The sequence below is a fragment of the Carcharhinus amblyrhynchos genome, chromosome 1 (genome assembly GCF_965287045.1).
Source record: "Carcharhinus amblyrhynchos chromosome 1, sCarAmb.v2.hapA, whole genome shotgun sequence".
NCBI lineage: Eukaryota > Metazoa > Chordata > Chondrichthyes > Carcharhiniformes > Carcharhinidae > Carcharhinus > Carcharhinus amblyrhynchos.
This window is the reverse complement of record NC_137324.1, coordinates 29,065,197-29,117,738: the sequence shown is the minus strand read 5'-3', so window position 1 is coordinate 29,117,738 and position 52,542 is coordinate 29,065,197. Positions and strand designations below refer to the sequence as shown.

Here is a 52,542-nt window from a genome sequence, read left to right as displayed (position 1 = left end):
GTGAACCGCGACTTGGGGCTGGTTCCCCTCCCCCTTAAGGATCTCAAATACATGATCGAAGACATCACGGACCCTGGTACCTGAGAGGCAACATACCAACCGCGAGTCTCGCTCATTCCCACAGAATCTCCTATCTGTCCCCTTAACTGTGGAGTCCCCAGTGACTAATCCTATACTCTTCTTCCCCCTTCCCATCTGAGCATCAAGGACAGACTCTGTGCCAGAGACCTGTACCCCATGGCTTACCCCCATTGAGTTGTCCTCCCCAGCAGCATCCAAAACAGAGTCCTTGTTTTGCAAAGGAACAGCCACGGGGGATCGCTGCTCTGACTGCTTCTTACCCCTTCTAGAAGTAACTATCTCTCTGTAACTTTTATCAGTAGCTGCCTCTGCTTCCCGAATGATCCTGAGTTCCTCCAGTTGCAGCTCCAGGTCCCTAGCGCAGTCCTCAAGGAGCTGGAATTGGGTGCACTTCCTGCAGGTGTACTCAGCCAGTGTCCCTCACCTCAAAGATCCCACAGAAGGAACATTGCACTGCCTGTTATGTCCCTTACCAAGAAACAGAAAGAGAGAAAAAAGAAAAAAAACTTACCTGCTCTCACTCTTTCTTTTAGGTTAGAGGAGGGGGGAGGGTGGGATACGCTACACGTGTAGAGTATCGGGATTCCAGCCCATTCCAATTTACTGGGGGGGCGGGGAGGGGGAAAAACACCTTCCCAGGCCTCCCCGTGACCTCCTTCCTGTTTTAACTTCAAAAAAAACTCCACTAAAAAAGTTAAAAAATCAATCTAGCTTACCCTCAGCACTCCTCTCACAAATCGCTCCCTCTCTGCTGTGTTCTGATGGAACAATCATCTCCGGTATCAACCTGGTGAACCTTCTCTGTACTCCCTCCAAGGCCAATATATTCTTTCGCAAATAAGGGGACCAAAATTGTACACAGGACTCCAGTTGCGGCCTCACCAGTGCCTTGTACAGTTGCAGTAAGACCTCCCTGCTTTTATATTCTATCCCCCTCACGATAAAGGCCAACATTCCAATCGCCTTCTTGATCACCTGCTGCATCTGCAGACCGAGTTTTTGCAATTCGTGCACAAGGACCCCCAGGTCCCTCTGCATAGTAGCATGCTGTAACTTTTCACCATTTAAATAATATTCCATTCTACTATTATTTCTTTCAAACATTTCCAAGTAACAAAGGAAGAACTTTCAGGTTTCATGGAGTTCTTAATTCTGCTGACAGGTAGACCATTATTAGCGAAGGTAATAATGTGTAATATTGTAATTGGACCTTCCTGTTTGTGGGACAGGCTGGGCAGGGAATTGAAGTGTTCAGAGGAGAATATCAGTGTCACACTTGTATTGTTACATCAGAAAGGTACTTGCTAACTATCTTCTTTCCTGATGCATGCATTAGCAATATTTCTTTTTACTCTTTAAATACATGCTGTCTTTTATGGTCTCTGTATTGGTTGACTTCAACTGAATATAAGATCCCCCCCAAAGCCCCCTCCCTGTCCAGAGAGACACCCTGGAAAATTCCTCTTATAACCTCTCTGTCTCTGGAGTTTATATTCAAACTTTCTAATTTCTTTTACTTTTTCCAAGTTCAAGTTTTTGTTTTCCTCTATCTCTTTCTAGCTCAAACTATTTCATAACAACAACCTACCATGCGGTACCTTGTCAAAGGCCTTGCTAAAGTCCACGTAGACAACATCAACTGCACAGCCCTCATCCACCTTCTTGGTAGATGAGGGCATTGCATAACCTGTCTGTTTTTCATCTCCATCCCATTAGCAATGAAGGGCAAAATTCCATTTGCCTTCTTAATTACCTGCTGCACCTACAAACCAATGTTTTGTAGTTCATGCACAAGGACACCCAAGTCCCTTTGCACAGCAGCATGCTGCAATTTTATTATATTTAAATAATAGTATATTTTGCTGTTCTTCCTCCAAAATGGCTGACCTGACCTGCCAAACCTTTGCCCACTCACTTAAACTTTCTATATCCCTCTGCAGACTTTCAGTGTCTTCTACATACTTTGTTCTACCACTCATCTTAGTGTCATCTGCAACTTTGACACACTACACTTGGTTTCATCTGGAATTGAATCCGAGTTAACTCAACTGAATCGCTATTGTAATGATTCATTCGTGGGACATGGGTGTCGCTGGCTGGCCAGCATTTATTGCCCTTCCTTAGTTGCCCTTGAGAAGGTGCTGGTGAGCTGCCTTCTTAAATCGCTGTAGTCCATGTGCTGTGGATTGAACACAATGTTATTAGGAAGCGAATTCCAGGATTTTGACCCAGTGACTGTAAAGGAACGGCAATATATTTCCAAGTCAGAATGATGAGTGGCTTGGAGGGAATCTTGCAGATGGTGGTGTTCCCTTGTAACTGCTGCCCTTGTCCTTCTAGGTGGAAGTGGTCGTGTCTTTGGAACATGCTGTCTCAGGATTTTAGGTGAGTTGCTGCACCTTGTAGACAGTACACACTGTTGCCACTGAGGGAATGGATATTTGTGGATGTGGTGCCAATCAAGTGGGCTGCTTTGTCCTGGATGGTGTCAAGCTTCTTGAATGTTGTTGGAGCTGCACCCATCCAGGCAAGTGGGAGTATTCCATCACACTCCTGACTTATGTCTTGTAGATGGTGGATAGGCTCTGAGGAGTCAGGAGGTGAGTTTCTCACCGCAATATTCCTAGCCTCTGACCTGCTCTGTAGCCACTGTGTTTATGTGGTAAGTCCAGTCGAGTTTCCGGTCAATGATAACCCCAAGGGTGTTGGCAGTGGGGTTTCAATGATGGTAGCACCATTGAATGTCAAGGGACAGTGGTTAGAACATCTCTTATTGGTAATAGTCATTGCCTGCCATTTGTGTGACGTGAATATGACTTGCCACTTGTCAGCCCAAGCCTGGACATTGTCCAGATCTTGTTGCATTTGCACATGGGCTACTTCAGTATCTGACGAGTCGCAAATGGTGCTGAACATTGTGCAATCATTGGCGAACATCCCCACTTCTGATCTTTTGATGGAGGGAATTATCTGGATTATCTTTTCATTCTTCTAATCCTGGATGTTGCGCTATTACCTCAATTATGTCCAGCTTTTAACTCTAACTCTTCTGCAGATGCAATTAGTCTAGCCGTGGTTAATTGTCACAAATCACTCAGGGATAAATATTCTTTCTCCAGAAAAGTCCAAGTAATTGACAAAACCATTCTGTTTTCCAATACAAATCACTGTGGAAATCTTATCAACCTTAACTTCAAGAAGTATCAGCTTTCATATTTCTCTATGGATTTGAAATCCTTCAAAAGCCCCTATTTCTGTTCTGATCCTTGGCCAGACCCCCAAGTATCTGGTAATATCCGGTCAGTTATCAATGATGTTTGTTTAAAGTAGACAATGGATGAGATTCATTACTCAGGGAAGAAAGTCACAAGACTGCACAGTCTGCACAGGTTTTGAACAAACAAAAAATGTATTATATAAGAAAGATAAAGCAACTTATAACATTTGTCTTATACTCTACAATATTCAGGATATGGATGCGGTACATGTGAATTCACAAATCAACTGTGGTCAAACACTCCACACTGCGCAATAAATGGCAGATGCAACCAAATGTGAGTCCACAGATTTCTCAACAACTCAACCACATGTCAGTAACAGTGAGTCAACCAATCTCACTGAAACTCTGTCTCTCACAAGGAATCCATTCTACACCATCAAAGATCTTGACCAGAATTTTACAATCAGAGCATGCAAGGGGTGGACAATGGGAAGGTCATGGACCTCAGGCAAGATTTTACCGTTTCGAGACAAGTGGGTCTATAAAATCCCACCCCTGGTCTGGGACTTCTCTCCAAAGGTCAATCCAATTTGGATAGCATCAACAATGGCTCACTTCACAGGGTTTCAATCTCATCTCCCAAGATTCTGTTCCCTGGATTCCCAAGCATACATCAAGTACCAACTCACAGGCACAGTTCCATATCTCTGGCTGTGCCAAACAGAATATCATAGATCCAAAGGGGTACCATTGCCCCGTGGCCTGCAGCACAGTCATCAACCTGCCACTGCCTTCTTTGATCTTCAGGGCTTTTCCTAAGCTCTGTTCAATTGCCAGGGCTTCCTTTGCATCCTCAAGTCTTCTACTTGCAGTCCTTTCCCTGTTTAGAGCCTTTTTTTCTCTGCTCCCTTTTTTAACCCTGAACTCTGATGTCTTCCTGTCCCGGTCCCCTCCTTGTGATCAGCTTGAATTGGTCTGATTGTCTATTTGGCAAGTTGTGATCTGTAATCCTGTCTCTTGTACAATTGGGGCATTTTACTGCCACTGTGCTGTTCTGTTTAGTTCAGTGAGAAGTTTCACAATGCCAGGTTAAAGTCCAACAGGTTTATTTGGCAGCACAAGCTTTCCAAATCTCGCTCCTTCTTCAGGTGTGTCACTCACTTCAGGAGCAACACTCCGAAAGCTCGTGCTACCAAATAAACCTGTTGGACTTTAACGTGGTATTGAGACTTCATACTGTGCTTACCCCAGTCCAACACCGGCATCCCCACATCATGACTGTTTGGATCAAACTGTGGGTGGTTAGTTGGGCAGATTGCTAGAGCGTCCTCAGCTCAGTCACACTGATGTAAAGACCTTTGTTCTGCCAATAATTACTTAATTGACAACTTTTTTATTTGTATCCTTTAAACAAGTGCCAGTGGATTTGACTGGCTATAATTTGGTCACTTTTGGTATGGTTTCCATATCCACTTTATCAAGCCCCCTCATCTTTCACTTGTCACCTCATACTTTTCTCAACACTAGCAAATAAAATGTAGCCATCAACTATTCCTACCCTGAATTTATAAGTGTCCTGTTATAACATATTTACTAACAGCTTCTAGCATTTCCCTATGACAGCTGTTTAGCTAAAAGAATTAGATTCCTGTTTTCTGTGTACTTTCCATTAATTATTTTCCAATGTAATGAACCCTTTCATTAATGAATCTAATGAATTCTGGAAAACTAAAATCAAAATATCAACTATCTCATTAGCCTCTTCCTTTAAGACCCAAGGATGAAATCCATCAGGACCCAGAAACTTGTCAACGTGCATTTCCAACAATTTGCTTGGCACCATTTCCCCAGTGATTGTAATTTTCTTGTTCCTTCCCCCCTTCCAAATTTGAGATTTATAGCTATTTCTCAGATGTTACTTGTATTCTCTGTAGTGAAGACGAATGCAAAATGCCTATTCATCTGTCATTTCCATAATTTTCGTCCTTAAGTTCCAGACTCATTTAGGACCAATGCTGGCTTTGTTAGCTTATTTCCTTTTAAAATATATACTCATTATCTGTCTTTATATTTCTAACCATCTTTCTCACATGCTCTAATATTCCCTTCTTTATAATCTTGTAGTTTTTCTTTAATGTTTTTATACCGTGTTCAAACTTCTGACAAGCCACTCATTTTTGCACAATTATATGCTTTAAGTTTGCTTTAACTGTCGATGGTGGAATTTTTCTTTCCCGTTGGCATGTATCTGTTCTATGTATATTTTTTATTGTATATTTATTGTATCTATTGTATATTTTTTAACAAGGTACCTCACAAGAGGTTATTGCAGAAGGTCAGGGGGCATGGAGTTGGGGGTAGGGTGTTAGCGTGGATAGAGGACTGGTTGTCAAATAGGAGGCAGAGAGTGGGGGTCAATGGGTGCTATTCGGATTGGCGGATGGTGACTAGTGGAGTGCCCCAGGGGTCGGTGCTGGGGCCTCAGCTATTTACCATTTATATAGATGATCTGGAGGAGGGAACCGAGTGTAGGGTATCGAAATTTGCTGATGGCACCAAAATTGGTGGAAAGGCAAATTGTGCGGAGGGTGGTGAGAGTCTACAGAAGGATCTAGATAGGCTGGGCGAATGGGCCAGGAAATGGCAAATGGAATTTAATGTTGGCAAGTGCGAGGTGGTCCACTTTGGTAGGAAGAATGGTAGGAAGGATTATTACTTACGTGGCGAAAAACTGCAGCAGGCGACGGTGCAGAGGGACCTCGGGGTCCTCGTGCATGAGTCGCAAAAACCCAGCTTGCAGGTGCAGCAGGTGGTCAGGAAGGCGAATGGGATGCTGGCCTTCATAGCCAGGGGGATTGAATATAAAAGTAGGGAGGTCTTGCTGCGGCTGTATAGGGCATTGGTGAGGACGCAGCTGGAGTATTGTGTGCAGTTTTGGGTGCCGTACTTACGCAAGGATATTTTGGCCTTGGAGGGAGTGCAGAGGAGGTTTACTAGGCTGATGCCGGAGTTGAGGGGGTTGAGCTATGAGGAGAGGCTGAATAAATTAGGCTTGTACTCGTTAGAGTTTAGAAGAATGAGGGGAGATCTCATTGAGACGTATAAGATGATGAATGGGATGGATAGGATAGAGGTGGAGAGACTCTTCCCGCTCAGAAAGGATAGTAGGACTAGGGGGCACAGCCTCAAGATAAAGGGGGGGCAGTTTAGAACGGAGTTGAGGAGGAACTTCTTCACTCAAAGGGTGGTGAATCTCTGGAATTCTCTGCCCGTTGAAGTGGTGGAGGCTACCTCGCTAAATATTTTTAAGACACGGGTTGATGGGTTTTTGATAAGTGAGGGGATTAAGGGTTATGGGGAGAGGGCGGGAACGTGGAACTGAGCCACGACAGATCAGCCATGATCTTATTGAATGGCAGGACAGGCTCGAAGGGCTAGTTGGCCTACTCCTGCTCCTATTTCTTATGTTCTCATGTATTCTGAAATAGCCCATTGTGTCAACTGCTGCATCTCGGTGGCACAGTGGTTAGCACTGCTGCCTCACATGACCAGGGACCTGGATTTGATTCCCAATCAAATCTTGGGTCACTATCTGTGTGCCGTTCTCATCATGTGTGTTGGTTCCCTCCAGGTTCCTCCCCAGTCCAAGTGATATGCTGGTTAGGTGCATTAGCTAAGTTAAATTTCCCCTCAGTGTACCCGAACATGCACTGGACTAGGAGATTTTCACAGTAACTCCATTGCAGTATTAATGCAAGCCTACTTGTGACACTAATAACATTTTAAACTCTATTGACCTATCCCTGAACGTAAATTGTTAGTTCACTTTCACAAGCTCTGCTTCCAAGCCCTCAGAATAACTCTTATTTAATTGTAAATACTGCTTTCCTCCTGCTCTCACTGCAGCGAGCAGCCCCACCCTACGCCAGAGTCCCCTCAACTTCTCCGCTAGGGTTGGGTCACCCTGACAAGAAGTGCAAGTCGGCAATGATTTTTTGAAAAATTCAACATCTTCTCCCAAAATACGGTGTGAGTGGTCAATCTGGTGGCTCGCTGAAAGGAGACTGTAAAGAGATGAAATTCTCAGTTAACTATCAAAATGCTGTAACAGACCCATCTTTAAAATGGACGGCAACGGATTTTGGAACCTGACCTGGGTTTGAATTGTGCGCTGTTTGCCTTCCGGGTCAGGTGGGGGCGGGGCCTCACGCTGCTGCCGCTGACCTCTCTCTCTTCAGGAGCTGAGCCGTCGCCATTTGCAGAGCTGCTTGGCGGAGGCAGCAGTGTAATTTCGAGCAGGAACCGCAGAGGACACACAAATCAACTTACCGTCGCCATGCTGTCTGTTCGTCTAGTGACTGCTGTTGCCCGCTCTCTTCCCAGGCAGCGAGCTCATGTAAGCAAATCCCGAAAACCTAATCTCATCTTCGAAGGTCTTCGGGATCCCGCGAGTCAAATTATCCGGAGCTGCTGCCGGCTCCTCCGCCATTTTGGGACATCTGTTTGGTGGGGCCTAGAGTGACTTTGAGCAGAAACTGATCAGGTTATTTGTGGGGGGAAGACATTTCATGACTGTTCTTTTAACACGTTTTCGTACTTATTGTCAGAGGGAATGGTTGTGTTTGTTATAAGTGGAGATTTCTAGCAGCCCCATGTGTGCCTGTAAGAGAGGTGTACTGACAACGTCCTACTGAAGGTCAGGCCCTTTAATGTCTCTAACAACCACGTCTTCAGTTCAATTTGCAATATTGTTTATCGTTACAGATTTTATCCATTTTCATAGCGAGTTTTTTTTTGCATTCACAAATTACGTTTTTATTGTTGATTAAGATTCGTGCAGAACGTCGGAAAGGTTTCTCTTTTGCAGCTGAGCCAAATTTTGGCAATTAGTTTAGTATGTTTTAGCTTAATTCCTTGGTTGTTATTGCATCTGGTTTTTATGTTAATTAACATTGTGTTAAACCAGTGACAGTTAAACAGAAATATTCAGACTATATATAGCCTGTGCAAATGTTACTTAGCTACAATAATGTTGAGATTTTGTAGCCTTGCATTAAATTAACAGTGGTATTTGGTTAGTTATTAACTGTTTTTAAAATCTAGTATCTTAGATCTTGTCAAGCAGTGGGTTACCTCAATGTTTAATTGGACAACTGAAGGGTGAGTTTTTTACCATTTGCCCCTGTTGAACCTGGAATTGAGTATTAAGAAATGTCTATTTAATATCTCAATTTGTAGTGTTAGCAATGGCTTAGTTGGTGCTCATCTGTAAGTAGAAGACTGGGTTTCATTCCAACGCAAGACGTGAGCACAAAGGCTCACAATACTGTGCATTACTAAGGAAGAGCTGCATTGTTGGGGGATGCTGTCTTTCGAATGGGCTGCCAAACCAAAGCTGTTTGGGTGGACTCATACCCATTTAGAGTGGCTGAGGATTCAAGGTCCAGCCTCCATCAGAGGCATGTCAGAATCCCCCACTGTTAAATTTTCTGTCACTTCACTTCACTTTACACACTCTTCAGTTCCTCTGCTTAATCCAGTGACAGCTCAAATTAAGGGAAAATGATGATGTTATGGTAACATTGCTAGCAGTTCAGAGGGCCAGCTTAATGCTGTGGGGGCAAGGGTTCAAATCCCACAGGACAATCGGTGGAATTTACATTTTAATTGGTAAAATATGGAATTAAAGAAAAGCTAAGCCTGCCCATGAAACTACCATTGATTTTTGATTTTAAAAAAATCTGGTTCACTTAATGTCCCGTTAGGGAAGAAAATCTGTAATTTTTACGTGGTCTGGAGTCACACAATGTGAGCTCTGAAATTGAGTCATAAGGACTCGAAGCAATAACTTTGTTTCACTCTCCATAGATGCTGTCAGACCTGCTGAGTCTTTTCTGTTTTTATCCCATGGCCATATGGTTGACTTACAACTGCCCTCTACTGTTTGCCAGCAAGGCATTCAAGGACAGTGGGGATGGGCAACAAATGCTGGCTTTGCCTGCAGTGCCCACATCCTATGAAAAATTGCATTGCTCTGAAGAGGGGATCGCCTAGAAACCTATAAAATTCCAGCAGAACTAGAAGGACGTTCCCAAGGATGGAGGTGTCCAGAATGAGGGATTATTGTCTAAAGATAGAGTATACCTGTTAGGACTAAGAGGAGAAATTTCTTCACCCAGAGTGATAAGCAATTGAGGCCAAAACATTGTGTGTTTTTAAAAAAGTTAGGCATGGTTCTTGGGGCGAAAGGGATCAAAGGATATGATGGTAGGGTCAGGCTATTGAGTTGGATGATAGTGAATTGCAGAACAGGCTTGGCGAATTACCTACTATTTTCTGTTATCCCAATTGTCCTGACTGACATTCAATATCGCAAAAGTATATTATCTGGTCATCATTGAATTGCTGTTTGTGGGGAAGTTGGCTGCTGCAGTTCCTATGTTGCTCCTCTAAGTGGAGGCCTGTAATGAGTGGTGTGCCGCAGGGATCGGTGTTGGGTCCATTGTTGTTTGTCATCTATATCAATGATCTGGATGTAAATGTGGTAAATTTGATCAGTAAATTTGCTGATGATACGAAGATTGGAGGTGTAGTGGGCAGTGAGCAAGGTTTTCAAAGCTTGTAGAGGGATTTGGACCAACTAGAAAAATGGGCTGAAAAATGGCAAATGGAATATAATGCAGAGAAGTGTGAGGTATTGCACTTTGGAAGGACAAACCAAAATAGAATGTACAGGGTAAATGGGAGGCCTCTGAAGAGTGCAGTTGAACAGAGGGATCTGGGAATATAGGTACAGAATTCCCTAAAAGTGACATTACAGGTGGATAGGGTCGTAAAGAGTGCTTTTGGTACATTGGCCTTTATAAATCGGAGTATCGAGTGTAAAAGTTGGAGTGTTATGGTAATGTTGTAAAGGCAGTGGTGAGGCCGAATTTAGAGTATTGTGTACAGTTTTGGTCGTCTAGTTACAGGAAGGATGTAAATAAGGTTGAAAGAGTGCAGAGAAGGTTCACAAGGATGTTGCTGAGACTTGAGAAACTGAGTTATAGAGAGAGATTGAATAGATTAGGACTTTATTCCCTGGAGTGTAGAAGAATGAGGGGAGATTTGATAGAGGTGTATAAGATTTTGATGGGTATAGCTAGTGTGAGTGCAAGCAGTCTTTTTCCACTGCGGCTAGAGGAGAAAAAAATCAGAGGGCATGGGTTAAGGGTGAAAGGAGAAAAGTTTAAAGGGACTATTGGGGTGGGGGGGGGGGTTGGATTCTTCACGCAGAGTGGTGGGAGTGTGGAATGAGCTGCCGGATAAAGTGTAAATGCGGGGTCACTTTTAACATTTTAAGAAAAGCTTGGACGGGTTCATGGATGAGAGGGATGTGGAGGGATGTGGTCAATGGGACTCGGCAAAAATGGTTTGGCACAGACAAGAAGGCCAAAAAGCCTGTTTCTTAGCTGTAATTTTCTATGATTCTATTACAACAGTGACTACAAAAGGTATGTCATTAATTGGCTGTAGAGTGTTGTGACCATCCCATGATCATGAAAGGTGCTATATAAATACCAATTTTTTTTTAAGCCAATCATTAAAACTCAGCCTGTGGCTGAGTTGGCTAAATATTTTCATTTTGTCTTAAGGATCACAGAGAAACATCAACACTGCTTTCACAGCTAGTAAATCATACTGCCTTGCACTTGCAGAAAACAGATGTTCTAAATTCTTAAATTGGCTTGCATGGTGACCTTTGGTTTTGGACCAGATCATCCATCGTAAAACTTGTCTACTTCCCCTGGTGAAAAACCAAAGCTGAATGTTTCTTAAGTTTACCAAAGGTAATTCAGCAGAGAGGTGGTCTGCATATTGAATGGGAAAACCAGAAAGTATTTGTCCTGTATTCTGTGGAATGCTACTAAGCTTTTTAATATACTGGGTTTTTCTGGAAAAAATATATTCATTTCAGTCTTATTCTTTATAGGTGGCAAGACATGCTCTTCCAGCAGTCTTTGTAAGCACCAAAAATCTTCACACTTCAAGGACATGGCTTCAAAAAACAGGTTAGTCTACAGCAAAAGACTTTGACCAATATTTGTAGATATTCACAATTCACTATATCAGGATCGATGAAAGAAATCAATCATAGTGTGAGCAATGTACCTTTTGACTTTTGTTTTTGTATTTATAAATCAAATGCTTTTTAGAACATAGAACACTACAACACAAACAGGCCCTTCGGCCCACAAGTTGCGCCGATCACATCAACACCTACCAATCTATAGCCCTATCTATAACTCCCAATCCCATTAAACCCCATATACTCATCCAGAAGTCTTTTAAAAGACCCCAGCGAGTTCGCCTCCACCACCACTGATGGCAGCCGATTCCATTCACTCACCACCCTCTGAGTGAAAAACTTACCCTAACATCACTTCTGTACTTTCCTCCCTGCACCTTAAATCTGTCCTCTCGTAGCGACCATTTCAACCTGGGGAAATAGCCTCTGAGAATTCACCCTATCTATTCCTCTCAACATTTTATAAACTTCTATTAGGTCGCCTCTCAACCTTCGTCTCTCCAGGGAAAAGAGTCCCAGCTCCCTCAACCTAACTTCATAAGGCATGCCTCCCAATCCAGGCAACATCCTTGTAAATCTCCTCTGTACCCTTTCAATAGCTTCTATGTCTTTCCTATAGTGAGGCGACCAGAACTGCGCACAGTATTTATTTAATGTGTTCTTTTGGTTGCAGTGGATAATGGTTTGTCCGGACAATTTTGATTAAGCTGGCTAATGACAGGAAATCTTACTTTAAACTAGCCATGATTTAACTAGCCTGGACTTAATTTGCTCTGGTACATCAAACCATAAAATTTCTCTGCATAGAAGCCATTTGAGTCATTGACTGTCACCTTATAACTAGCATACTCAAAACTTGAACTATGGCCCTGCATTTTCCAAAAAATCTGATTTTGGATGCATTTAAAACAAGTTTCCCTTTCTCCCTTAAAAAGTACAATCATTTCTGCTATGGCCATTTCCTCTGGCAAAGTTTAGAACATAGAACCTACAGTGCAGAAACAGGCCCTTCGGCCCATCAAGTCTGCACTGACGACAAGCCCACCCAGGCTCTCTTCCCCACATATTATACCCACTAATTGCTCTAACCTACGCATCCCTGGACACTAAGGAGCAATTTCAGCATGGCCAATCAATCTAACCCGCACATCTTTGGACTGTGGGAGGAAACCCACGCAGACACAAGGAGAATGTGCAAACTCCACACAGACAGTGACCTGAGTCAGAAATCGAACCCAGGTCCCTGGAGCTGTGAAGCAGCAGTGCTAACCACTGTCCTACCGTGCCGCCCATTTATGATCTAGTAACCCACTGCATTGAGAAGTTTCCCCCTAAGATGTCTCAACCTCTGATTATGAATTGGTGACAGTCCCTCTTGGTCCTCCGGTGATGACCTGTCAGTTCCTTTCAGTGACTTTCTATTATCAGGCTTAACGTTATCTCAATATGAAGCCCTTTGCAATTTTTAAAACCTTGTTAAACTTCTTAGCCACCCTTGCTCAAGTGGAAATAGCTCCAGAGTTGCCAACATATTACAACTGCAGTTACACAGCTTGGTGTTTTCTATTAGGTACTGCAGAGGTTTCCTCCATTTTGGAAGAACGTATCCTGGGGGCTGACACTTCTGCTGACCTGGAGGAGACTGGTCGTGTGCTATCAATCGGTGATGGTATCGCTCGTGTGTATGGGCTGAGGAATGTACAGGCTGAAGAAATGGTGGAATTCTCTTCTGGCCTGAAGGTAACTAAGCACTAAAGTGCTTTTGAATTACTGGAAAGCTGAACTAAGACTCTAACTTGCATGTGTGAATGCAGAATCCTTATATGGTTAAATTCATACAGGTGGAGCCAAGCAGGACCAATAACTTAGGGTTTCCTTTCAAATAGTTAATGGGATAGCTTTTTTTTTTCTTGGGCCACTCTTAAAAACCGAGTTCAGTGTAATTGAGAATATGAATTTGATGATTCTGCCTTCATTATTGTAGTCCCCGTTCCCTTTTATAGAAACCATTTTGCCATAAGGTCTTGTGTTTGATTCCCAGATGATGTGTTTACTGGTCTCAATCAGGATTATGGTAGCAGTAATAATTGACTTGAGTGCTATGCTTAAATAATTCAACCAGTGTTTCTGTTCCTAGAGTTTATCCAATCGTTCCTCCTATCACATCTACATGTGTAGATGTTGGATGAGGACAAAATAGGTTCAAGTACGAGGCCCTTTTTGCTCAACTGTCTGCCAACACTTGCTCTCGTAGGTTAAAGAATGACCACTTGGACTAGATAGTGGTGAATTGCTAGTAAAGAACAGTATCTTAAGTGAAGTCTGTATTTCCAGAAGAGATTGTGCCCCCCTCTTCCCCCTACCCTGTTCAAGCTGTGATAGTATTATATGCAAAATACACCATCCTGTAAACAAAAAAAACCAAACTACGCCCATATTTATTGTGATAATTGGCTAGAAATTGTAGTAAGACCTATGAACAAACTAGTAATTTCTGTCTGTACTGCATTTTGGTCAGAAAACACCAGGATTCTTATTGCTTTCTAACTTAGTTGGTGTCTTTCAGGGAATGTCTCTGAACTTGGAACCTGACAATGTTGGTGTTGTCGTATTTGGTAATGACAAGCTAATTAAGGAAGGAGACATTGTGAAGCGAACTGGTGCCATTGTGGATGTCCCCGTAGGAGAGGAGCTGCTTGGACGTGTTGTAGATGCTCTGGGTAATGCCATTGATGGAAAGGTAGGGAGCATTGAAAATTTGCCTTGGTTTGTAGTAACGAGATTACTTCTGATTATTTTGTTAAAATATGTGCTTTAGCTCCTTTTTTTTTAATGCTGTGATCTGCATCTCATTTTAATTTTGGATAAAAATACATTGTATCTTTGTAGTACAGAATCAGCCCTTTTGCCCTTAGCTGTGTAGTCTTCTGTTCCTTTCTTTCTCATGCTGATTCAGCTTCCCTTTGTACCCTGGGATTGTGATCTAAACTTCTAAAATTCTTGAATCTGGGTTGAAAACAAGTTCCAGTAGACAGTTGGTAAAACTTAACCCGGCTGTGGCAAATTGTCTTTTTTCTTTTTTGGTTCCTTTTGTTTGTGATTTTGAATCCTTCATAAAGCTCAGTGTTTTGCCTCCCTCTAATAGGGTCCACTTGGAGCCAAGAGCCGTAGACGTGTGGGGCTAAAAGCCCCTGGTATTATTCCCAGAATCTCAGTGCGGGAGCCTATGCAGACTGGCATTAAAGCTGTAGATAGTCTAGTACCCATTGGTCGTGGACAGCGAGAGCTTATCATTGGTGACAGACAGACTGGGTAAGAGCCTTGTATTAAAACAGTTTTAGTAAAGCCAGTTTCTGTGATGTGAATATAGAGATTACTGGTCTGATTAGCTGACTTATTTCCTTTAATGCTTCTTTGAAGAATACATTTTTTTCAATAATGTCTTGGAAAATGCTGAATTCAGACCATATCCCTCCTTGAAATACATTTAATGGATGTAGAGTGGAGCTAGCAAGTGATAGCATTGGATAACGAGTTGATGGTTCATTCCAATGTACAATTCCAGCCTGCTTTGCTTGACATTGTTGCATATCAAACTCAAAATCCTCCACAGGTTGTTCCTTCTCCATCCCATTCTTTTCCTTTTCCTTTCTAATCCAGAGACACGTGGAAATCACTTTGTGCTACTATCCTAACTGAGATTAGTTAACCTATTGTGGTGTAGTTAATGGACTTGAGGTATTTTAGATTTGAATGGCTTAGGCATCCCAATAAACCTATTCTGACTCTGATCTATGTTATAATGTACGTTATACTTTTTGTCCCAGCAAAACTGGTATTGCCATTGATACCATCATCAATCAAAAACGATTCAATGAAGGCACTGATGAGAAGAAAAAGCTGTACTGTATCTACGTTGCCATTGGTCAGAAGAGGTCCACTGTGGCTCAGCTAGTTAAGAGACTGACAGATGCAGGTAAGCGTTCATGTTGAGCAGTTAAATTTTTGTGGCATGAGTTCTGCACATTACACTTGTTCTTGGTTGGATTAAGAAAATCATCCAGGATTCTGTTTATATTTTAAAAAAAAAGTAAAAAGATTGGGAGCCATTGAGCACTAATTACAAATATTGTAAGTAATAGCTTCTATGCCATTGGACATTATTGTGAGTTGTTGTGCACCTAATTTTATTCGTGTCTTTGACTTCTAGATGCCATGAAATACACCATTGTGGTCTCGGCCACAGCCTCTGATGCTGCCCCACTGCAGTACCTGGCCCCATATTCTGGCTGCTCTATGGGAGAATATTTCAGAGACAATGGCAAACATGCACTAATCATCTATGATGACTTATCTAAGCAGGTCAGTCTGTCATGTCTTTGATTGGCTTTGCTTAAGTTCCTTGTCTTAACCTGAGATTTTTGGTCAAACATTTTGTTTCGTCTTCCAGAAGGTAATTCTCTGGTCTTGACAGAACAAATTGCTTGCCATTAATTTTCTATCTGAACTGACCTTTTAATTGTGCTACACTTTGGCAAGGATCCACTAGCCTGGACAAAAATTCAAGTGTTGAAACTCCCCCACATCCTGGGAATTGAGTCAGATCTTTGTATATGAATGGGCTGGGTTCAAAATCCATGTTTCAGTTGGAAATGTCTCTGATTTTACCTATCTGCAAGTTCTGGTTATTTGCTTGCTGAAACTCTGGACTATTAACTGTGTGTATTTTTATCCTTTTGAAAGATTTTTAATTTTGTATTTTGAAATTACAGTTCAACTCGCGTCCCAGCAGGTAGCAACCCTGGTTGATCCCCACCTAACCGCCTTGTCTGCCGGTACCAAATCCATTTGCAATGCCAGTGCTACATTTTGACTAAATGTATGAAATAGCAGGAGTAGACCATGCTGTCCCTCAAGTACTTCAGCTCTGGTCAAAAACCAAATTTCAGATCGCCAGTGGAAAATTTCTTGAGAGATTCAGCTATTGGTCTTTCATTTGGTTCTGATCTCCAGGTTCTGCTTTGAATTGATATTTTTGTAAAAATTACTAGATTTTGAACAAAATCCTAAATGCTCACTTTTAGGGGAGCTTATTTTTGAAAAGGATGTTTGAGACCAGACTTATCTTCCTCTGTTCCTGAGTTATTTTGTGAAGTCACCCATTTAATCAAGTCTTGAAAGTAGTTGCGCATATATATACCATCAACTTCTAAATCCTGCTCCTTTACTACAGTGTAATGAGACTTGTAATAACCAATGTCTTGCTTGAAATCTCTTCAGGCTGTTGCCTACCGCCAGATGTCCCTGCTGCTGCGTCGTCCCCCAGGTCGAGAGGCCTACCCTGGTGATGTGTTCTACCTGCATTCCCGTCTGCTGGAGAGAGCAGCCAAAATGAATGATAACTTTGGTGGTGGCTCCCTTACTGCTCTTCCTGTTATTGAGACCCAGGCTGGTGATGTGTCTGCTTACATTCCAACCAATGTCATCTCCATCACTGACGGCCAAGTAAGTTGTAAAAGCACAAATTATTCTGTGCTGCTTTTGCAGATAGCTCAAGAAGTTGGTCTTTCATTTGGAGAAAGAGGAATATGGTTACAATAAGAACACTAACCGATCACTTTTTTTAGCAATGTTTTATCTCTTTACAATTTAAGACTTCAGTTACAGTAAGCTGCACAGGGTTTACACTTGACTTGGAGACCCTGTGGATTGTTAGGAGGCATAGGTCAAATGGAAATCCATCAAAATCATAATGGTATAAAGGATATGATTTGAGCTTCATTGGAAAGTAAAGCAATGCCTAAAGAATTTTATTGCCTATTCATATTGCAAAACTAATGTTGATGTAGCATTAGATCTGATGTGTAGTTTTGTAAGCAGTGCTGTCTTGTGTTGAATTTCTCCTGATGATGCTGCATTTGCTTTCATTTAATTCCTTTTATTTCCTAGATCTTCTTGGAAACTGAATTATTCTACAAAGGTATCCGCCCAGCTATCAATGTAGGTTTGTCTGTGTCTCGTGTAGGATCTGCTGCCCAGACCAAAGCCATGAAACAGGTATTCAGTGCAAAGCTTTTTTCTTTTATTTCTGCATGACAACTATTTAAACACTGCTACCAGGATTTTAATAACTTGTATCCCAGCCTGCTTAAGTAAAATGACTTATTAATTTTACAAACTCTCTGAAGTAGGCACTGTGGCACAGCGGTTAGCACCACTGCCTCACAGCACCAGAAACCCAGGTTCAGTTCTGGCCTCAGGTCACTGTGTGGAGTTTGCACATTTTCCCTGTCTGCATGGGTTTCCTCCTACAGTCCAAAGATGTGCAGTTTAGGTTGGCTGTGCTAATTTAACCCTTTAGTGTCAGGTGTATTAGCAGGTTAAATATGTGGGGTTGAAAGGAGGGGGCCTGGATGGGATTATTGTCAGTAGTGCAAGCTTGATGAGCTGAATGGCCTCCTTCTGCACTGTAATTGTTCTATGACATGCTTGTTGCTAAATTTTATTGAAACAGGAAGATTGCTTATTGAATCATATCTAACTGTTAAATTAGGGAACCTAAGCCATGAATCCAACTTTTATTTGTTTAATAAATAGCCAGGTGGTAAAAACAGGGAAGTCCCAGGTTGCAGCACCAAGTCTGCTTAGTCAGCACACAGCAATTGATATGTTTAATTAGTTAAGAATAAGCTGAAGCCCTGATGAGGGTCCAAGGAACCTACTGGAAGTGTGCATAGCTGGACAGTTGGCAAGCATAGATCTGTCCCTACTTAAAATCCTGTTTTTCTTTTATCCCATCCATCAGACTTGCTACCCAGTCAACTAATATGCTAAAATTTATGGTTACATTGGGTAAGGTTAGTGACCATAAGAGTGCACATCAGTATGCTTGGATTTTTTATATTCATGACTCGTGCATTTTGAGGAAATGTTGAGAAATAGTCTCCTCCCTAATTATCGTTGGTTTTTTTTACTGCTTACAGGTGGCTGGTACCATGAAGCTGGAGTTGGCCCAGTTCCGTGAGGTGGCAGCTTTTGCCCAGTTTGGCTCTGACTTGGATGCTGCCACACAACAATTGTTGAATCGTGGTGTTCGTTTGACAGAGCTGCTCAAGCAAGGACAGTATGGTGAGTGTATCCTTATATTGTAAAGAGAAGTATTTGTTTAGAGCTGTGACCTCAGAGCATCCCAAGTGCTTTTGAAGAAGCTGCTGTCTATTATAATACAAGGAGATGGCTTGATTTCGCTAATTTGACTTCTTGTTCTACCATTAATAGCGTAAGTAGATGTGCCATAAATAGACTTGCAAATACAGTAAACAAATCATTATCTGTTGGTGCTAAACATGCATGTTTGCACATAAAAATCAGATCAGCTTAGAGGGTAGTTAAAAGATTGTGGACAAAATCTTATGCTGTCAGAAGCATAACTGATGTACTGACTCAGTAGTTTGCATCTGCTTTCACAAAAGTATGACTTTACTGTTGTGGAAAGGAGGTACTAGATGTATCGTGGAGGTGGATCATCTAGAACAGTGAAACCTGCTTGGAGTATTGGAGTTGCATTTATCTAGCCAGATGAAGAGTATTCCGTCACACGTGACTTGTGCCTTTTATCTATGGTAGTCAGGTGTTGAGGCACTTGCTGCACAGCCTCCGAAGTGTTGTAACCATAGTATTTGTGGATGGTCCAGTTAAGTTCCTGGTTAGTGAGGATGTTATGAGGGGGATTCAGCAATGGCTTTAATGCCTTTGTTTTGACTTTTGTTGGAGATAATTATTGCCTGGTGCTGTGGCACAAACGTTTACTACTCATCAGCCCAAGCTTGGATGTTTAGGTCTTGCTGCATGTAGGCATAGACTGCTTTGCTATCTGAATAGCAAATAGTATTGAACATTATGCAATCATCCCCACTTCTGACCTGATGAAGGGAAGGTTGCTAATAAAGCAGCTGAAGATGGTTAGGTCTAGGACATTACCCTGAGAACTTCTTCAGTGGTGTCCTGGGATTGAGATGATTGACTACTGTTTGTTCTGGGTATGATTCCAGCCTGTGGAGAATTTCCCCATAATTTCCATTGACCCCTTCGGTTTTACTTGGGCTTCTTAATATTGCAATTGGTCACTTGCTGCTTTGATGTCAAGGGCAGTCATTCATGCTGTAGGAATTTGATTGTTCTATCCAAGTTTGGGTCAAGTAGTAGTCTGGAGCCAGGTGTTTGTTGCAGAGCTCAAAATAAGCACAATTGAGCAAATTGTTCCTGAGTACCTCTTGATGGTACTTTCATTGACACTTTTCACCACTGCTGCTGATTGGGCCAATAATTGTACAAATTGGATTCGTCCTGCTTTTTGTGGACAGGAGTATCTGGACATTTTTCCATGTTGTCAGATGTAAATCTAGAACACTGATATGAACAGCGTGGCTAATTTTGGAGTCCAAATCTTCAGCGCTACAGAAGACTTGTTTTTGGGACCCGTAGCCCAGCATCTCTGGTGGAGACCTCGGCTAGGATGGATCACCTACTGGCACTTGTGGCTAAAGCTGATTGAAAATACATCAGCCTTGTTTGCATATGCCTGTTGTGAAGTAACTTCTGTGTTGCCTTCCAGTTCCCATGGCTATTGAGGAGCAAGTGGCAGTTATCTATGCTGGTGTCCGAGGTCACTTAGATAAAATGGAGCCTAGCAAGATCACAAAGTTCGAACCTGCTTTCCTGGCCCACGTGAAGACTCAGCACCAGGATATCTTGGAAACAATTAGGTAAGGAGGTCAATCTGTACATTTATTGCATCACTCAGAAAATTTCAATTTGTTACAAGCATTTTCTGTCATTTTGGAACATAACTGAATTAATTTCAAGTCAAAATTTATTCTAAGGCCTTCAAGATAACTTTTTAAAGATCTGATTTCAGTTTCTTGTACATTGACCCGTTTAGAACATGCACCTCCTTATATCTTGTATAGTCTGTTATAGCCAATAAGCTAAGTGGCTCTCTTGTTTCCATTTAGTCTTCATTGCTGTTCTGAAACTGGTCAATAAAATGTATGGTAATCTGATAGTTTTGCTCTCAGAAGTTGTCTGTGATAGAAGGGGAGAATGTTCAACAGCTCAGACAGCACCTGGAGAGAGAAATAGTTAGCATTTTTGGTTGATAGTAGTATAATCAGCATGGATTTACAAAAGGGAAATGATGCTCGACGAATTTATTGAAATTTTTTGAGGATTAACTGGTTGAGTCGACTGAGGAGGATGGATGAGTGCATGTGGTTTATTTAAATTTTCAAAAGGCTTTCAATGAGGTGTCTCATAATAGACTACTACGTAAAGTTAAAGCACATGGGATAGCAGGTAATGTCTTGAGATGGATAGAATGCTGGTTAGAGTTAGGAAGCAAAGAGTTGGTGTAAAGGGATCTTTTTCTGATTGACACTGACTAGTGGGATTTCGCAGGCATCTGTGCTAGGACCCCAATTTTGTACATATCCAAATTTCCAGGTGGTACAAAGCTGGGTGGCAAGGTGAGCTTATGAGGTGGATGCAGAGATGCTTCAGGGGATTTGGACACCTGAATTATCCATTTTAGCAGCTATAATAGGAAGACAGGTTATTACTCGAATGGGTGTAAATTGAGGGAGGCGGATACTCAGCGAGACCTTGGTGGCCTTGTGCATCAGTTGCTGAAAGCAAGCACGCAGGTACATCAGGCAGTAAAGCAGGCAAATGGTCTTCATAGCAGAGATGTTTTACTGCATTTGTGTAGGGTGTTAGTGAGGCCACATGTTGAGTACTGTCCGCAGTTTTGGTGCCCTTGCTATAGAGGGAATACAGTGAAAGTTTGCCAGGCTGATTCCTGGGATGGCAGGTCTGTTATGAGGGAAACCAAGTCAGTTAGAATTATATTCACTGGAGTTTAAAGAAGATCTCATAAAAGTTTATCAAACTCTAACAGGGTAGTTTCAAAGAATGTTACCAATGGTGGGGGAGTATAGAACTAAGGATCACAGTTTGAGGATTAGGCTAAACCTTTTAGAACTGTGGTAAGAAGAAATTTCTCTAAGCTGCTGTCTGAAAATGGGAGAAGTGGTTATGATCTGTGTTTAAGGGTATTTGGAAGGACAGCAAGAAAGGAGAAGGTGTGGTAGCTCTTAATAAACAATGCAATTAGTGCAGAAGCAAGACATGATCTTGGTTCAGAAGATCAGTTTGGAGGGGCTGAGACAGCATAGAAAGGAAGTCACTGTGGGAATAGGTCATAGGCGCCTCCAACAGCTACACTTAATATAAATTAAAAAATAATGGAAGCTTGAAAGTAAGGTACTGCAATAATCATGGAAGATAATAATCATGTAGATTGGACAAATCAAACTGTTCTGGAGCCTGAGTTCATCCAGTATTCGGGACAGTTTTTCAGAACAATAGGTCCAAAGTAAAGAATCCTCTCTAGGAGTGGATATAAACTAAACTATAGAATTTCACTCAATTTGTACAAGAGAAATTTGGATCTGAAGCTAATCTCTGATCTTGTTTTGCCTTCATCTAACTTTTATGAAGACACAAGTTGGCTAGAATAAAATAAAAATGGGTTGAAAGGTAAGTTGGTAGAAAAGCTGTGGAAGATATTTCATAACTCAACAAAGATTGATTTAATCGAGAGACTGGGAATGACACACCATCTGTGGCTAAGGAAGTTGAGGATGCTATCAAAGATTTATGACAGGCCAAAGGATTGGGAGAAAAAGTTTTTTAGTACGAGAGAGAACTCAAATATATAAACAGACAGCAAAGGCTTTTCAAGCTAAAAAGGGCACCCATCCTTAGAGTGAGATTGGGGAATTAAATGGGGAAAAAAGGAAATGGCAGAAACTTGGAACAAGTAGTTTTTTTTAATCTGGTCTTCACAGAAGACACCAAATACATCTTCAGGAGGGTGAGGGGGGACTTCTAATGATAATAAAGTAAAAATGTGAAGAAAACAAATGGACCAGACGGCCTGCATCTTAAAAATGGCTGCAAGAGATAGTGGATGCATCAGATGTAAGTTCCAGAAATTCCCTAGATTTTAGAAAGGTCCCGTAGAAAATAAGTGCAACACCATTGTTTATAAGGTTGCAGGAAAAGTAGGCCCATTAGTCTAAATCTATCTTTGGGGAAAATGTTAGAATCTGTTATTAAGGGAAAGTATCAAGATGTTTTGAAAATCATGATGCATTGAGGCAGAGTAAATATAGTTGTGTGAAAAGAAAATCACATTTGACAAATGTATTAGTTCGTTATGGGTTCACCAAGCAGAATGGATAAAAGGGAACCAAAGGATATCCAGTAAGGTGACACTTTAAAAGGTAACTGCGTCAGAGTCCCTCATTTCCTACATAACTGAAATCCCTCATCCCTCTATCAGAGAAAAATCTCTTCTGCACCTCTTTGCTTAGTGTGATGCGCAGAATGGTACTTGGTACTCCAGCTGAGTTCTAACCAGTGACTTAAAGGTCAAGTGTAACTTCCTTGCTTTTGTAATACTAAGTCTCTTTATAAAGCAAAAGATTCTGTATGTCTATTTAACAGCATATCTTGCCATCTCTAAAGACTAAATACCTATATAGGTTTTGTTTATTCAAGAATTTGCTTTCGAGTTCAGTGATTAAATCTGCTGATTTTTGATTTTAAGCCCATACTTTTCCAAGTGCTAATTGTATCATTGTGTCAAATTTACCCAACCGTCAGTGTCAGGCTGATTGGCCTGTATTTGGCAGGTTTATCCCCTTTTCACTGTACCATTTGTAGTCCTTCATTCCTCTGACACCAACCCCATACCTAAGGCATGTTGGAAAGTTGTGGCCAGAACCTCTAGAAATTATACCCTTGTTTTCCTCCATAACCTTGGATCCATTCCTTGCGGATGTGATGACTTAAGATTGGTGGTCCTCAAAAGCAAGGCACCTCTTTCTGTTTTTATTCCATCTAATATTGCTACCTTTTTACTGCTACGTATGCAGCATTCTCTCCCATGAAGATGGGTGAAAGAAGCCCTCATTTAGTACCTCAGTCATGTCCACTGCTGCTTGAAGAAAATATACTTTCTATACAAATCAGCCTTATTTTTGAGTTCCCAGTCAGCCTCTTTGACTACCTTTTTAATACTTGCATGTTTATAGACTTCCTTAATGTTGACATCAGATCTGTACTCCTACTACTTTGTCCTTGAGATCTCCTTAAACCCAAGCTGAAGATAGGATGCATTTCTTCTGAGAATCTTATGAACAAGGAGTATGACCTTCAGGTCAAAGCCTGCTGTACCATTTAGATATCACACCCTTGCTTACCAAGAATCTATCCAAGAATATATTTCTGGAAATTTGCTCCTAGCATCTTTCCAGTTTTACGATTCTTTGGTTTTACACAAATAGTTTTTCCTGACTTTGGCCCCTCCATGACATCACATGGTTTAAGTGCTATAATAAATTTAATTAATGCTTTCACTTTTTTTTGTCCTTCTCCGTCTTTCTGGAATACTTTTGGATAACTGGAAAATTTATTTTTACACCTTAAGATGAGTCTCGCCATATCATGTGATGACCTGTGCCTCCAACTCCAACTGTCTTTATATCCTAAAAGTATTTATGCACAGTTTAAGCTCATCTGGGACTATCTGCATTGACTTGAACCATTCCATTTATGAACTTCTAAAAACAAATTAATCTCTGTTACAGGGCTGAGGGACAAATAAGTACTGAGATGGAAGCCAAGCTAAAGAAGATTGTAGTGGATTTCTTGTCCACCTTTGAGGCATAAGCTCACTCGTGTCTACCAACCTGTCTTGTGAATGTTTGGCTGAATGCTCTGATTCTTCATCACATGAACTGTTGGAAAGCAGTTTATGCTATTGTTTAAAATGTACAGAAGGGTTTTTGCTCGAATAAAATGTTTCACTCGATGTCTTGAGTTTGGCTTTTTCTCCTGTGCGTTAATTTTCAATGAAGAAAGTTAGTGTTAATGAAGACAATATTGGCAGGACCAACATAGTTTGTTGTTTTACTTAACCATTTTTCTTTCCCATTTGAATTTATTAGAGCTGATGTTGCCATCATGAACTGTAACCACCTTGTAAAGATTTTACAAATATATGAAGAGGGGGCTGGCTAGAGTGAATGTTGGACCCTTGGAGGATGAGAGGGGGGATTTAGTGGTGGGCAATGAGGAAATGGCTGAGGCTTTAAATAAGTTTTTTTTTGCCTCGGTCTTCACTGAGGAGGACAGGAATAGTTTGCCGGATATTAAAGATAGAAGGATGGTAGGAGTTGAGGGCCTGAGTGCGATTACTATCACTAGAGAGGTAGTGCTTGATAGACTAATGGGACTGAAGGTGGACAAGTCCCCAGGACCGGATGGAATGCATCCCAGGGTTCTGAAAGTAATGGCAGAGGTGATAGTGGATGCCTTAGTAATTATCAGAATTTGCTGGACTCTGGGGAAGTGCCAGAAGATTAGAAAACAGCTAATGTTACGCCGCTGTTTAAAAAAGGTACCAGACAAAAAGCAGGGAATTATAGGCTGGTTAGTTTAATGTCTGTAGTTGGAAAAATGCTTGAATCCATCATCAGAAGAAATAGCGAGGCACGTAGAAAAGAATGGTTTGATAGAGCAGATGCAGCACAGATTCATTAAGGGGAAGTTGTGTTTGACGAATTTATTGGATTTCTATGAGGATGTGACTAGAGCGGTAGACAGAGGGGAACCAGTGGATGTGGTGTTTTTAGATTTCCGAAAAGCATTGGATAAGGTGCCTCAAAAGGTTGCTACAGAAGGTTAGGGTGCATGGAGTTGTGGGTAAGCTGTTGGCGTGGACAGGGGATTGGCTGTCTAATAGGCAGAGTTGGTATCAATGGGTGCTATTCTGGTTGGTGACTAGTGGAGTGCCACAGGGATCGGTGCTGGGCCCTCAACTATTTACCACTTATATAGATGATCTGGAGGAGGGGGCTGCGTGTAGGGTGACAAAATTTGCTGATGACACAAAGATGAGTGGAAAAGCAAATTGCGTGGAGGGTGTGGAAGTCTGCAGGGAGATCTGGATAGGCTGGGCGAGTGGGTGAGGACCTGGCAGATGGAGTACAATGTTAGCAAGTGTGAGGTTATCCACTTTGGCAGGAATAATAGGAGGGATTATTATTTAAAAGGCAAAAAGCTGCAGCATGCTATGGTGCAGAGGGACCTGGGGATCCTTGTGCACAAATTGCAAAAACCCAGTCTGCAGGTGATCAAGAAGGCAAATGGAATGCTAGCCTTTATAGCAAAGGGGATAGAATATAAAAGCAGGGAGGTCTTGCTGCAACTGTACAGGGTACTGGTGAGGCCGCAGCTGGAGTACTGTGTGCAGTTGTGGTTGCCGCACTTATGGAAGGATATATTGGCCTTGGAAGGAGTGCAGAGGAGGTTCGCTAGGCTGATACCGGAGATGAGGGGGTTGGCCTATGAAGAGAGACTAAATGGACTGGGTCTGTACTTGTTGGAATTTAGAAGGATGAGGGGGGATTGTTTCATGGACTGCTGGCTTGTGTGTGTAGGCCTTTTGCCTGATTCACAAAGAAGTACTTATGTAAAATAATTTCACATGTCGCACGAGTCCACAAGGTCATAGAGATACCCTGAACTGGACAACAATCCTGATGTGTCATGACAGGATGGATGTGAAGAAGAGAATCTGTTTAAAATGAGTAGCCCATTTAAAAGAGATGAGAATTTTTTTGAGATTTGAGTCTTTGGAACAACATTCCTGAAGAATATGAGCAAACAAACTGGGATTTTATGATCTGATTACATTTATTGATTACCGGATTATTAGTCCAATTCAATTCACTCCATAATTTCAGAGAATACTGGACACTGCAAATGCTGTGGGTCCTGACAATATTCCAACAGTAGCACTAAAGACTTGTGCTCAACAACTTAGCCAAGCTGACCCAATACAACCACAACAGAGACCCCATCCACCAACTTCAATAGCCACTCCCTCCACCACTGACACAGTGGCAGCATTGTGGACCATCTACAAGATGCACTGCAGCAAAAGCTCAAGGCTCCTTCAACAGCACTTTCCAATCCCATGACCTCTACCACCTAGATGGACAAAGGCAGCAGATACTTAGGGACACCAGCATCTCCAAGCCACACATCACTCACTGAGATCAGAAGGTGGATTTCCAGGAGACAACTTTCTTCTTTGTGTGAAGGCAAGTAGCCATGATGTTGAGATCCGACGTTGGACTGGAGTAAACACAGTAAGAAGTCTCACAACACCAGGTTAAAATCCAACCAATTTATTTGATAGTAAACTCAAGCTTTCGGGGTTTGCCCCTTCGTCAGGTCAAACCCCGAAAGCTTGTGAGTTTACTATCAAATAAATTGGTTGGACTTTAATCTGGTGTTGTGAGACTTCTTACTGTGAAGGCAAGTATCCAGGTGAGGGCAGCAAAGGCAATTGGCGATTGCAAGTGAGATTTACATTGGCATAGTCACTGCGCCCAGAAGGTGGTTTGTGGAGGAGCTGTTGTAAGGGGACAGTTAAACCCCAAATATAATTCAATGTTTCCCTTCCTACCACCTCCTCTAACCAAAAAAAGACACCTTTGACCACATGACAATCGCGTAATGTCCTTGGGGCCCTGAGAGAAAAGGAGAGGGCGAACCCTGTCGGATGGTTCCCTGAGCAGACTGTCAGTGTCATCTGGCAGAACGCCTCATCACCAGAACTGACAAACAAGCACCAAGATCTGGCTTGGCTGGTGGGGAGAAGGGCAATCCCCATCAGATCCTTTATGCACGCTCGAGGTCTCAACAGAACCGCACGCTGCCCTCAAAACGGCTGCGGGGCTGATGAGACGGTCGCACATCTCCTTGTGGAATGTGCCTTTGCAAAGAAGGTCTGGAGTGAGATGCAGTGGTATTTGTTGAGGTTCATCCTGAGCAGCTCGGTGACGCAGGACTCTGTGCTCTACGGGCTGTTTCTGGGGACGCGCACCGAGACAAATATCGACTGCTGCTGGAAGGCCATCAACTTGGTGAAGGACGCACTTTGGTCCACCCAAAACTTGCTGATCTTCCAGTTGAAAGAACTGTCCTCAACCAAGTGTTGCAGACTGGCGCATTCCAAGGTCCAGGACTACGTGCTGAGGGACGTGCTGAAGCTTGGAGCAGCTGCCGCAAAGGCACAATGGGGAAAGGCCACGCCTTTTAATGGAGGCAGACTGAGGGCCAGGGATCTGCAGAATACCCTTGGCCTGCATAACTGTGTGCCAATCTGAGAAGTAACGGCACACAGTAAATCTTGAGACATTTAAATACTTCTAAGTTTTCAAATGTAATAGCTATAATTTGTATAGGACTGTACAAATGTTTTTATTCTGCACTGTTTGCAATGAATTAATTGATATTTTTATGAATAAAGTATATTTTTGAAATAAAAAAAAGTCATCAGCCTTTTGGCTAAGATCAAGTAGTATCGACATGCTACGCTTGGTTGAAGTCATTAGTTCACGTTTTAGCTTCATTTGAAGCAATTTTTAAAAGCGGCATCTTGGCCTTTTGGCCAAGATCAAGCCTTGGAAGAGGAGCCACACCTACTCCAATCAGCTTGGATCATGTAGATCAAGCGTAAGATAGAAGGTGAGAGCCCTATCTTGTCAGCTTGGATCAGGAATGTCCCAACTTGAGACTCTGAATTGGACTTGATTTGATTGAACTGGAATAAAAACAAAACAAAGTCATTGGGAGGACCACAAGCAAAGGAGAGGTGAATTGAGATTCTTTTATCATTTTACCTATATAAGGGCAGTATGGCAGTTAGGGCAGTGGTATGCCTCTCCTTCAGATGTGAGAAATTCGGGAGGAATCTGACAACTTTGTCTGCAGGAAGTGTGTCTAGTTGTAGCTCTTCACGGACCGCATTGTTCAGTTGGAGCAGCAGCTGGATGCACTGTGGAATATACAGGCGCCAGAGAGTGTGATAGACACTAGTTACAGGGAGGTTCTCACATCACAGGTTCAGACAGGTAGATGGGTGACCGCCAGGAGAGGCAGGCAGGTAGTGCAGGAGTTTCCTTTGGCTATTCCCTTTTCAAACAGCTATACAATTTTGAATACTGCTGAGGGGGGGATAACCTGTCAGGGGGGAATACCAGCAGCAGCCAAGCCTGTGGCACCACACCTGGTTTGGCTGGAGAGCAGGGTCAGGCAAAAAGCAAGCAAGCTTTAATAATAGGGGACTCACTAGTTGGAGGCACAGACAGGCATTTCTGTGGCCGCAATTGAGACTCCAGGATGGTGTGTTGCCTCCCTAGTGCCAGGGGTCAAGGACGTCTCTAAGCGATTGCGGGATATTCATAAGGGGGAGAGGGAGCAGTCAGAGGTCGTTGTACAAATTGGTACCAATGACATAGGTAGGAAAAGGGATGAGGTCCCGAGGTGTGAATATAGAGAGTTAGGCAGAAGGCTAAAGTGCAGAACCTCAAAGGTAGTAATTTCTGGCCTATTACTGGTGCCACATACTGGTGAGAGAAGGAATAGGAAGATTAGGCAGATGAATGTGTGGCTTGACAGCTGGTGCAGGTGCAGGGATTTAGATTTTTAGGTCATTGGGATCTTTTCTGGGGAAGAAGTGACCCGTTCAAGAGGGAACTGGAGGGGGACTAATATCCTGGCAGGAAGATTTGCTAGTTTGGCAGGCGGGGTGGGATCCAAAGCATTAGGGAGACAGAAGAGAAGGTAGAGGACAGCACAGAAGTTAAAGGGAGCACATTCAGTAGTAAAGGCAGTGTTAGTAATCCTAGTACCGGGCAGATCAGGCAAAAGCAAGACAGAAAGCAAGGGAAGTCCAGATTAAACTGCATTTATTTCAATACAAGAGGCCTGATGGGCAAGGCAGATGAACTCAGGGCATGGATGAGTATGTGGGACTGGGATATTATAGCAATTACTGAAAGATGGCTAAGGAAGAGACAGGACTGGCAGCTCAATGTTCCGGGATACAGATACTATAGGAAAGATAGAGCAGGAGGAGGGGGAGTTGCACTTTTGATTAACATTAACATAGAACCCTACAGTGCAGAAACAGCCCCTTTGGCCCATTGAGTCTGCACTGACCGCAATCCCACCCAGGCCCTATCCCTACACATTTACCCACTAATCCCTCTAACCTACATGTACCAGAACACTAAGGGGCAATTTTAGCATGGCCAATCAACCTAACCCACACATCTTTGGACTGTGAGAGGAAACCCACACAGACAGTGACCCGAGCCGGGAATCGAACCCAGGTTCCTGGAGCTGTGAGGCAGCAGTGCTAACCGCAGTGCTAACCACTGTGCTACCGTGCCACCCAAATTAGGGAAACATCACGGCAGTACTGAGAGAGGATATATTCAAGGGTTCAGCCACTGAATCTACATGGATAGAACTGAGAAATAAGAGAGGGGAAATCACTATGATAGGGTTATACTATAGGCCCCCAAATAGTCTGCCGGAAATTGAGGAGCAAATATGTAAGGAGATTACAGATAGCTCCAAGAAAAATAGGGGGGTAATAGTAGGGGATTTTAACTTTCCCAACATTGACTGGGACAGCCATAGTATTAGAGGGTTGGATGGAGAGAAATTTATTGAGCATATCCAGGAGAAATTTCTCATTCAGTGTGTGAATGGCCTGACAAGAGGGGGCAAAATTTGACTTCCTCTTGGGAAATAAGGAAGGGCAGGTGACAGAAATTTTAGTGAGGGATCACTTTGGGACCAGTGACCATAATTCTATTAGTTTTAAGATAGGTATGGAGAATGATAGGTCTGGCCCAAAAGTTAAAATTCTAAATTGAGGCAAGGCCAATTTTGATGGTACCAGGCAGGAACTTCCAACAGTTAATTGGGACAGTCTGTGGGAAGGCAAAGGGACATCTGGCTAGTGGGAGGCTTTCAAAAGTGTCTTAACCAGGATTCAGGGTAAGCACACTCCTCTTAGAGTGAAGGGCAAGGCTGGCAGAAATAGGGAACCCTGGATGACTCAGGATATTGAGGCCCTGCTTAAGAAGAAAAAGGAGGCACATGATATGCATAGGCAGCTGGGATCAAGTGATCCCTTGAAGAGTACAGGGGGATGTAGGAGTAGAGTTAAGAGAGAAATCAAGAGGGCAAAAAGTGGCCACGATATTGTTTTGGCAGATAAGACAGAGGAAAATCCAAAGAGCTTCTACAAATACATAAAGGGCAAAAGAGTAACAAGGTAGAGAGTAGGGCCACTTAAGGATCGACAAGATCATCTATGAGCGGATCCATAAGAGATGGGTGAGATCTTACATGAATATTTCCCATCAGTATTTACTGTTAAGAAAAGCATGGATGTTAGGGAACTTGGGGAAATAAATAGTGATGTTTTGAGGATTGTACATATTACAAAGAAGGGGATGCTGGAAGTCTAAAAGCACATCAAGGTAGATAAATCCCTGGGACCTGATGAAGTGTATCCCAGGACATTGTGGGAGGTTAGGGAGGAAATAGTATGTTCCCTAGCAGAGATATTTGACTCATCAATAGTCACAGGTGAGATGCCTAAAGATGGCATACGTTGTGCCTTTGTTTAAAAAGGGCTGCAGGTAAAAGCCTGGGGACTACAGGCCAATGAGCCTCACATCTGTGATGGGTAAATTGTTGGTAGGTATTTTGAGTGACAAGATCTTCAGGCATTTAGAGACGCAAGGACTGATTAGGGACAGTCAGCATGGTTTTGCGAGTGGAAAATCATGTCTCATAAATTTGATTGAGTTTTTTGGAAGGGCGACAAAGAAGGTAAATGAGGGCATTGCAGTTGATGTTGTCTACATGATCATTAGCAAGGCCTTTGACAAGGTACCACATGGTAGGCTATTGCATAAGATTAAATCTCACAGGATCCAGGATGACGTAGCTAAATGGATACAAAATTGGCTTGATGACAGAAGCCAGAAGGTGGTTGTGGAGGATTGTTTTTTTAAACTGGAGGCCTGTGACCAGCGGTGTGCTTCAGGGATTGGTGCTGGGCCCACTATTATTTGTCATTTAGTGATTTGGATGAGAGGCATGGTTAGTACGTTTGCAGATGACACCAAGATTGGTGGCATAGTGGATACCAAAGAAAGTTATGTTGGATTGCAATGGGATCTTGATCAATTGGGCCAGCGGGCGAATGGCAGATAGAGTTTAATTTAGATAAATATGAGGTGATGCATTTTGATAGACTGAAGTAGGGCAGGACTTGCTCAGTTAAAGGTAGGGCACTGGGGAGAGTTACAGAACAAAGAGACCCAGCGGCAGATGTTCATAGCTCCTTGAAAGTGGAGTCACATGTGGACAGAGTGGTGAAGAAGGCATTCGGCATGCTTGGTTTCATTGGTCAGAACATTGAATACAGAATCTTGGATACCTTGTTGAAGTTGTATAAGACATTAGTAAAGCCATACTTAAAATACTGTGTACACTTCTGGTCACCCTATTATAGAAAGGATATTATTAAATTAGAAAGAGTGTGGAGAAGATTTATTAGGATGCTACTGGTACTTGATAGTTTGAGTTATTAGGAGAGGCTGGATAGAATGGGAGTTCTTTCTCTGGCGCATAGGAGGATGAGGGGTGATCTTATAGAGGTCTATAAAGGTCTATGAGGTCTATGAGGATGTGTCTAGGGTCTATGAGGATGTGTCTAGGGCGGTGGATAGAGGAGAGCCGGTGGATGTGGTCTTTCTGGATTTTCAGAAGGCGTTTGACAAGGTACCTCACAGGAGGTTATTGCAGAAGGTCAGGGGACAGGGAGTTGGGGGTAGGGTGTTAGCGTGGATAGAGGATTGGTTGTCAAATAGGAGGCAGAGAGTGGGGGTCAATGGGTGCTATTCGGATTGGCGGTTGGTGACTAGTGGAGTGCCTCAGGGGTCGGTGCTGGGGCCTCAGCTATTTACCATTTATATAGACGATCTGGAGGAGGGAACCGAGTGTAGGGTGTCGAAATTTGCTGATGACACCAAGATTGGAGGAAAGGCAAATTGTGCGGAGGGTGTGGAGAGTCTACAGAAGGATCTAGATAGGCTGGGCAAATGCGCCAGGAAATGGCAAATGGAATTTAATGTTGGCAAGTGTGAGGTGGTCCACTTTGGTAGGAATAATGGTAGGAAGGATTATTACTTGCGTGGTGAAAAACTGCAGCAGGCGACGGTGCAGAGGGACCTTGGGGTCCTTGTGCATGAGTCGCAAAAACCCAGCTTGCAGGTGCAGCAGGTGGTCAGGAAGGCGAATGGGATGCTGGCCTTCATAGCCAGGGGGATTGAATATAAAAGTAGGGAGGTCTTGCTGCGGCTGTATAGGGCATTGGTGAGGCTGCAGCTGGAGTATTGTGTGCAGTTTTGGGCGCCGTACTTATGCAAGGATATTTTGGCCTTGGAGGGAGTGCAGAGGAGGTTTACTAGGCTGATGCCGGAGTTGAGGGGGTTGAGCTATGAGGAGAGGCTGAATAAACTAGGCTTGTACTCGTTAGAGTTTAGAAGAATGAGGGGAGATCTCATTGAGACGTATAAGATGATGAATGGGATGGATAGGATAGAGGTGGAGAGACTCTTCCCGCTCAGAAAGGATAATAGGACTAGGGGGCACAGCCTCAAGATAAAGGGGGGGCGGTTTAGAACAGAGTTGAGGAGGAACTTCTTCACTCAAAGGGTGGTGAATCTCTGGAATTCTCTGTCCGTTGAAGTGGTGGAGGCTACCTCGCTAAATATATTTAAGTCACGGGTAGATAGGTTTTTGGTAGGCAAGGGAATTAAGGTTATGGGGAGAAAGCGGGAAAGTGGAACTGAGCCACTTCAGATCAGCCATGATCTTATTGAATGGCGGGGCAGGCTCGAAGGGCTAGATGGCCTACTCCTGCTCCTATTTCTTATGTTCTTATGTTCTTATAAAATAATGAGGGGCATAGATCAACTAGATAGTCAATATCTTTTCCCAAAGGTAGGGGAGTCTAAAATTAGAGGGCATAGGTTTAAGGTGAGAGGGGAGAGATACAAAATTGTCCTGAGGGGCAGTTTTTTTCATACAGAGGGTGGTGAGTGTCTGGAACAAGCTGCCAGAGGTAGTAGTAGAGGTGGGTACAATTTTGACTTTTAAAAAGCATTTAGACAGTTACATGGGTAAGATTGTATAGAGGGATATGGGCCGAATGCGGGCAATTGGGACTAGCCTCAGGTTTAAAAAAAAAAGGTGGCATGGACAAGTTGGCCCGAAGGGCCTGTTTCCATGCTGTAAACCTCTATGACTCTATGATACACTTCTAATCTGGAACTGTATTGCAGTTCCTTCACTGTTGCCGGATCAAATGTCTGAAACTCCCTCCCTAACAGCATTGTGGGTGTACTTACACCACAAGGACTGCAGATCAATAAATGCTGTAGTGGTGTAGCAGGTGGTACCCATGCCCCTGTGAAAGAATAAAATAAACATATCTGTTACACCTCCATACGTAAAAAGGAATATTCATATACTCTGAGAGCAGAAACAAAACTGCTTCTGCAGTTCAGTTTGTCCGCCAGCAGATGGCGACCTTCCACTACCTTTAATGTCTCTCCAACACCGCCCCCTCCCCCCCAAACACCCTTCCTGCATTCCCCTGCCTCCATAGTGACTGGTAATAATTCTGCGCGACAAATAGGTTTCAAACTGTGTGAAACTTTAACTTGTTTACTCACCTGCAGCTTCCACAGGAGCTCATTGAGCTGGCCTTTCTCTGGGAAATGATTCGCTGCTCCTTCCTGTGTTTTGTGAAAAATGCTGTTCGATCCCAGTACTCAAATTCAGTGTCTGATCAGTAAGTTTGCGGATGACACAAGGATTGCTGGAATTGCGGATAGCGATGAACATTGTCAGACAATTCAGCCGGATATAGATAGGCTGGAAAATTGTTCGGAGAAATGGCAGATGGAATTTAATCCAGATAAATGCGAAGTGATGCATTTTGGTAGATCTAATGCGGGGGGAGCTATACAATAAATGGCAGAACCATCAAGAGTATAGACACACAGAGGGATCTGGGTGTGCAAGTTCGCGGATCCTTAAAGCTGGCAGCTCAGGTGGAAAAAGTGACGAAGAAGGCATATGACATGCTTGCCTTTATTGGACAGGGCATAGAGTATAAAAGTTGGCATATGTTGTTGCAGTTATATAGAACGTTGGTTAGGCTGCATTTGGTCGCCACACTACCAGAAGGATGTGGAGGCTTTGAAGAGAGTGCAGAAAAGGTTTACCAGGATGTTGCCTGGTATGGAGGGTATTAGCTTTGAGGTGAGACTGAATAAACTAGGGTTGTTCTTCCTGGAAAGACAGAAGCTGAGGGGCGACCTAATAGAAGTTTATAAAATTATGAAGGGTGAAAGTTGGAAGCTTTTTCCCAGGTCAGAAATGACAAACACAAGGGGTCACAAGTTCAAGGTAAGGAGGGGGCACTACCAAATAAGATGGTTAAGGTGGACATGCTGGGATCATTTAAGACTTATCTAGATAGCCACATGAACAGACTGGGAATAGAGGGATACAAATGGATGGTCTAGTTAGGAACACATGATCGGTGCAGGCTTGGAGGGTCGAAGAGCCTATTCCTGTGCTGTATTGTTCTTTGTTAATTCAGAATCGTACATTCCACTGGTGTTATCAAAAAGCTAAACCCATTATTTTTTCCAAAAATGTTCACAAAATATCTAAAAAATTCCAAACCATTTCAAAATGGCCACTCTAGAAAATGCAATGATATTCAACTTTTTGACAAAGGACGTGTTGCATTCTGAAGGGCCTCAGTACAATACAGGTTGTATAGCTGATGATGCTGATGGTTCTCCTTCACATTTGAAGAAGATGATGGATGTGCAGACTCATTAACAATGAACATGGAAATGGTTCTGTAGTCTGGAAGCACAGAGTCAGAAATAGTTGGGGCATTGGAACTCATTTGTTGTCATGTGGATAGATGCTGCTTTATTCATGGACAGCAATAAGACATTGATGTCAACCCTACTCTTGTGGATTCTTCCAGATCATTGAGCGTGATGCACCACCGCTTCAGATTTCTCTTAAACATGTGTTTGTAGCTCTTGCATGGCCGACCTTGATTTCTGTAACCAGGCACTCGCTCTCTGTACAGTGACTGTTTCGAAATGTGATGGTCTTCCCTTCTAATTATATGCCCTATCCTGTGCAGCTGGGCTCGCAGGAGCATTGTGTGTCCTGTCTTGGTCTAAGAGTTTGAGGATGATGATTCAGTCTTGCTAGCAGGTGCTGACATTGGAGTGAAGAGGATGTGTGTGAAATTGTTCCAACTGCCTCATGCGTTTGCAATATAAAGTTCAGGCATCACAGCTATAGAGAAGTAATGACAAGAGCGTTGTACACTTTGATCTTCATGGACAGTCATGTCGGGGCAGGCTCGAAGGGCTAGATGGCCTACTCCTGCTCCTATTTCTTATGTTCTTATGTCAAATGTTGTGGTGGTTTACTACTCTGGCCTAAAGCCTTCTGAGTACCCGGCTTGCCTTGCTGATCCTAATTGATACTATCAAGCAAACCATCATTGAAGATAATTGGAGGTTTTTGAGGCTTTCAATGTTCTTCAGCTTTGTATCTTTGATGGAGATGTCTGGTTGAACAATCCTGGAATTTGACAAGGGCTAGTATAGAACCTCAGTCTTTCCAAGGCTGATGCACAATCCAACAGCTTTGAAGCCTCTGGAAATTTATTAAGCATGATCTGCAAATCTCTTGTCCTTGTGGGCCATTAAGGCACAATCATTGATGAAGAGAATTCACTGGTTGGGTTCCCCAGAGGTTCATAGAAACATAGAAAAACTACAGCACAATACAGGCCCTTCAGCCCAAAATGTTGTGCCGAACATGTTCCTACGTAAGAGATTACTAGGCTTATCTATAATCCTCTATCTTACTAAGTTCCATATATGGTTCGGTTTTTGAATTGAAACATTGTAGGTCAAAGAGTAAGCCATCAAGACAAATATCAGAGATACACTTCCTCTTCGAAATCCTTGAGAGTAGGCTAAGGGCACAGGTAAAGAATAAACTAAAGAGAACTAGGGCTAAACTTCTTCACTCCATTTGAAATGATGATTTGCTATTTAAAATAACATGGCCAATCATTCCAATCTGGAATAGCTGCATGATCTGTCTCAAGGACTTCCCTGTTGACTAAGTCATAGGCCTCTGGGAGGTCAATGAAAATGAAAGTCGCCCGTAGTGACATTTGGGGTGGGATTTTACAGCCTCGCTCGTTCAGAAAACATAAAATCTCACCCGAGGTCAACATACGTTCCCATCGTCCGTCCCTCAGACACTCCGATTCCCGTGACAGACAGGATGGTAAAACTCTGTTTGAATAATGAGGGCCTGTGCACAGATTGATGCAGTCACACACAAAGGTGGCCATCAAGATGAAGGTGACCTGGGCAAGACTTCCCTTTATCCTGAGCTTTGTGCTTGGTGAATTTGCAGACATGATCCAACTTTGCCTCCAGTTAAAGCAGTAGACAGCTCAGGTGAACACTGTGGCACAGGATCTAGGTATGGGCTATAGATGTGTTGTTTACAGTGATGTTGAGAGCACCTCACACTGCATAGTCAGATTCTTCCCCACAATGGAGAGGGAGCGTGGCATTCACATGCCCAGTTTCTATCTCACCTTGACAATGTGCTCCTCCCAGCCTCTTTGGACCATATCCCCAGCACCTTCATGTAGTCTGGTCTGATGGTGAAGTGAACAAAGGATCAGTTGACCCAATTGCTGAAGAACATGGCTTCAGTTGTGCTGCAATTTACCTTGACTCCTGAGGCCAGTTCAGAGTGGCCACAGATGTTCATCACCCAGCACATGGACTGTGGATTCGAACAGAAGATGCCCGAATCCTTCCTCATGTACTAAATGTTGAATGCAGCACAAGACAGGATAGAGGAGAGATGGCAGCCCTGAAAGCTTTCTGATTCCCACCCATTGAAATTGCGCTACTACAACCTCCCATTCCAAGTTCCTCTGCAGCCCGATGAAATATCCCGAACCACACACCAGGCAGGCAACACAGCCTTTCGGATTCTCGATCCTGGTCACAGAGAACAGTGTCAACGCCCCTAACTATACTATCCCCAATTGTGACTACAGTTCTTTTTTCTCTCCCACTTGGGTGTCTCCCCGTACCACGGTGCCATGGTCAGTTTGCTCATCCTCCCTGCAGTACCTGTTCCAGTCCACACAGGGAGCAAGAAACTGTTGGACAAGTTCAGGGACTGAGGCTCCTGCAACTCTCCCTCCTGGATCCCTCCACCTGCCTTACTCACAACCCCCCTGCCCTATCCACTGACCGAATTCATGTGTTTTAATCTAAGGGATGTGACTGCCTCCTGGAACACAATGTGCAGCTATCTCTTCCCCTCCCTGATGTGTCCAAAGCTCAGAATCCAGCTCATCTGCTCTGAACCGTGGAGTCCCTCAAGCAATCAACACTTACTACAGACATGCTTACTGGGAACCACAAAGGGATCCACCAGCTCCCACATCATGCATGAACAACACATCACCTGACCCTCCTTTCTATTTTATTTAATTAGTTTTTAATTTGGGTTTTAATTTTTTATTTAATTTGAAAAATATTACTACCTCAGGCTCAATGCAATGTCTAACCTGTAATTACAATGGGTTTTCAAATTCAATACAGCTCCCTGTTAGTCAATCAAATCACAGCCCTCCTGTAATGTCGCTTTTAAGTCTTTTTAGTCCGAAATCACTGTCAGTTTCAGAGGATCAAGACTAACACTTACTAATCAATCAGTACTCTTTCTTATAGCCTCTGCTGCCTGTTACACCAAACTCCCTATTTTCACCAATCCCAAAAGCAGTCCTCACAGTCAAGCAGGACTCGCCATGCAGTCAGGGCAGCACTGTGAGGCCTCTGTCTTTATAGGCACAACTTACAAAGCCCTGGAACTGGTTCTAACTAGTTGTACAAGCAACCAGCCAAGTTCAGTTGAGAGCTGACTCAGCTCATTCCTGTTGCAGGAATGCAGCTTTTAACTTCCCAAATAAGAACTAAATTAGCTCACCCTGAAAGCAAGTTTAATGACTACTTACCTCCTTATAACTTACCACTTGAACTCCCTGTTTTCACCCAACTCCAAAAGCACTCCTCACAGTCAGGCAGCAATCACCGTGCAGTCTTGGTGCGTCCACCTCCTTCCATCAGGAAAAAGATACAACAGTCTAAGGTCACGTACCAACCCACTCGCAACAGCTTCCTCCCTGCTGCCATCAGACTTTTGAATGGACCTATCTTATACTAAGTTGACCCTAACACTCTACACCCTAGCTATGATTGTAACACTACATTCTGCACTCTCTCCTTCTCCCCTGTGTACTCTATGAACAGTATATTTTGTCTTTATAGCACACAGCAAATAATGCTTTCCACTGTATCCCAATACATTTGACAATAAGAAATCAAATCAAATCAAATGCTGAGAGAGATGTGAATCCACAGTTTGCTAAACCATAAATATTGTAAGTCAAGATATGTTCCAATTAACTTGGACTGCACTGGACCAGCCACACAAATATTGTGGTTCAAAGAAGTACGTGGAGATGATTAAAGCTAAAGATATTAACCATATCTAATTAAATTCTTCCAGTGCAATGGGGAAAATCAAAAAGGAAGTTAAAACTCCAAAATATTGAAGTAATATACAAGTGTAATAAAAAAAGTTAATGACTAACATTTCTATTTATAGATTGTCACACCAAAATGTGCTTCATGCGAAGAATTAATTTGAAAGGCAATGACAGTGGTGAAAATGAATAAAACTTTTCCACAAGGTACTTAAGATGTCAACTATGATACAATGAAAGGTGAAACACTGTAAAGGCTGGAGGTTTTAAAGAAAAACGGACAAGGCTGGAAGTACTCAGCAGTTCAGGTTGGATTGGGCCAGGATTTTCCGTCCACATTTTCGGCTGGTGGGAATGGTGACAGAGATGGAAAATCCAGCGGGAGCCTCATAATGGCTTTCACACCGGCGGGATTTCCTTGCCAGATTGTCCCCCCCCAACCCCCACCACCACCACCATCCCCCACCAATAATGTAACAGTGAGAACCCCATATTTTAATCACTGAACAGAATCTCTACAGTGCAGAAGGAGACCATTCAACCCATCGCATCTGGGGTATTGAGTTTAAAAATTGGCAAGTCACGTTGCAACTTTATAGAACCTTAGTTAGGCCGCACATGGAATATAGTGTTCAATTCGGGTCACCACACTATCAGAAGGATGTGGAGGCTTTGGAGAGGGTACAGAAAAGATTTGCCAGGATGTTGCCTGATATGGAGGGTATTAGCTATGAGGAGAGGTTGGAGAAACTTGGTTTGTTCTTACTGGAACGATGGAGGTTGAGGGGAGACCTGATAGAAGTCTACAAGATTATAAGAGGTATGGACAGAGTGGATACTCAGAAGGTTTTTCCCAGGGTGGAAGAGTCAATCACTAGGGGGCACAGGTTTAAGGTGCTCGGGGCAAGGTTTAAAGGAGATGTCCAAGGCAAGTTTTTTACACAGAGAGTAGTGGGTGCCTGGAACTCATTGCTGGGGGAGATAGTGGCAGCGGATACAGTAGTGACTTTTAAGGGGCGTCTTGACAAGTACAGAGGATTGGAATAGAGGGATATGGTCCCTGGAAGGGTAGGGGATTTTAGTTAAGTTGGGCAGCATGGTTGGTGCAGGCTTGGAGGGCTTCTTGTGCTGTAATTTTCTTTGTTCTTTGTTCACTACTGCAAAGACTTTCTCTAAAAATACACAACATCAGCTAAGAAATCTTAGCCATTTTTGGAACAAAAGGAGATGAGTTCCCTTTGGAAAATGTCCTTTGGAAATATTTCAAAATTGGATGTCACCATTTTGGATTTGTGAATAAATATCTTTTTTATTGTTACTTTTGTTTGTTTATCTGACAAGGTTTGCTGATAAGGTGAATTCTAATAATTTCATGTGTTTAGATTGTATTATTGACAGGTTATTATTAGCTTTAGTTATCATTTATAACTTTATGTATCATGTAGGGTGGCACAATGGTACAGTGGTTAACATTGCTGCCTCGCAGCAGCAGCGACCCGGGTTCAATTCCCAGCTTGGGTCACTATTGTGTGGAGTTTGCACATTCTCCCCGTGTCTGCGACAGTTTATTCCAGGTGCTTCAGTTTCCTCCCGCAGCCCAAAGATGTTTGTGTTAGATAGATTGGCCATGCTAAATTGCCCCTTAGTGTCTGGGGGAATTAGAAGGGTAAGTGCATGGAGTTGCGGGGATAGGACCGGGGTGGGAATGTGGTTAGTGAGGCTCGATGGGCCAAATGGCCTCCTTCTGAACAGGATTCTATGATATTAACTTCAATAAGATATATAGGATGTGTAGTCTAAAACATTTATTAACTTGAGAATCCCCTTAAAGATATTACTCTAGAAGTTTTAATAAGATTTCTAAGAGCTGATATTGGTCAGCTTTCAAAGAAGTTGGTCTTTGAAATGTCTCAATTATGTCATTTCCTAAGATAATTTTGTATGCGCTCAGATTCCTGGACTTGTACTTGAGGACTCAGCCTAACAGTATGTTCCTTTAATGCTTAGAAATCACTCTTAGATGAGACTTTAAGCTTGCAATAAGTTGGAAGGAATTGGCTCTCTTTGCCTGGGGCTTAATATAAGAACATAAGAACATAAGAACATAAGAAATAGGAGCAGGAGTAGGCCATCTAGCCCTTCGAGCCTGCCCCGCCATTCAATAAGATCATGGCTGATCTGTCGTGGCTCAGTTCCACTTTCCCGCCCTCTCCCCATAACCCTCAATCCCTTCTCTTATCAAAAACCCATCAACCCGCTTCTTAAAAATATTTAGCGAGGCAGCCTCCACCACTTCAACGGGCAGAGAATTCCAGAGATTCACCACCCTTTGAGTGAAGAAGTTCCTCCTCAACTCCGTTCTAAACCGCCTCCCCTTTATCTTGAGGCTGTGCCCCCTAGTCCTACTGTCTTTTTTGAGCGGGAAGAGTCTCTCCACCTCTATCCTATCCATCCCATTCATCATCTTATACGTCTCAATGAGATCTCCCCTCATTCTTCTAAACTCTAACGAGTACAAGCCTAGTTTATTCAGCCTCTCCTCATAGCTCAATCCCCTCAACTCCGGTATCAGCCTAGTAAACCTCCTCTGCACTCCCTCCAGGGCCAAAATATCCTTGCGCAGGTGCGGCGCCCAAAACTGCACACAGTACTCCAGCTGCGGCCTCACCAATGCCCTATACAGCTGCAGCAAGACCTCCCTACTTTTATATTCAATCCCCCTCGCTATGAAGGCCAGCATCCCATTCGCCTTCCTGACCACCTGCTGCACCTGCAAGCTGGGTTTTTGCGACTCATGCACAAGGACCCCGAGGTCCCTCTGCACCGTCGCCTGCTGCAGTTTTTCGCCACGTAAGTAATAGTCCTTCCTACCATTCTTCCTACCAAAGTGGACCACCTCACACTTGCCAACATTAAATTCCATTTGCCATTTCCTGGCCCATTCGCCCAGCCTATCTAGATCCTTCTGCAGACTCTCCACACCCTCCGCACAATTTGCCGTTCCCCCAATCTTGGTGTCATCAGCAAATTTCGACACCCTGCACTCGGTTCCCTCCTCCAGATCATCTATATAAATGGTAAATAGCTGAGGCCCCAGCACTGACCCCTGGGGCACTCCACTAGTCACCATCCGCCAATCCGAATAGCACCCATTGACCCCCACTCTCTGCCTCCTATTTGACAACCAATCCTCTATCCACGCTAACACCCTACCCCCAACTCCATGTCCCCTGACCTTCTGCAATAACCTCTTGTGAGGTACCTTGTCAAAGGCCTTCTGAAAATCCAGAAAGACCACATCCACCGGCTCTCCTCTATCCACTGCCCTAGACACATCCTCATAGAACTCCAGTAAATTTGTCAGACACGACTTCCCTTTAATGATAGTAGAAATATTAACAGTTTTAGCATGTTAAAGGCAGCACATAAATACAAGTTGTTGTTGAAGTTTTGAGTCACGAGTCATGTATATATCTGAGGTTAAGACATGGGGCTGAATTATAAACACAAGGAAAAGAATTGAGTTGCTTCAGCCAAATGGGAGGGAGGTTGGCCATGTGCCACATTCTCATTTAAAAACTGTTTATTTAAAACTTTTTTCAAAGAAAAACAAATTGAAATTAGCCATTCACGTCAGCAACCACACAGTGAATTACAGACCAAAAACTCAATAAAAGTGTTTCAATCATGAACACAATGGCTAGGATTTTACCAGCTTATCCTGCCATATGTAAGGGAGGTGAGTGTGTGTGTAAGGGAGGTGAGTGGGTGTGTAAGGGAGGTGAGTGGGTGTGTAAGGGAGGTGAGTGGGTGTGTAAAGGAGGTGAGTGGGTGTGTAAGGGAGGTGAGTGGGTGTGTAAGGGAGGTGAGTGGGTGTGTAAGGGAGGTGAGTGGGTGTGTAAGGGAGGTGAGTGGGTGTGTAAGGGAGGTGAGTGGGTGTGTAAAGGAGGTGAGTGGGTGTGTAAGGGAGGTGAGTGGGTGTGTAAAGGAGGTGAGTGGGTGTGTAAGGGAGGTGAGTGGGTGTGTAAAGGAGGTGAGTGGGTGTGTAAGGGAGGTGAGTGGGTGTGTAAAGGAGGTGAGTGGGTGTGTAAGGGAGGTGAGTGGGTGTGTAAGGGAGGTGAGTGGGTGTGTAAGGGAGGTGAGTGGGTGTGTAAAGGAGGTGAGTGGGTGTGTAAGGGAGGTGAGTGGGTGTGTAAAGGAGGTGAGTGGGTGTGTAAGGGAGGTGAGTGGGTGTGTAAAGGAGGTGAGTGGGTGTGTAAGGGAGGTGAGTGGGTGTGTAAAGGAGGTGAGTGGGTGTGTAAAGGAGGTGACTGGGTGTGTAAGGGAGGTGAGTGGGTGTGTAAAGGAGGTGAGTGGGTGTGTAAGGGAGGTGAGTGGGTGTGTAAAGGAGGTGAGTGGGTGTGTAAGGGAGGTGAGTGGGTGTGTAAAGGAGGTGACTGGGTGTGTAAGGGAGGTGAGTGGGTGTGTAAAGGAGGTGACTGGGTGTGTAAGGGAGGTGAGTGGGTGTGTAAGGGAGGTGAGTGGGTGTGTAAAGGAGGTGAGTGGGTGTGTAAGGGAGGTGAGTGGGTGTGTAAAGGAGGTGAGTGGGTGTGTAAGGGAGGTGAGTGGGTGTGTAAGGGAGGTGAGTGGGTGTGTAAAGGAGGTGAGTGGGTGTGTAAGGGAGGTGAGTGGGTGTGTAAGGGAGGTGAGTGTGTGTGTAAGGGAGGTGAGTGGGTGTGTAAAGGAGGTGAGTGGGTGTGTAAAGGAGGTGACTGGGTGTGTAAGGGAGGTGAGTGGGTGTGTAAAGGAGGTGAGTGGGTGTGTAAGGGAGGTGAGTGGGTGTGTAAAGGAGGTTCTTAGGGGCAGGATTTACTCACATCTGGAAGAGGATAGGCTTATTAGCTATAAGCAGCACAGTTTTGTGAAGGGGAGGTTGTGTTTCACAAACTTGATTGAGTTCATTGAGGAAGTGACAAGAAGGACTGACCAGGGCAGAGCAGTGGATGTTTATACATGGACTTTAGTAAAGCCTTCGATAAGCTTCCTTATAGCAGACTTATGCAGAAGCTAAAGTCACATGGATACAAATGGTAAAATGGATACAAAACTGGCTTGGGCATAGAAAGCAGAGTAGCAATGGAAGGGCACTTTCCTAATGGGAGGTTTGCGGCAAACAGTATTCCATGGTCGGTGCAGGCTTGGAGGGCCGAAGGGCCTGTTCCTGTACTTTAATTTTCTTTGTTCTTTGCTCTTGTAAGGATCAGTGCTGGGGCCTCTGTTGTTTGTAATATGTATAAATGATTTGGAGAAAAATGTAGGCAGTCTGATTAATAAATTTGCAATTTATTGGGCAATAAATTGGGCGAGTAGCGAATAGTGAGGATTATCAGAAGATACAGCAGGATATAAATTGGCTGGAGACCTGGGCTGAAAGATGGCAGGTGGAATTTAACCCGGACAAATGTGAAGTGATGCAATTTGGAAGGTCTACTAGCCCTAAGAAATATTAGCATACAGAGGAATCTAGGTGTGCAGATCCACAGTTTCCTGAAAGTGGCAACTCAGGTGGACAAGGTGGTTAAGGAGGACTATGGCGTGCTGGCCTTCATTGGTCAGGATGTTGAGTCTAGGAATTGGAAAATCATTTTGTAACTGTCTTTGTTTCGGCCGCATTCAGAGTATTGTGTACAATTCTGGTTGCCACACTCCAGGGAGGATGTTGATGCATTGGAAAGGGTGCAGGAGAGATTTATCACGATGTTGCCTGGTTTGGAGGATATGGACTATGAAGAAAGGTTGAACAAACTTGGATTGTTTTCATTGGAGTGTCGGAGGATGAGGGGGGAACCGGATAGAGGGTTACAAGATTATGACAGGCTTGAATAGCCAGAGTCTTTTTCCGAGGTCGAAGGATCAATTACTCATGGGCATAGGTTGAAAGTGAGGGAGAAAAGTTTAAAAGAGATGTAAGAAGCAAGTTTTTCACACACAGGGTGGTGAATGCCTGGAACGTGCTGCCGGAGGAAGTGGTGAAAGCAGATTCTATAACAACGTTCAAGAGGCATCTGGATAGATACACGATTAGGCGGGGAATAGAGGGATACGGACCATGTAGAAGCAAGAAAATATTAGATTAGAGCGGCATCTATGACAGCACAGACTTGGTGGGCCGGAAGACCTGTTCCTGTGCTGTACTGTTCTTTGTTCTTAATCCAGCAACAAAACTCCTATACCACTGCCTCCTCTATGTTTGTCATGTATCAGCCGCATGTGGGTGTTTACAGGGGAGACCCTCATACCTTATCACCTGGCTGACATGTAGATTTACAACACTCTCAATTATTCAAATACAGCTTTCCTATTTTAACCCAGCTTCAATAAGCTGTTGATAAATTGATTATATATCTGCCACGAGCACTTCGGCTAAACTTGCTTTTTCAATGGCACTGGTGCCCTCAACATTTCCTCTTTCCTCTTGAGCAAGCACTGTATCTCCACATTCATCCAGAGGGTGCCAGTCAGCCTGCCAGGAAGCTCAGTTACTGGCGTTGTGTCCAGGGGCAGCACCCGTTCTAATGTATTGCACTTAAATTACCCCTAAACAGTGCCCAGGAGGGGATTATTTGGACCCTTAATCTAAGTGCAAATTGTTATATTCAAGCTGACACTTTCAACACACACACCCATTCATACATGTTAGTTTCTGTACCCCATTGGTGGTTTTCCTGAAAGTGCTCACATGAGAAATTTTGGCCAAGTTCATTCTTTCACATCAAGGAAATTTGCAGAACCATTGACCAGTCCAAGGAGACACAGAACAAAACCAATCCACAGTGTGTTGGAAAATTCTACATTCATGCTATGGCCTTTGCACAGAGGTTGATTCAACCCACTCAGTCCTTGAAAATCCACCACAAGCCCTGCAACCCCAGAATCAGGAGGATTTCCTCTTTCTGATATTTTGATAATAATTTCTTCACTGTTTGTGATTTCTGCAAAAGTAAACACACCAGACTGAGATACAAGTGGTACATTTTTGAGGTCTGTGATGATATGTTTAGTCCTCTATGAATGTGCTTCTTTCAAAGTGCTATGAAACATCAATAAGAAAAGCAAATCTCTTCACATTTTGTTTCTGTATGAAGACCCATTCTATTTAACATGGGTATATAATGCTGCATTCTGAGCCAGACCAGACTCCATGGTGCACCCATGGCTTTGTGGGTGGCATTCTCATCGCTGAATTAAGGTTGTCAACTTGAGCCCCACGCCAGAAGCTTAATTCCGACTGTGTAAGCTGGCATCTCAGTGCGGTCCTGAAAGAGTTTTGAAGTGTTGGAGGTGTTGTTAAACTGAAAATTTGTCTGAATATAAAAGATGCCATGTCAATATTTCAAAAAAAGGGTATCCACACCAGTATATTCAAAGTGTAAAGTTGTTGGGTTTTGTGCAAATGCTGAGTGTGGTAGCATGGTCCCTTTAAGAAGTGATGCTTCGTGTGCCATATTGACCACCTGACTGAACCAGAGCCAATGGAATGCAAGTGTGCAAATCTCAGCCAATTAGGAGTGAGGGCACACGCCCCCAGGGCTGGAGGTCAGCAGTTGGGGAGTTGTGGGGCGTAGACCTGTGTTGTGTTGCAAACACTTCAGTCGTAAATAGTTTCTTCTCATTGAATAAATCTTCTTGTTTTTTTTTCACCTGCCAATTTGTTGACTACCTTCTATTTCATGGTAAGGGGTCCTCTTCTCGGAGCACACAGAGCAGGCGTTACTGAGTCACCCAGCCTCATGTGATATATGACTATAGAGATCAAAGATTCCCTACAGTGCAGAAGGAAACCATTTGGCCTATCAAGTCTGCACCGACAATCCCACATATTTACCCTGCTAATCTCCTGACAACAGCGTCAATTTAGTATGGCCAGTCAATATAACCCACACATTTTTGGAGTGTGTGAGGAAACTGCAGCACCCGAAGGAAACCCACGCAGACACAGGGAGAATATGCAAACTCCACACAGACAGTGAAATCATAGAAATCATAGAAACCCTACAGTACAGAAAGAGGCCATTTGCCCCATCAAGTCTGCACTGACCACAATCCCACTCAAGCCCTACCCCCATTTCCATACATATTTTACCCACTAATCCTCTAACCTATGCATCTACTATGCATCAATTTAGCATGGCCAATCAACCTAACCCGCACATCTTTGGACTGTGGGAGGAAACCGGAGCACCCGGAGGAAACCCACACAGACACGGGGAGAATGTGCAAACTCCACACAGACCCAAGGCCGAAACTGAACCCGGGTCCCTGGCATTATGAGGCAGCAATGCTAACCACTGTGCTGCCTTGGCACCCCACAGGCAGCTTCCCAGTAATATCACCCTCAAACAGGTCTTTGTGTTCCTGCATCTCTGGGGGTTGGTGCTGCAGAGTGTGTACATCCAGCCCAAGGTGGATTAGTCCCAGTGCAATGCTGCCCTGGAGACCCAACAGCAGTTTTACATCTTGGTTGACTGCATGGAATTGGAACTTTCCCTGTATGTGGAGGGGGGGGACGGTGCTATTCCTCCTGTGCTACCGACACATCACCCCCTGTGAACAGGTCATCACAATACACACATGAACACATAGGGTGGAATTTCCCCATCCATGGGAATTGTAGCAGCCGGGACAGGACCATGCAAAGGTCTGTTGGCCTCAGGCAGGATTTTCCGGTCTTGGGGCAAGCATGGCCAGAAAATCCCGCCCACAGTCCACACATTCTCCCCGTGTCTGTGTTCACTCTCCCCGTGTCTGCATGGGTTTCCTCCGGGTGCTCTGGTTTCCTCCTACAGCCCAAAGATATGTAGGTTAGGTTGATAGGCTGTGCTAAATTAACCCTTGAGTGTCAGGAGGATTAGCAAGGTAAATATATGGGATTACAGGAATTGGGCCTGGGTGGGATTGTGGTTGGTGCAGAATTGATGGGCCGAATGGTTTCCTTCCGCACTGTAGGGATTCTATGAAAGGAATATTCTTCAACCAATATCACAAAAATAGATGGTATCACATTGCAGTTCATAGGGGGCTTGCTTTTTGGAAATTGGCTGCTATGTTTCCAGCACGACAACAGTGATCACGTTTTTAAAATGTTTTGTAGTCTGTGAAACACTATGGGAAATCTTGAAGCTAAGAAGTGCTATTTCCATTCTGCAGCTAGCCACTTCTTCTCCTACTTCCAGCGCCTGTTGTGGTATTCCTCACCCACACCTCACCACGTTGCTTTGCCCGTTTGTTTTCCTGCATTGCCTTCCTCAGCCTCAGATCACAGCATCTTACTGATAGGCAGCTGACCAGGTCAGGTCTACAGGCATCACTGCAATGGCGGATTCCCATCCAGATCCAGGGCTGAGGTCTCTGCTTTTAAACTAGGACGTAGCCCTGCTTCTCCCGTTAGAACCAATTGCCTTGCAAAGAGGCAGGAGCTCGGCAAGTTATTTTTCTTCCCAAATCCATAATACGAGTGCACGGAGTCTTGATGTGAACAAAAGTGCACCAACTTTGAAGTCCTCAGCTGGAATTAGGCCACCGACTTTGTTGTGGCTTAAGTAGCACCATGGCAACACTTAAATCAGATCCTCACGGTTGTGCGGCAACACTTGTGTTGCTATAGTTACAACCGAACATTCTGTATCAATCGAAGATTTCTTTAAAAGAGTGCCATCAGCAAAATGCCAAATGCCATTTCTCCGGTCTGTTTGCCAGACACACCCTTTAACTTTGTGTGCAGAATTTTACATGGGCAGCTGTTGCTGAACCAAGTTGCTGGAATATCCACCAGGCGATGGGAACTTGACTGTACAGCACCCAATAACGCCTTCTTCCCACCACCCCACTGCCCCACTTACCCTGGCCTGGCAACATGCATAGCTTTCCCTATGTCCCAGATAAACAGTTTTCTTCATAAGGCTGTTGTATTTGCTTCTGGTGTTATCCTCTCGTTACATTGAACAGCACTTTAAGGTCAAATATAGCACAGAATAAAGGCAAAGCATTCTGCCCTAGCATATACTTCACTCTCAATTTTAGAAAAGCATCAATTACTGCAGCAGTGTAAATATATCCACCCAGTAATCCTAACAGTCTGTCTGGATAGGATTAACCATCCAGTGTGATTCATAGCATCTGGGAACTGATGCCGAATGCTTGTTAAGTTCCTCTGCTGAAAGAGAATGTTCCTTTCACTATTTAAGATGTCTGAAAGGGTGGAGTGGAACCAGACAGATCTAAAAAAAGTGAGCTGCCAACCTGGTGAAGCTGCAACGCAGAACTACCAACACACTACGCAGCAGAGGCAGCATGCTGTAGAGACAGCTAACAGTCTGATAACCAAGGGCTGTCTGAAAGCTCTGTTGTCCTGCCACATCCAGTCATGGTGGACAATTAAGCAGCAGCAGGAGGAAGAGGTTCCATGAACATCCCCTTCCACAATGATGGCAGAGCCCAGCACTTGAGTTAAGGTGACATAAGAACATAAGAACATAAGAAATAGGAGCAGGAGTAGGCCATTTAGCCCTTCGAGCCTGCCCCGCCATTCAATAAGATCATGGCTGATCTGTTGTGGCTCAGTTCCACTTTCCCGCTCTCTCCCCATAACCCTTAATCCCCTCTCTTATCAAGAACCCATCAACCCGCGTCTTAAAAATATTTAGCGAGGCAGCCTCCACCACTTCAACGGGCAGAGAATTCCAGAGATTCACCACCCTTTGAGTGAAGAAGTTCCTCCTCAACTCCGTTCTAAACCGCCTCCCCTTTATCTTGAGGCTGTGCCCCCTAGTCCTACTGTCTTTTTTGAGCGGGAAGAGTCTCTCCACCTCTATCCTATCCATCCCATTCATCATCTTATACGTCTCAATGAGATCTCCCCTCATTCTTCTAAACTCTAACGAGTACAAGCCTAGTTTATTCAGCCTCTCCTCATAGCTCAATCCCCTCAACTCCGGTATCAGCCTAGTAAACCTCCTCTGCACTCCGTCCAGGGCCAAAATATCCTTGCGCAGGTGCGGCGCCCAAAACTGCACACAGTACTCCAGCTGCGGCCTCACCAATGCCCTATACAGCTGCAGCAAGACCTCCCTACTTTTATATTCAATCCCCCTCGCTATGAAGGCCAGCATCCCATTCGCCTTCCTGACCACCTGCTGCACCTGCAAGCTGGGTTTTTGCGACTCATGCACAAGGACCCCGAGGTCCCTCTGCACCGTCGCCTGCTGCAGTTACAAAACAAGGTTACAAAATATTAGCAGCATTTTCAGCCAGCAGTGCTGAATGGATGATACACCTTAGCCACCTCCTGAGGTCTCCACCATCCCAGAAACCAGTCATTAACCAAATCAATTCTCAATGAACATTCCCACTTCTGATCTTATGATGGAGGAGAGTTTAACGACTATGCAACTGAAAATAATGGGATCCCGGATGCTACCCTGAGAAACTCTCGCAGTGATATCCAGAACTGAGAAAACTGACTCCAATCACCACAACCATCTTCCTTTGTGTAGCAGTTCAGGTGCAACTGGGGATAGGTTCGCCTCATCCCATGAACAAAGGAAGTGAAGGTCATGGCACTATTTAAAGAAGCACCTAGTGTCCTGGTTAATTTCTCAGCCAACACCTGAAGGAGATAATCGAGAAATGAAAAGGTTATGGGCCCTGACAAATGACCATTTATACAACTAAACACTCCTGTTTTTACGGCTGAAGAACTAACCTGTAGCTTTGCTGTTTTAATATTGCATCAATATTAATTGGAATATACCCGACAATGTGAAAAATTGCCCAGGTATATCCTATTAATAAAAATAGGACAAAACCAATCTGGGTAATTAATTTCCAACCACTCTACTTTCAATCACCAGTAAAGTGATGAAAGGTGTTATTGATAACGCTACCTAGCAGCACTTAACACAGAAGCCAAAAACCTATTCTCCAATGATCAGTTTGGCTTCTGTCACTCAGAGTCAGCTAATGATAGGGAGATGATGGTCCATTGATACTATCACTGGACTATCAATGGTATTATCACTGGACTATTGATCCAGAAACTTAGCTAATGTTCTGGGGATCCACGTTCAAATTCCATCAAGACAGGTGGTGGAATTTGATCTCAATAAAAAATATCTGGAATTAGGAATCTACTGATAACCATTGTCTTATGTTCTTATGTTCTTATGTTCAATTGTCGGAAAAACTCGTCTGGTTCGCTAATGTCCTTTAGGGAAGGAAATCATTCTTTCCTGGTCTGGCCTACATGTGCCTCCAGAGCCGCAGCAATGTGGTTGACTCTCAACTGCCGTTCAAGGGTAACTAGGGATAGGCAATAAATGCTGGCCAGCCAGCGACGCCTCTGTCCCACAAATGAATTTAAAAAAACTCAGCTCCTGTTCTCATTACAGCCTTGGTTCAAACATGGATAAAAGAGCTGAATGCCAGAGGTGAGGTGAGAGTGGCTGCCCTTGACATCAAGACCGAGGATGGCACCAAGGAGCCTAGCAAAACCAGAGTCAATTGGAATCTGGGTTGGAGCCATTCCTGGTACAAAAAAAGATGGTTGTGGCAGCTGGAGGTCCTGTGGGAGTTCCTCAAGGTAGTGTCCAAGGTCCCACTATTTTCAGTTGCTTCATCATTAAACTTCCCTCTGTCATAAGATCAGAAGTGGGGATATTCACTCAGAATTCCTTACTTTCAGGCATAACTCCTCAGAGAATGAAGAGCCCACATGCAGAAAGATCTGGACCATGATCAGATTTGAACCACTTTCCAAGAAGAGTCACAGTGGTAAATAACACTTGTGCCACACAAGTGCCAGATATGACCATCTCCAACAAGAAAGAGTCTGGTCACCTCCCTTTAACATTCAATGAAAGTGGCATTGTTGAATCACCCGCTATCAACATCCTGAATGTTGTCATTGAACAGAAACCTAACGGGACCGGCTATATAAATACTGAGGCAAAAGGAGCAGGTCAGTGGCTGGAAATATGGTGGAATTCAGTCACCTCCTGACTTCTCAAAGTCTGTCCACAATCTACAAGGTTCAAGGTGATGAGTAAGTGGTCTAGAGGGGATCTGAGGAAAAGTTTTTTCACCCAAAGGGAGGTGGGAATGTGGAACACTCTGCCTGAGAGGGTGGTGAAGGGAGGTACTCTCACAGCATTGAAGAAGCACCTGGATGAGTAGGCTATAGTCCAAGTGGTCATGTGATCATGTCTCACACATTTGATTGAATTTTTTGAAGGGGGTAACCAAGAAGGTAGATGAGGACAGTGCAATTGATGTTATTTACATGGACTCCAACAAGGCCTTTGACAAGATACCACAGGGTAGGTTGTTGCATAAGATTAAATCTCACGGGATCCAGGATGAGGTAGCTAAATGGATACAAAATTGGCTTGATGACAGAAGGTGGTTGTAGATAGTTGTTTTTCAAATTGG

The 52,542-nt window shown here is 43.6% G+C and overlaps 1 protein-coding gene across 1 annotated transcript; it reads left to right on the top strand.

Annotated features, from left to right (window-relative positions):
* The first annotated feature begins 7,521 nt into the window (after nt 1–7,521).
* On the top strand, nt 7,522–24,306 carry atp5fa1 (ATP synthase F1 subunit alpha). The gene is made up of 12 exons (XM_080203384.1): nt 7,522–7,697; nt 11,274–11,352; nt 12,940–13,109; nt 13,936–14,109; nt 14,515–14,681; nt 15,197–15,345; nt 15,580–15,731; nt 16,650–16,874; nt 17,319–17,426; nt 18,353–18,497; nt 19,984–20,134; nt 24,083–24,306. The coding sequence occupies exons 1-12, from the start codon at nt 7,638–7,640 to the stop codon at nt 24,162–24,164; spliced, it is 1,662 nt and encodes a 553-aa protein (XP_080059510.1). The 5' UTR covers nt 7,522–7,637; the 3' UTR covers nt 24,165–24,306.
* The last annotated feature ends 28,236 nt before the right edge of the window (nt 24,307–52,542 follow it).

Excerpts from the sequence above, each read along its gene's own strand:
- atp5fa1 (XM_080203384.1), top strand. The coding sequence starts at position 7,638 with ATGCTGTCTGTTCGTCTAGTGACTGCTGTTGCCCGCTCTCTTCCCAGG. Across the intron at positions 7,698-11,273 it reads TTCCCAGGCAGCGAGCTCAT|GTGGCAAGACATGCTCTTCC; the intron begins GTAAGCAAATCC and ends TATTCTTTATAG. Across the intron at positions 15,732-16,649 it reads ATGATGACTTATCTAAGCAG|GCTGTTGCCTACCGCCAGAT; the intron begins GTCAGTCTGTCA and ends AAATCTCTTCAG.